The following is a 72,089-nucleotide window of genomic DNA, read 5'->3' as shown; positions in this document are numbered from 1 at the left end:
CATCAGAGACCCGATCAAAGCAGAATTCGGCTTTGACCGGGACTCCAACCAGCCGGCCGACATGGCGGCTGTTTGCTCGGGTCTCCCGGTGGGAAGGCGGCGGGAGGGTGTCCCTCCTGCTCGCTGGGATTACAGCTGAGTGGCTCCTGAGCTGAATCGGCTGTTATCACCTGAAAGCCAACCTCCGGCTCCAAAAAATGGTACTAGGATGATGCCTCTAGCTGCAGTCATCACCCCGGTACAACACTTCCCTGAGCCGACGTAGGGCTACGTCCAATCGCGGGAAGTGGGTAAATAATAAAAAATTAAATTGTAAAACTTAAAAAAAATAAAATGGTAAAAAAAAATAATAATAATATAACAAAAATAAAAAACGAATTACACCAGTGAAGGAACTACCTGGGTCACACTTGTGACTAGATCCTGGCGTTCCATCACTGTGGGGAGACCTTAAGACTGCAGGAAGGGGGCCTGCTGTGGGACAATAATAAAGGGTCCCACAATGGGAGTAAAAGGCCCCGGGATCAGTGGGAAAGGCACCAGTGGGGGGCCCTTTATGGTCTCTTGCATTAGGGCCCTGAAGGTTCTAGTTATGCCTCTGACTTATAATATTATATAATACAGTGCCCCAGGTTCAAGAACTCTATGCAGGATTGCTATAGTTATAGAAGCAGTTGCCTGCAGTTTAATATGTTCCAATAAGTGTGTGTAGATTACAGGGAGTATCCCAAGCACTTTACAGAAGAGTTGTAATAAATCTTCATCAAAAAGTTTTTTGCATTGCTTGGATAAGAAGACGCTTCACCTCTTGGTTCCTCAGACTGTAGATGAGAGGATTCAACATTGGGGACACTGCTGTATAGAAGACAGTGGCCACCTTGCCTAGTATGTCAAGGCCCCCCGAATGAGGACGAAGATATACAAAGAAAATAGCTATAACGAAGATTGAGACACAAATAATATGCGAGGAACATGTACTGAAGGCCTTCTGCCTGCTCTTAGCAGAAGTCATCCTAAAAATTGAACGAAATATTAAAGCGTACGAGAGGAAGATTGTTGTCAAGATATAAATTCCGCAAGCTGCTACAAGAGCTCCAGTTACTATATGACAATGGAGAGTATCAGAACAGGACAAGCTGATCAGCGGTGAGATGTCACAGAAATAATGTTCAATAAGGTTCGATCCACAGAATGGAAGACTGAACACACAAGCTGTCTGCACAACTGACTGCAAAAAACTAACGGAGGAGGAATAAAGAACCAAACCAAAACATTTCTTCTTGGTTATTATCAAGTTGTAGTGGAGAGGTTGGCAGATAGCCACATAGCGGTCATAGGACATGGAGGAGAGAAGAATAACTTCCATGCTCCCTAATGCACAATAGAAGTAATATTGGGCAGCACAACCAAGAAACGAAATGGACTTTTTAAGAGAAAGGAATTGAAACAACATACTTGGAGTGATAACCGAAGAGTAAAAGATATCCACCAAAGAGAGACTACATAGAAAGTAATACATTGGAGTGTGAAGGCTGGGGGAGACAAAGACAATAGATATCACCCCCAAGTTTCCTACTAGGGTCACAATATAAACTAAAAACATGAACATGAAGAGGAATGGGACAAGTCCTTTATCATCAATTAGTCCAGAAAACTCAAACATGGTCACTTGTGTCTCATTTTTTATATCCATTACCGTTTGTTTTTAATGATGAAATTAAACGTCCCATGGATTATAATATCAAATGGATTCCAATAAACAGAGACATAAAAAAAAATCACTATGTGAATTAAAATTTACAGTAAGCACAATGGGAAGTAGGTCTCCTATATTGGTGGTCAGTGGGAAGAATGTCCTTTACACTTGTGGTCAGTGAGAAGAATGATACCTACATAGGTGGGTATTGAGAAGAAAGCCCCTGACTAGTGGGATGAATGCTTCTTATATTTGTGATCAGTGGGTAGAATGTCCCTTACATTGGTGGTCAGTGGGAAGAATGCTACCTACATAGGTGGGTATTGAGAAGAAAGCCCCTGACTAGTGGGATGAATGCTTCTTATATTTGTGATCAGTGGGTAGAATGTCCCTTACATTGGTGGTCAGTGGGAAGAATGATACTTACTTTAGTGGTCAGTGATAAGAATGCTCCCTACATAGGTGGGTATTGAGAAGAAAGCCCCTGACACTGGTGCCTAGTGCAATGAATGCTTCTTATATTGGTGATCAGTGGGTAGAATGTCCCTTACATTGGTGGTCATGGGAAATAATGTATTTTACATTAGTGGTAATTGGGAAGAATACTTCTTACATTGGTGGCCAGTGGGAAGAATTTTCCTTACATTAGTGGTCATTGGGAACAATGTCCCTTACATTGGTGGTCGTGGGAAGAATTTCCCTGTAATTTGTAGTCAGTGGGAAGAATTCTTCCTACATTGGTGGTTTGTGGGAAGAACAACTCTTACATTTGTGGACAATGTGTATAATTCTTATTACATTGTTGGTCATTGGGAAGAATGCTCCTTTCATTGGTGGTCATTGTGTTGCATGCTCCTTAGACTTCTGGACTTTGTCGGGAATTTCCCTCCGACATAGATAATTGTGGCCAGCTGGTAGCATAGCAGAAATTTGGTATTGCTCAAGGAACTCATACCAACCTCTGTAGAAACCCTAGGGTTGAATAAAGCCCTGGTTGAGAAAGACCACTCTAGAAATAGCTTTCATATCTCAGGTCATTCTTACTAAATATATTGTGCCATATTTGTAGCTATGAAACAAAACAAAAAAAGAAAAGAATATGGTGTAATTAGCTATTTTGATGCCCCTCTGCTCTGCATGACTATTAGAATTAGCCCCCATTCACACTAGGGCGACTCACGAGGCGACTTGTGTCGCCCCAGGTCGCCCCAGGTCGCTTGACATGACCAAACCAATGTAAATGAATCAGTGCCGTCTTAATTGCCGCTATTAAGGTCGCTCCGACTTCAGAAAAGGGTCCTGTACTACTTTCAGGCGACCAGTGATCCGACCTGTCCCATATACTTCAATGGGAGTCGCCTCCTTATCTTAATTGAAGCGACCTGTAATCCGACTTGTCATCCGACTTTGCTAAAAAATGGTAGTGAACAAGAAAAGAGCATAATTTTCTTGCAGGCATTAGCGGTCATTTTTTTAGGCAGGCATGTCATTTTTTGGATTTCGTTTCTGGGGGGTCTAAAAAGTGTCCCTGTCAAGTTTCAGCTCTGTAGCATGTCCAGAACCCCTAAAAAAAATCATTTTTCTTTTAATTTTTTGTAGTGTTTTACCAGCTGTCTTTTATTCTTGCAGGCATTTAGCGGGCATTTTTTTAGGCAGGCATGTCATTTTTTTGTATTTAGTGTCTGGGGGGTCTAAAAAGTGTACCTGTCAATTTTCAGCTCTGTAGCATGTCCAGAACCCCTAAAAAACAGCATTTTTACTATATTTTCAGGGATACGGCTTCTCTGCGGCTGGCTTTTTTTCTTGCAGGCATTTAGCGGGCATTTTTTTAGGCAGGCATGTCATTTTTTGGATTTCGTTTCTGGGGGGTCTAAAAAGTGTCCCTGTCAAGTTTCAGCTCTGTAGCATGTCCAGAACCCCTAAAAAAAAATCATTTTTCTTTTAATTTTTTGTAGTGTCTTTACCAGCTGTCTTTTATTCTTGCTTAATTGAACCAGATTAAGTTGAAAGCTGTTTGGCTACCATGTACAGCTACACCAGATTCTTAGTGCACCAGTTTTAGTAAATCCACCCCATAGTCCTCATTTTTTGTCTGTTACCATTTCCTCACCTCTCCACAATTCAGAGCTGTCTGATGTTAGAGATCTATTCCTGGGAATCTGGAGCATTTTTATAATGTATGGTTTTGACTTGGGAGCAATTCTCATCTATCCCACAGCAAATCATTAATTATTTTCACAGATAAACAGAGCAGTTGGTAATCAGTCTCTGGTGGACTTATTTAATGTGACAGTAAGGAATTCATAAATAAAATTTTAGTTTATGATTCATGTGTTAACCCGATGAGCAGTGTGAGAAGTTATGGTTCAACATACATATACACACACATATATATATATATTTTTTTTTTTTTTTTTTTGAGTTTACAAAATCGTATTACCCAACATTACTGCTGACTTTTACTTTTTTTTTCCAAAAACGTTTACATTTTTTTTTGTTTACAGGGTGAAGAACCTTCTTAATGATTCCAGAGCTGCAATATTGCTTCTTTTTTATATCTATCCAGAGTTCGGTGTTTGTAAACCCACAATATAAGAGATTACAGTCTACAATTGTTGAAGTTTTTTTAACCTCTTTTTATTACCAGTAAAAAAAAAAAATTGTAAATCCTGCCAGTTCCAACTACTTCTTTGTTGAGAATGCCAATGCTGTGCCTCGGCAGCGCCTTCCTCCAGCATTGTTGGTACTGCATCTCCAAGAACTTTACAGACTCTTACCCTTACAAGAGGCAGTCAATAGTAAATAATTGAACTCTGGGCACCCCGACTGGGTATCTCCGCCAAGAAGCTGCTTCCTAAGCTCTGGAACACAAGATCCGTGAATCTGGCTACAGCTACCCCAAGAACTTGACAGTACAAGTTTTGGAGTCAACCAGAAAATAAACTGTTTATTGAAACACAGGCACAAAGAGATATACACTGTGGGACAATCCCCCCTCCCCCTTAGCAGCCAATCCACATACACATATATATCCCATAATAGGTTGATCTTAAGGCAGACAGAAACAATAGAACAATGGAATACAGGTACTTAACAATAACAAACCCCCACCCCACCTCACTATCTAGCAAGGGTCTATGAGACACTCCTGCAGTATTCTAGCAAACTGTCAGTCAAACCGTTACTCTTCATATATTTCCTGAGTGACATTGTCCAGAAATATTATTGTCCCAAGTGAAAGAGCCCCTCACTCTTTCAACACAAACCATACATATAGAACCCAGGATAACTGGGGTAACAGGAAAGGCTGAGTCCAGTGTAGTTGTACAGCCAGTCTGACTAGTGCAGACCCAACTGGGGTTCTTGGTCACCCTGTGCCCCTAATAGACACAGGGTGACTTACACATAAGAGGGGCTGGGAAGATGGACAAGGAGTCTCCCAACCTCCCTAAAGCAATCTAGGTTCCACAAGCCCCCCAACTAAAGTGACTCACGTCACAATTGACAACTGTCATCTAGTCTCACAACAGTCGTGCTTCACCCCTCGCCTTCAGTCCTCCCCATCCCTCGGTACTATGTGAAAAAGGGGACAAATTGAAGTCACATGACATTTAATAAACCATCTAAAAGTGGGATTGTTGGTCATTTTCCTGCTGAAATGTATTTAAATTACATTAAGTAGAGTGGAGGGGAGTTTGTTTTGGGTGGTAAAAAATGGGAGCATCTAGATTTACAGCCACTTTAAAGGGAACTCCAGTTTTGAAAAGGGCAACAAATAGCTAAGTTTGATTTTTATGATCAGATGTTGTGTAGGCACTGAGATACAGTATTAGAAACTTCATGGAATTTTTTTGTGTGTGCTAGACTATATAGCCAAAATCTTGAAACCTGACCATCACACCTATATAAGTTGTAGCAACATCTCATTTTTTAATAATGGCCAACGGCCATTAATAAGAGTTTACCCCCCCCATCCATAACCATAACAGTCTCCACTCTTGTGGTAAGGCTTTCCACAAGATTTTGAATTGTGTCTGTGGGAGTTTGCGTCCATTTAGTCAACAAAACTTTATAAAATCAGATAATGATGTTGAATGGGAAGACCTGGCTCACTATCTGGGTTTCAATTTAATCCAAATGTGTTCAGTAGGGATGAGATCAGAACTCATCAGGACTCAAACTTAGCTCCACTTATCTTCAAAGGTTTTCCACAAGATTTTGTATTGTATCTGTGGGAGTTTTTGTCCATTCAGCCCAAAAAAAAAAAGTTTGTGAAGTCATGTCGGTTGAGAAGACCTGGCTCACAATCAATGCTCCAATTCACCCCAAAGTTGTTCAGCAGGGTTGAAGTCAGGGCTTTGTGTTCCTCCACACCAAGCTGGTCGAACCATGTCATTTATGGAGCTGGCTTTGAATACAGAGGAACAATCATGATGGAACAGAAATGGGCTTTTATGAAACTGGTATCACATGATTGTAAGTGCACATTTGTCTAATATATCTTTGTATGCTGTAGAATGAGCTTCTTCAAACATTTTGGAGCATTTTTATGCATGATAATACACTCCTTTTTTAGGTGTTCTTGGGCTTTTGTTTTTAGTTTTAGCCAATGGAAAGCTAGTTACTAGGAGATGCAAATATAGGAATAAAACCAGCGCAATAACCCCTTTAAAATTGGTGAACCATAAACCAGATAATAAATATCAATCTTCACAAAAGTGCTAGATGTGCATAAATATATAAATATATAAATATAAAACACAAGAGGTAAGTAGTCTCACGGACTTGACTAAAAGGATAAAAAGGTAAGTGACTAGAAGGTAGTGACCGGCTCAAAACCACGCAGGTATTAACAATTCAGAGCCAGATTAGAATGTATAACTGCACTGGGCAAAAGGTAATTAAAACGAATGAAAAAAAACTTTAATAAAAACGAGGCAAAAATAAAATATAAAACGGCCATTAAATTTGTATTGTCTATAAATAGCGACACCTAGTGTTTAAAAACCAAAATGTTTAAAAACCAAAGTGCCTATTAATATTGGTGGAAAAATCCTATAGCAATACTAATAAAAATGTTTTTTCCTTTTCCTTTCTTTACATTAATTGCTTCAGTTGGAGCCTTTGATCAGTTCTCTATCCATAGAACTTGTGTAATTGCTCTTTTCTGCACATTCCTTCAACATTTTTGAATTATTGAGATTCTTCTCAGCACGGGTCACGCACTTTAAATGTTTACCCAGCTATCTCTGATCACTTTATAGATCACTTGAACACTTTATTACGTTTCTTCCATACTGCACTTTTGCACATGTCACTTTACTTTCAATATTTGAAGAATTTTATTTATTGATTATCTAGTCACTTACCTTTTATTATTATTATTATTATACAGGATTTATATAGCGCCAACAGTTTGCGCAGCGCTTTACAACTTTTTATCCTTTTAGTCAAGTCCGTGAGACTACTTACCTCTTGTGTTTTATATTTATATATTTATATATTTATGCACATCTAGCACTTTTGTGAAGATTGATATTTATTATCTGGTTTATGGTTCACCAATTTTAAAGGGGTTATTGTGCTGGTTTTATTCCTATATTTGCATTGTATCCTATGTGGTGACACTACAGAATTGGCTGCGGACCTCTGGTGCTCCATTCATATATCTTCATCTCCTCTCATTTTTTTCCGTTCCCTTTTTCTCTTTTGGTAGCGCATAGGTTTATATTTTTATAGTTACTAGGAGAAGGAGAGGCAAGAAATAGCATGAAAAACACATGGTATGTAAAAAAAATCAGGCGCTTCCTATAGGGACCAAAACTGTGTGACTCAGCCACAAAGAGGACTCCCTTTTTCGAGGTTCAAGTGCCAAACTTCTACCGGACACAAAGCTGGGAACAAGCTTCATAGGATACCATGAGAATCTTCATAATAATTGTTAAAGCATGTCTAGAAAAGTGATTTGGATCAATCAGGTGCGAACCAGGACTAACAGTATCTTTCTCTGGATGCACCTAAATGCCCTCATTTGGAGGGGAAACCACGTACTTTTGGTTTATTTTAGGGCTGAAGTGTAGGGTGAAGCTTTGCCATATAGGGGACTATTTACTAAAAGCGGAAACTCTGGTGCAAATCTGCATAGAAACCAATCAGCTTCCAGGTTTTATTGGCAAAGCTTAATTGAACAGACTAACGTTAGAAGCAGATTGGCTACCAAGCACAGCTCCACCAGATTCTGAGTGCATCAGTTTAAGTAAATCTCCCCTATAGTGTACAGCGATGGAAATCTCTTATATTGTTAAGAAACACCCAATCTTTGGGAAAAAGACACTTTGAGCAGAATAGCTTTCATCCTTTTATTTACTGATTTTGAAATAAAGAAAGTAAGAAAAGTGCAAACTTTCATTTTTTGAGGCAGTACAAAGCTATCCAAGTACAAACATTTGATGAAAACATGTAAAACTAGAATTGCTGCTTATAGTGAGCTATTAAGGATTAGGATTTTATTTCCATGAAAGCTAAACAATCAAAATAAAAAGTAACCTTCCCAAAAATAATTTCTGGTCCTTATACTCTGTAAGTTCCAACCTTATAAATTTCAGAGCCAAGCTGATACATTTAAAGGTAATGCATACATTTATTTTTTTTTTTGTATTTATTGTGTTTAGGACTGGATTTTTTCATTTTATTCAAATAAAGAAATAAAATAAAGGACTGACAGATTTCTAAAGGTTTTAGTTAGGTGTTAAGCTGGCCAATTGGTCATACACCCGTATATTTATTTTGTTCAGCTTGCGGGCTGAATGAAAGAAATCTAACAGATAGATGGCTATTGCATTCTGACAACCGACAAAATAACAAAACACCACCTGCAAAAAAATAAATAAAAAAATATCTATATGTGTATATATATATATATATATATATATATATATATATATATATTTACAAAAGTACATTTTAAAATAAAAGTGACCAAAACATGCTTTTATTTTAATTTAGGAGAAAAGGAGCAAAAAGGGAATTTGTTTTTTTTCTTCTTCATTTTTCTGTTTTTGATTTTCTTATTAATTCTTTTTCTGTTTTTGATTTTCTTTATAAATTTCAGAGCCAAGCTGATACATTTAAAGGTAATGCATACATTTTTAGCAATTTTTTTTTATATTTATTGTGTTTAGGACTTGAATTGAATTTTTCCTATATTTTAATCAAATAAAAAACATTATCTATTTTATAATAAAATAAAGGACTGACAGATTTCGAAAGGTTTTTTTTAGGTGTTAAGCTGGCCATACACCCGTATATCTCTATATATATAACAAAAGTACATTTTAATATAAAAGTGACCAAACACATGCTTTTATTTTAATATAGGAGGAAAGGAGCAAAAGGAGAATTCGTTTTTTTCTTCTTCCTTTTTCTGTTTTTGATTTTCTTTATAAATTTCAGAGCCAAGCTGATACATTTAAAGGTAATGCATATATTTTTAACCTTTTTTTTTATTTATTGTTTTTAGGACTTGAATTGAATTGTTCCTATATTTTAATCAAATAAAAAAAAAAAAAATATCTATTTTATAATAAAATAAAGGACTGACAGATTTCGAAAGGGTTTTTTTAGGTGTTAAGCTGGCCAAACACCCGTATATCTCTTTTGTTCAGCTTGTGGGCTGAATGAAAGAAATCTAACAGATAGATGGAGGAATCTCCTGCTGTGGCTATTGCATTCTGACAACCGGCGAAATAACAAAACACCATCTGAAAAAAAAAAAAAAAAAAAAAATATCTATATATATATATATATATATATTACAAGAGTACATTTTAATATAAAAGTGACCAAACACATGCTTTTATTTTAATATAGCAGGAAAGGAGCAAAAGGAGAATTTGTTTTTTTCTTCTTCCTTTTTCTGTTTTTGATTTTCTTTATAAATTTCAGAGCCAATCTGATACATTTAAAGGTAATGCATACATTTTTAGCAATTTTTTTCATATTTATTGTGTTTAGGACTTGAATTGAATTTTTCCTATATTTTAATCAAATAAAAAAAAATATCTATTTTATAATAAAATAAATGACTGACAGATTTCAAAAGTTTTTTTTAGGTGTTAAGCTGGCCATACACCCGTATATCTCTTTTGTTCAGCTTGTGGGCTGAATGAAAGAAATCTAACAGATAGATGGAGGAATCTCCTGCTGTGGCTATTGCATTCTGACAACCGGCGAAATAACAAAACACCATCTGAAAAAAAAAAAAAAAAAAAAAAATATATATATATATATATATATATATATATATATATATATATATTACAAAAGTACATTTTAATATAAAAGTGACTAAACACATGCTTTTATTTTAATATAGGAGGAAAGGAGCAAAAGGAGAATTTGCTTTTTTTCTTCTTCCTTTTTCTGTTTTTGATTTTCTTTATAAATTTCTGAGCCAAGCTGATACATTTAAAGTTAATTCATACATTTTTAACCTTTTTTTTTTTAATTATTGTGTTTAGGACTTGAATTGAATTTTTCCTACATTTTAATCAAATAAAAAAAAATATATATATATATTTTATAATAAAATAAAGGACTGACAGATTTCTAAAGGTTTTTTAGGTGTTAAGCTGGCCATATACCCATAGATTTCTTTTGTTTAGCTTGCTGGCTGAATAAAATAAATCTGACAGATAGATGGAGGAATCTCCAGCTGTGGCTATTGCATTCTGACAACCGACAAAATAACAAAACACCACCTGCAAAAAAAAATTATATATATATATATATATATATATATATATATATATATATATATATATTTCCAATAAAAGTGACCAAAAACACGCTTTTATTTAAATATAGGAGAAAAGGAGCAAAAAGAGAATATATTTTTTCTTCTTCCTTTTTCTGTTTTTGTTTTTCTTTTAGAATCTTTTTCTGTTTTTGATTTTCTTTATATAATAGAATTTTTTTTTTTCTGATTTGGATTTTCTTAAATGATCGAAAATGGGGTCTTAATAGTAAACACTATGTCATTGTATAATGGCTGAAGTGTGTGTTATACAGTTGTTGAAGGATAAGACTGTATGTTGTCATTATATTTTTTTTTTTTGGTGGTTGTATCTTACCCATAAAAATATTAGCAAGTGTATAATCACAAAACAAAAAAAAAATATTAGCAAGTGTCAATATTATTGTCACAGTACCACATTTTTCAATAACTTTTTGTTTATGCAAAAACAAAAAAAAAAGGAAAAAGAGAATTACACGACCCAACCCCTTGTCAGACAGCGCAGTCTGCAGATATGATTGTCATCGAATTTCCCCTTAAGAATATTCAGCAGAATTTCTAACTGTAAGGACTACTAACAAACAACAGATTCTTTGACTGTTGAGCCGGCACACTCCCAAGACTTACAATAGAGGTTGGGTTGAACCAGGACATTGCCTTTAATATCATAGTAAAGAGAGTTCCAGTTAATGTGATTTCCTTTGATATGCCCAGACATAACTCCTTTTATTTCATCTGGTGTCAAAGTATAATCCCACATATGGACATCACTTATTTCACCAACAAATGACTGACCAATATTAAAACCTCCCCCAAAATTGTCTTGGTCCTGTCCCAAAACTATACTTGCTTCGTCACCAATAGTCGACCCTTTCTTTACAACATTTCTTGGGTAGAGCTTCCCATTGACCCAAAGTTGCATCACCCCAGTGCTGGAGTCCCAAGCTGCACAGGTGTGCTTCCAGGCCAGTGTCTCTGGGTCTATCCTGAATGTTCTCTCCTCCTGGAGTGCATACATAATGACATTTGGTGATTTAGTTAAAATTAGGAAGGCATTGTCAACCCCGGATGCTGCCATAGAAAAGAGACAGTATTCTCGGGTAAGCTCTGTATAAGATCGAAGACAGATGGTGACGTTTTGTAATGACTTTTTTATCTCAGGTCTTAGTGTCACATGTGCTGAAGCACTTGGTGCTGGGAAGAGGAACACTTTTTCACTCATATCTAGGAAAAAAAAAAACAAAAAACAATAAAGCATAAGGTAAGCAATAATACAAAAAAAAGATATCATTCAGTAAATTGGATTTGCCTACGTTGTGCGATTGCGGAAAGCCTACCTTTAGCTTTGAGCGGATTATCACTGCAAGGGGCTAATTAACTCTGCACCATTACTTAGCATATGGGGAAGCTTTGGACTGCTTTCCATTCAAGTTGGTCAGTGCATTTAAATCAAGGCGTTTATTGAACTGTCAAGGCAGACCATAATTAGTGTACTATCGGGAGCTTGAACCTTATTTTTGTGTTTCAGCAACAGCTGAGTATCTCCATAGGACATAACTCCCCTGCCATTTTTTCCACAATCTTGGATAGTGATGGACGAACATCGGCCGTGGTGGTTCATGAATGTTAGCCACAAACTTTCTTAAATGTCCGCGAACCGCAAGTTCGCGGCAGGCCCCATTGACTTTAATGGGAGGCGAACTTTAAAAACCTTTAGGTCATATTTGCAGACACAAAAGATTTACTAGATGTGCACAAATAGTTCCAGCACATGGGCAATGTCATAACAGAAGTATTGCAATTGAAAGAGTTGCCCTATAATTTTTTTTTTTTTTTTTAACAGCAAAAAAATGTTGTTTTTTTTCCCTAAATCAGGCAGAACTGACAGTAGCCGGTAAATACATGTCAAATACATATAGGGTCCATTCACACATCTGTAAATCGGGTCCGCATCCATTCCACAATTTGGCGGAACATTTACAGACCCATTGATTTTCAATTCCAGTCTGAAAAATTAGGCATTCACAGGATAAAGAAGTAAGTGTCGGCCATAAAAGGCCCCAAAAATTTGCCCACATGCGTTTACCTGACAGCTAAGAACGCTGTATTCTGTGGCTGAAGGTACATTAGGCATTCACAGGATAAATAAGTATCGGCCATGAAAGGCCCCAAAAATTAGCCCACATGGGTTTACCTGACATCTAAGAACGTTGTATTCTGTGGCTGAAGGTACATTAGGCATTCACAGGATACAGAAGTAAGTATCGGCCACAAAAGGCCCCAAAAAATTAGCTCAAATGGGTTTACCTGGCAGCTAAGAACGTTGTATTCTGTGGCTGAAGGTACATTAGGCATTCACAGGATAAAAAAGTAAGTGTCGGCCAGTATAGGCCCAAAAAATTAGCCCACATGGGTTTACCTTATACCTAAGAACATTGTATCTTGTGGCTGAAGGTACATTAGGCATTCACAGGATAAAGAAGTAAGTGTTGGCCATAAAAGGCCCCAAAAATTAGCCCACATGGGTTTACCTGACAGCTAAGAACGTTGTATTCTGTGGCTGAAGGTACATTAGGCATTCACAGGATACAGAAGTAAGTGTCGGCCAGTATAGGCCCCAAAAATTAGCACACATGTGTTTACCTGACAGCTAAGAATGTTGTATTCTGTGGCTGGAGATACATTAGGCATTCACAGGATACAGAAGTAAGTGTCGGCTATAAAAGGCCCCAAAAATTAGGCATTCAATGGACAAGAAATGTCTTTTCTGCCGCTGTATTTACCGAAGACAAGGACCATGAATTGTTGTGGGTGGATGGCGGTCTGGCGGATATTTGTGGCCTGTCATGAGGAATTTAAATGAAACATGGTCTACTGGTCACATGTGTTGAATTCCTCAGAGATCCATGCCTCATTAATTTTTATAAATGTGAGGTAGTCTACACTGTCATGAGCTAGGCCAGTGCGCTTATCGGTCACGATCCCCCCTGCTGCGCTGAATGTCCTTTTGGACAGGACACTGGACGGGGGGCAAGCCAACAGTTCCATTACAAATTGTGCAAGCTCTGGCCAGAGGTCAAGCATATCCACCCAGTAGTCCAGGGGTTCATCACTCCTCAGAGCGTCCACATCGGCCATTAACCCGATGTATTCGGAAATCTGTCGGTCTAGGCATTCTCTGATCCTGGATCTGGAGTACAACTGTCGATGGGTCGGCTGAAAGAAGGATCTCATATCTGAAGTGAACAAGACATCTTCAAACCGCCCTCTTCTTGCAGGCGCTGTTGGATTGCTACCCACAACTGTCCTCTGTCAGCGCACGCAAAAGCAGAATGCAGCATTTCTCGCGGCAAGGCCTGGAAGTGCTGCATTTTGACCGCCCTCTGTGATGGTGGTAACATTTCCGCCATTTTTTGTTTGTACCGGGGGTCTAAGTACGTTGCCACCCAGTACTGGTCCTTGCCCTTTATGCTTTTTATACAGGGGTCCCCCTTAAAACACTGGAGCATGAAGGCCCCCATTCGCACTAAACTGAAAACGGTATAGTGGCCTTGCTCCAGCTCATCATCCAGGATAATGTCGTCCTCGTTCTCCTCCCCCCATCTACGGACAACACCAGGGATCCCAGACAGGTTTAAAGAATGCTCTTCTTGCTCCTCCTCATCCGTCCCGGCACCATCCTCCTCGGACTCCTCTTCAGACTCCTGTTGTTGACTTGCCTCAGATGGAATAGCACCCCCTGGGAATTCATCCAATATTGCGGCTTCCTCATCTTCCTGCTCCTGCTACTCGACGGCTTGATCAATGACACAACGTCATTGCACGCTCCAGAAAGAAGGCATAAGGTACAATGTCACTGATGGTGCCCTGGCCGTGACTGACCAGTTTGGTGACCTCATCAAATAGCCGCAAAAGTCTGCATGCGTCACGCATGAGCAGCCACTGGCGAGGTGAAAAAAACCCAAGCTCCCCAGAACCTGTCCTGCCGCAGAGTTCGTACAGGTAGTCATTAACCGCACGTTTCTGCGGGAGCAGCCTATCAAGCATATGTAACATTGAGTTCCATCGCATCGGGCAGTTACAAATAAGACGCCTGATGGGCATGTTGTGTTGCCGCTGAATGTCAGCAAGGCGAGCCATGGCTGTGTAAGATCTTCTGAAATGGCCCGAGATTTTCCTGGCCTGCCGCAAGACCTCCTGGACCCCAGGGTATTTGGCAATGAATCACTGCACTACCAAGTTCAGGACGTGTGCCAGTTCATGGCACGTGTGTTATTTTTCCCTGTTTCAGCGTGCTCAGCAGATTGGCACCATTGTCACACACTACTTTCCCAACTGTCAAATTGTACAGTGTCAGCCACTGATGTGCCTGTGAACGCAAAGCTGAAAGGAATGCAGGACCAGTGTGGCTCTTGGCTTCCAGGCACAATAGACGCAGCACAGCATGGCAACGTCTCACCTGGCATGTGGAATAGGTTCTGGGGATCTTGGGTGGCGCAGTGGAAGAGACGGTAGCAGCGGAAAAGGAGGAGTCAGCCAAGGAGGAGAGGGAGGATTGAGTAGGAGGAGGAGAAGAAAAGACAGGCCTGCATGCAATCCGTGGCGGTAAAACCAAATCTACACGGGTGCCATGGTTTACATGCTTGACGGCCGTCAGAAGTTTCACCCAGTGGGCTGTCAAAGTGAAATAAATTTCCTGCCCGTGTTTGCTAGAACATGTGTCTGTGGTCAGATGCATCTTGGCACCGACACTGTGTGCCAGAGATACATTTACTTGCCGCTGAACATGGCCATACAGCTCTGGAATGCCCTTCTGCAAGAAATGTTTCCTGCCTGGGACCTTCCATTGTGGTGTTCCAATGGCCACAAATTTCCGAAAGGCCTCCGAGTCCACCAGTTGATATGGCAGTAGTTGGCGGGGTATCAGTTCCGACAAGCCAGCAGTCAAACATTGGGCAAGAGGGTTATCCGGGGTCATCATTTTTTTACGCTCCAACATTTGGGCCACAAAAGCCTGCCTTTTTCCAGAACAACATGAGGACAGCATGATGGAAGGTGGAGTGGAGGACAATTGTGAGGAGAGAGGAGAAGGAGTAGAGGCAGGACGGTGAGAGCCTGGAGTGTGGCTTTGTGGGTTCTGACAGCATTGCTCCCACTGGGCTCAGTGATGGGAGTTCAGGTGTCTTCTTAAGGCAGTCATCCCTAGGTGAGTATTGGGCTTACCACAACTTATGCGTTGACTCCAAAGGCTGCAAATGGCAACACTGTTGTCAGTAGCGGACACAGTAAAAAAAGGCAACACTGCGGAACCATGTGCCTGAGTCCTGGGAGCGCCAGATGTGACTGTACATGGTTGATGTTTCGCTCCTGATACATTTGCAGTCTGCTTTGTCCCTCCTGTACAATGCAAGTTCCGCCTGCTTCTCCTCCCTATCTGCTGGTCCGTCTCTCCCTCTGAACTCCCCTCCTCTTCCTCTCTTGTGGCCACCCATGTGACGTCCATAGATACGTCATCATCCACATCCCCTTCCCCACCACTAACATTTGAGATCTCGGAGTAGGCAGCAACAGCAGGGACCAACCTCCTTGGGCTGATCTGGGTACTCTCGTCAGACTACTGAGTGGCGGCTGTTGCTACCTCCTCTTCCTGGTCCGATGCCAACAATGGCTGCGCATCGCAAATGTCTTGTGATGAATCGGAAAATAATTCCAGTGACTCAAGCGGAGGGTATATGGTGGTGGTGCTGGTGGTGTTGTCTTTGGGGGTGCACACAGCAGAGAGTGAAGAGGGTGCACATAGAGAGAATGAGGAGGGTGCAGAAGAGGAAGGCTGAGTGAGCCACTCAACCAAGTCTGGTGCGTACTTTGACGTAATCGAACGCACCTTCTGTAACTTCACACTTTGGCTCCGGCCTACTGCTCCTGCCCTACCCCTACCACCCCTGCGTAAGGGCCTACCTCTTCCTCTGCCTGTCATTTTTTACATTACCCTGTGACAAAAGTCTCTAGAGAAGCGCAGTATATGTGGAAGAAGGTATATAACACCCCGCTTCAATCTGTGGTATTGGGGGGCCACAGGTTTATCACACCAGTTCTACAAATAATTGGCCAGTAACTGTTGTCACTGTGTGTAGCACAATTAACGCAGCAAAAGAGGCCAAATTTTTGCAGGACTAAAATACACTCTTATAAAAGTATACTGTTAAATAACAAACCACTTCAATATGTGGTATTGGGGGGCCACTGGTCTATCACACCAGTTGTACAAAAAATTGGCCAGTACGTTTGGCACTGTGTGTAGCAGAGTTAATGCAGCAAAAGAGGCAATATTGTTGCAGGACACAAATACACTTATAAAAGTATACTCAGATAACACCCCACTTCAATATGTGGTATTGGGGGGCCACTGGTTTATTACACCAGTTGTACAAAAAATTGGCCAGTATGTTTGGCACTGTGTGTAGCAGAGTTAACGCAGCAAAAGATGCAATATTGTTGCAGGACACAAATACACTTATAAAAGTATACTCTGATAACACCCCACTTCAATATGTGGTATTAGGGGGGGGGGGAGGCACTGGTCTATCACACCAGTTCTACAAAAAATTGGCCGGTGAATTTGGCACTGTGTGTAGCAGAGTTAATGCAGCAAAAGAGGCAATATTGTTGCAGGACACAAATACACTTAGACAAGTATACTCAGATAAAACCCCACTTCAATATGTGGTATTGGGGGGCCACTGGTTTATCACACCAGTTCTACAAATAATTGGCCAGTAACTGTTGTCACTGTGTGTAGCACATTTACCGCAGCAAAAGAGGCCAAATTTTTGCAGGACTAAAATACACTCTTATAAAAGTATACTGTTAAATAACACCCCACTTCAATATGTGGTATTGGGTGGCCACTGGTTTATCACACCAGTTGTAAAAAAAATTGGCCAGTGAGTTTGGCACTGTGTGTATCAGAGTTAACGCAGCAAAAGAGGCAATATTGTTGCAGGACACAAATACACTTAGACAAGTATACTCAGATAACACTCCACTTCAATATGTGGGATTAGGGGGCCACTGGTCTATCACACCAATTTTACAAAAAATTGGCCAGTACGTTTGGCACTGTGTGTAGCAGAGTTAACGCAGAAAAAGAGGCAATATTGTTGCAGGACACAAATACACTTATAAACGTATAATTAGATAACACCCCACTTCAATATGTGGTATTGGGGGGCCACTGGTCTATCACACCAGTTCTACAAAAAAATGGCCAGAAAGTTTGGCACTGTGTGTAGCACAGTTAACGCAGCAAAAGAGGGAATATTTTTGCAGGACTAAAATACACTGTTATAAAAGTATACTATTAAATAACACCCCACTTTAATATGTGGTATTGGGGGGCCACTGGTCTATCACACCAGTTGTACAAAAAATTGGCCAGTAAGTTTGGCACTGTGTGTAGCAGAGTTAACGCAGCAAAAAGGCAATATTTTTGCAGGACACAAATACACCTATAAAAGTATACTCAGATAACACCCCACTTCAATATGTGGTATTGGGGGGCCACTGGTCTATCACACCAGTTATAATACTTTAAAAGTGCTTTTTTCACTGTTTGTAGTATTGCTGCAGAAATGGTCAACACACCAGTCACAATGCTGCACAGTGCACAATGCAAATCCACTATAATATGCTTTCTATATTAGAAAGTATATTATAAGTGTATTACACCCCTATATAGTGCACTGCACACCTATAAAAAATACCAGCCCTTAAAATGACTTTTGTGGACCTTAACAGAGCGATTTGTGCCACTGACGATCTGTCCCTGGTGCACACAGCAAACCTCTCCCTACACTGACAGAAAAGACAGTACACCTTTACCAAACACCAGCCCTTAAAAGGACTTTTGTGGACCTTAACAGAGCGATTTGTGTCACTGACAGTCTGTCCCTGCGGCACACAGCCAACCTCTCCCTACATTGACAAAAAGCAGAATGTGAAATGGCCGCCAGCTCAGGTCTATTTATAAGGTAGGGGGTATGTCCATGTGCTGAAATGTTTCAATTGGCTGTCCCGTTCCACCTGATAGCTGTGTCATGGGTCAAAGTTCTCCCCAATGTAAACTAATATGGCCACCGCGAACAACGCCATATGTTCTCAAAATCGGTGGGCTGCGAACATGCAAAGTTTGCCGCAAACCGACCTCCGGGTGAACCGCAAGGCCATCTCTAATCTGGGACTGGCTATAAGCGTTATTCCATCTTTGATTCCATCATGATCAATATCTTTTAGCTTTCTTTTGCTTGTCCATGGATTGATGTATTTGGGGACCAGTGTCACGTACCTGAAAGGATACTGAATTGACGAGGTCGGCCTCTCTTATATCTGCCGCCCAGGCCCCACTGAGGATGAGACAGAGGGTGCCAAGGGGCAGGAGGGACATGAGTGCCTGTCGGTGTTGATTGCAGAGCCTGCACAAGGGAATGCGACTCTGAGGAGGCTGTGGAACCAGAGAAGCAGGAAGAGCAGTTATGTTCAGAGGACTGGTCCAGACTAATGCTTATGCTGATGGTTCAGGATAGGCTGCTTGTCAGGATTCCGGAAGCTAGAACATACAGCAATGTATGGGGCTGGTGCAGCAGACAGCCAGGCAAGCACTCGAGCAGCTCCGAGAGCCAGGATCAGAGGCAGGAACACAGTCTCAGGAATAGCTGGGGTCATCAACAGGCGGGCAGCAAGGTACCAAGCAATATGCAGAGCCAAAGTCAGGAACGGAGCCAGGTCAAGGTTAACAGAAAGGCAGAAGCGGAATCCAAGGTCAAGTCAAGAACGCGTCAGGTCAGCAACGGGGGGGGGGGAAGCATACAGGAACACTCAGGACACAGGGTACAGCTGAAGATCAGTCAGCAAAGGAAATGGGAATGAGCTCCCTTTAAATAGCTCGTCTGGCGCCAAGAGCAATCGTGCGCGCGCGCATTCGTATGCGCATTCGCTAATTCTCGTGCGCATGCGTATGCCTGTTAGCCATTCTTCTGGAAATACCCTGCGCATGCGCATATTTATGCGCCAGACATCTCACCAGGTTCAATAAGTATTAGGGGTTGTCCCTTGATATGGAATAATTGATGCAAATACCATTTATCCATTTACAACTAAAGGGTTTGATGCTGTTCACCGGCGGTATGTGAGAGGAGTATGAAAGGGGCCCATTTGAATGCACTCACTTAGACGATATTGTCTATGTGGTTTTACATGAGGTGTTTGGGAGCATATTTTTACCATATTTTTTCAATAAAGAAACTTTTTTTCACTTTGCACCGTTGTTAGTTCTCCTTAACAACGACTTTTCCAGCGGGGGGGGGGGGGGGGGCCTTAGGGGCCTCCCTGTTTTTTCTTTCCTTATGGATTCAATTTAGTTGTGGAGGTACCCAGTCCTAAATAGGATGTAGCGATGATGCCATTCAACCTTTCCCATTCTTTCCAATTTGAATGGGTTTAGGCCACTGTTTTTTTTATTTTTTTTTATTTTCATGACCCCCTCGGTTACTGTAAGTGGCTACTATATTTGAATAAATTGCCTTATATAGTGCACCATGAAGATCTCTTTCTTTTATTACATCTGTGAGGCAAATACTACCCATACATTTTAAGAGATCTTGTGATCTATTGAAGCGCATTATCTTCTCCTTCAAGTCCATTGCACACAGTGGTGGATTGTTCAGATTGAGCACCTGACGGCACTTTTGTTTGGAATATCAATGGATCACAGTACTTCATCTTTGAACTTTTTATCTTATGGTGACTCACCATTTTTACACCGGACTTTCATAGCACTATTTAGTGTGGATATGTTTGAAGTGGCTCTCACTGTTTCTATTTATTTTTAAGTGTTGGACTCTATGTTTACCGTATTTATATATGGGATTTACAATTACTGACATGTTGACATTTTTGGGAAGAGGCACCATTTTTTTTATTGTATTTTTTATGTGATGAGTTACCCATTTCTATTCTTTTATCACGTAGAGATTTAGCGCCGCTCCATTTACTGAATTACCGTATATACTGACGGTGTATGTGGTGACACTACAAGGATTGGCAGCTTTATCCACTATTCATTTATTATATAATGTTTTTCTCACTTTTATCAGTTTTTCTTTATTATCATACACACCTGGTAACGCATTTGTTTTTTTTTTTTTTAGATTATTCCAACCTACTGTATATGACTAAACGTGGAACTACTCTAAATCGTGGAGCTCAGGTGTTGCAAGTGGTCTTCAAACTGTGGCCTTGAGGCCGGATGCGGCCCTTTGCTTGCTTTTACCTGGCCCTTGGGGCATTATTCCCCCCACTGTCAGCAATCAACGATGGGACACTATTCCTCCCACTGACATCAAGGGTGGGGCACTATTACTACCACTGACACCAATAATGGGGCACTATTCCTCCCAATGATACCAATAATGGTGCACTATACCTCCCATTGATACCAATGATGGGGTACTATTAATCCCATTGATACCAATGATGGGGCACTATTACTAGCACTGACATCAATGATGGGGCACTTTTACTAGCACTGACATCAATGATGGGGCACTATTACTAGCACTGACATCAATGATGGGGCGCTATTCCTTCCATTGATAACACCGATGGGGCTTTATTAATCCCATTAATACCGATAATGGGGCACTATTACTAGCACTGACATCAATGATGGGGCACTATTCCTCCCATTGATACCACCGATGGGGCTCTATTAATCCCATTAATACCAATGATGGGGCACTATTACTAGCACTGACATCAATGATGGGGCACTATTCCTCCCATTGATAACACCGATGGGGCTCTATTAATCCCATTAATACCAATAATGGGGTACTATTACTAGCACTGACCTCAATGATGGGGCACTATTCCTCCCATTGATACCACCGATGGGGCTCTATTAATCCCATTAATACCAATGACAGGGCACTATTACTAGAGCTGACACCGATTATGGGATACTATTCCTCCCATTGATACCAACGATGGGGCTCTATTAATCCCATTAATACCAATGATGGGGCACTATTACTACCTCTGATCCCAACGATGGTGCACTATTCCTCACATTGATACAAATGATGGCACATTATTCCTCCCATTGATACCAACAAGGGGGCACTATTATTAAGACTGATACCAATGATGGCGCACTATTCCTCCCATTGATACCAATGATGGCGCACTATTCCTCCCATTGATATCAACAATGGATCACTATTACTACCACTGATACTAATGATGGGGTACAATTCTTCTCATTGATACCAATGATGGGGCACTATGCCTCCCACCGATACCAGTAACGGGGCACTATTACTCCCCCTAATACCAATCATGGGGAATTTTTTACTCCCACTGAAACCAGGACATTTCCTTCTCCCACTTCTCCCCTTTTCTGTTCCAGCATGACTGTGCCCAAAGCCAGATCCATAAAGACATAGGTTAACCAATTTGGTGTGAGAGAATTTCAACAAGCCCTGACCTCAACTCAACTGAAAACCCTTGATGTTGTTTAGCTACCAGATTGATATCTTCTCCAAAAAAGGCACTACGATTATGTGTTGGTTTGTGTCTGCTTGCATTGTTTTTGCCTATTTTAGAATCAAGTGACCTATGATCACTGTTCCTGCTATAGGGATTTTTTTTTTTTAAAGTTTTGCTTTGTGTGGTTAATATCCTTATCTTCATCCAGTCTTCCAATAGGTCACATTGTGCCATTGTGGCTACATACTTAGTACAAAACTTACACCTTTGATATTGATATTTTTTATTATATGTGTCTTTTTTAAATTTCTGCTACTTTGTGTTTCTCATGGCGATTACCACCTGACTTTCGGCCATTAACCAGCCATTTTTGACTGTAATAGGCGATTGTATACATTTTTGGTTTCTTTATCCTGTTTGTATGATTTGAACAGTGATAAAACCTCTTCAAAAAATATTGGGAAAAAAAAAAAACCTTTGAAATGAATTAGAACTCTAATGGCAAACCAGGTCGTCTCAAAAAATGCATATAGTAAACTAGCTGTAAAGAGGGCAATCTAATGTAAATTGGGCTACTATTAAATATAACTCAGAAGCTAAAAGACCCATGCGTTTGTAAAAACCACAAGAGTCGATTCAGCTAGTGATGTTGGACACGATTTTAGGTTCCCCTATCTTCCATCTTATGACACATAATAATAGGCTGTAGAACCTACCTTCACAGGAAAGTGTCCCCACAATGGATGCTAACAGCAGGATAGATAACTTCATCCTCCTGAAATGAATACACAAGGATTTAAAATAAATCACTCAAACCACAGCCAGCATGTAAAATGTTACAGCTTATCTGTGTTCCCCTGTACAGGGCAAAGTAGTATGTGTGCATTGCTATCTTCTTCATAGGAGCACATAATGATTATTGATGAGCTGAACTGCCCTGGGTTCAGTTTGAGCAGGGATCAGTGAATTTCAAAGAAGTTCAGATCCTGAACTTGAACCCCATTGAAATCAAAGGGAGCCAAATCTTTTAAATGAAAAAATGCTCATTTTCTGGGCAAACAGACCCAAAGGTCCTCTTAAATACATAGAAGACCCTTTTTTTTTTCTTTGTAAATATCAATTTTGTTGTAGTGCAATTTACAGTAAAACACAATTGTGTAGAGACCACCCTAAAATGCATACCAGATCCTGCAAATCTGGCATAGATTTTAAGGGGGTACCTCTCACAAAAAAAAAAGAAAACAAACAAAAACAATGCACAAGGACCCCAGGAGATCAGACACCAGACGTGAAGGGAAAGACATTGATTTCCTTGGGGACCTCAGGCATTTCTTTTTTCCTTATTCTGTCCACTGTCTCTGGTACTCCTCTCCCACAAAAACTGCCCACTGTCATCCCTTCACACTCCTCTCCTGCACATATTACCCACTGTCATCCCCTCCGCACTCCTCTCCTGTACATACTGCTCACTGTCATCCCTCCACACTCCTCTCCTGTACATACTGCCCACTGTCATACGCTCCACACTCCTCTCCTGTACATACTGCCCACTGTCATCCCTTCACACTCCTCTCCTGCACATATTACCCACTGTCATCCCCTCCACACTCCTCTCCTGTACATACCGCCCAATGTCATCTCCTCCACACTCCTCTCCTGTACATACTGCTCACTGTCATCCCTCCACACTCCTCTCCTGTACATACTGCCCACTGTCATCCCCTCCACACTCCTCTCCTGTACATACGACCCACTGTCATCCCTCCACACTCCTCTCCTATACATAATGCCCACTGTCATCCCCTTAACACTCTTCTACCATACATATTGCCCACTGTCATTACCTCCACACTCCTTTCCTGTACATATGGCTCACTGTCATCCCTCCACGCTCCTCTCCTGTACATACCGCCCACTGTCATCCCCTCCACACTGTCATCCCTCCACACACCTCTCCTGTACATACTGCCCACTGTCATCCCTCCACACTCCTCTCCTGTACATACTGCTCACTGTCATCTCCTCCACACTCCTCTCCTGTACATACTGCCCATTGTCATCCCCTCAACATTCCACTCCTGTACATATTGCCCACTGTCATCCCCTCCACACTCCTCTCCTGTACATACTGTCCACTGTCATCCCTCCACACTCCTCTCCTGTACATAATGCCCACTGTCATCCCCTTAACACTCTTCTACCATACATATTGCCCACTGTCATTACCTCCACACTCCTTTCCTGTACATATGGCTCACTGTCATCCCTCCACGCTCCTCTCCTGTACATACCGCCCACTGTCATCCCCTCCACACTGTCATCCCTCCACACACCTCTCCTGTACATACTGCCCACTGTCATCCCTCCACACTCCTCTCCTGTACATACTGCTCACTGTCATCTCCTCCACACTCCTCTCCTGTACATACTGCCCATTGTCATCCCCTCAACATTCCACTCCTGTACATATTGCCCACTGTCATCCCCTCCACACTCCTCTCCTGTACATACTGTCCACTGTCATCCCTCCACACTCCTCTCCTGTACATAATGCCCACTGTCATCCCCTTAACACTCTTCTACCATACATATTGCCCACTGTCATTACCTCCACACTCCTTTCCTGTACATATGGCTCACTGTCATCACTCAACACTCCTCTCCTGTACATACTGCCCACTGTCATCCCATCCACACTTCTCTCCTGTACATACTTCCCACTATCATCCCCTCCACACTCCTCTCCTGTACATACTGCCCACTATCATCCCCTCCACACTCCTCTCCTGTATATACTGCTCACTGTCATCCCTCCACATTCCTCTCCTGTACATACTGCCCACTGTCATCACTCAACACTCCTCTCCTGTACATACTGCCCACTATCATCCCCTCCACACTCCTCTCCTGTACACACTTCCCACTATCATCCCCTCCACACTCCTCTCCTGTACATACTGCTCACTGTCATCCCTCCACACTCCTCTCCTGTACATACTGCTCACTGTCATCCCCTCCACACTCCTCTCCTGTACATACTGCCCACTGTCATACCCTCCACACTCCTCTCCTGTACATACTGCTCACTGTCATCCCTTTCACACTCCTCTCCTGTACATACTGCTCACTGTCATCCCCTCCACACTCCTCTCCTGTACATACTGCCCACTGTCATACCCTCCACACTCCTCTCCTGTACATACTGTCATCACTGTCATCCCCTCCACACTCCTCTCCTGTACATACTGCCTACTGTCATCCCTCCACACTCCTCTCCTGTACATACTGCCCACTGTCATCCCCTCCACACTCCTCTCCTATACATACTGCCCACTATCATCCCCTCCACACTCCTCTCCTGTACATACTGCCCACTGTCATCCCCTCCACACTCCTCTCCTGTACATACTGCCCACTATCATCCCCTCCACACTCCTCTCCTGTACATACTGCCCACTGTCATCCCCTCCACACTCCTCTCCTGTACATACGGCCCAATGTCATCCCTCCACACTCCTCTCCTGTACATACTGCTCACTGTCATCCCCTCCACACTCCTCTCCTGTACATACTGCCCACTGTCATCCCCTCCACACTCCTCTCCTGTACATACTGCCCACTGTCATCCCTACACACTCCTCTCCTGTACATACTGCCCACTGTCATCCCTCCACACTCCTCTCCTGTACATACTGCCCACTGTCATCCCCTCCACACTCCTCTCCTGTACATACTGCCCACTGTCATCCCCTCCACACTCCTCTCCTGTACATACTGCCCACTGTCATCCTCTCCACACTCCTCTCCTGTACATACTGCCCACTGTCATCCCTCCACACTCCTCTCCTGTACATACTGCCACTGTCATCCCTCCACACTCCTCTCCTGTACATACTGCCCACTGTCATCCCTCCACACTCCTCTCCTGTACATACTGCCCACTGTCATCCCTCCACACTCCTCTCCTGTGCATGCTGTCTAGCCTTAGTGAATATACATCAAATCTTTTTTATATACCTTCTCTTCTTTATGTGTGATTCCTCCAATCTGTTCTTTCTCTCTCTCGTCCTTTTCAGAACTCTGCATGTCCTCAGGACATGTTATCTGTTTTTATATGGTAGGTTTCATAGAAACATTGCTCAGAAACAGTAGATGTTGGAGAAGCTATCGCCCGGCCATCAGTTAATCAAATACAATAAACTTTTACTGTGCCATTTATTCCTACTTTATGATCCTAATATTTATCACATATATATATATATATATATATATATATATATATATATAATCACAGTTTTCAATCACAGTTCTTAATATTTATATGTAAGCAGAATGTTGAAGCTTAAAGTAAATGTTTGCAATTTCCTTTAGCAACGTTTGGTTACCTTGTTGGTTCAATGTGACGCGCATGCAGAAAAAAAATGTATACTTATCAGAGATAAAAGGCAAATTCGCTTATACAGTAAAACCTTGGATTGCGAGCATAATTTTTCCAGGAAACATGCTTGTAATCCAAAGCACTCGTATATCAAATTGAATTTCCCCATAAGAATTAATATAAACTCAGATGATTCGTTCCACAACCATTTATTCATAAATCCTTCAGTTTATAGTCCATATAAAAGATTATAGCAATGTGATAAGTTGTGTAACCATAAAATGTCCATCCACAAATGGAGCCTCCACAAGGGGATTAGAAGCAAAATCCAGCAGGAGTATAAAAGAGAAGAGAGTCGCCTCTAAGTGTAGCAATATGGTTACATTTAATGAAGGTTCAACATTTAGCAACTCACATGGTTGATGATTAAAAGGCACATCTAAATATGCAGGCATCCGGGGTAAACCTGTCCACATAGAACATCCTCCTCACCAACGGCTCTCACCGCTGTCAGTCTGCAATCATGACTAGGGATGATCGAACTTTTCAAAAGTTCGGTTCGGCCAGAACATCCGAACTTCCCGAAAGTTTGGCCCGGATTTCAGAACCCCATTGAAATCAATGGGACCCGAACTTCGGTAATCAAAAAACACCATTTTGAAGCCCTAAAACCCAACAAATGCCCCTAAAAAGTACCTAGGGTTCTGGGTCATACCCCAGGGACTATTAATCACACAAAAAAAAAAGGTTCTTAAAAATTGTCATTTTTGATAGAGAGCCAATTATTGGAAAAAAAAAAAATTCTTTGGATTTAGTATCTGGGGTGTCTAAAAAGTGTACCTGTGAAGTTTCAGCTCTGTAGCATGTCCAGAACCAGAAAAAAAAAGATTGTTTGTATTTTTTCACTTATAGAACAGGTTAGTGGCTTCTCGCTTTTCACATCTTGCCGGTTTAATAGCAGGCGTTTTTTTGGGCATTTTTTGGGTTCTTTGGAGGCAGGAAAAACATCTGAACTTGTGTATACGGGTATATATACCACTATACAGAAGTTCAGATGTTTTGCCTGCCTCTAAAGAACCCAAAAAAATGCCCAAAAAAACGCTTGCTACTAAACCGGCAAGATGTGAAAAGCGAGAAGCCTCTAACCTGTTCTATAATTGCACTAATACAAATTATCTTTTTTTTATGGTTCTGGACATGCTACAGAGCTGAAACTTCACAGGTACACCTTTTAGACCCCCCAGACACAAAATCACACAAAAAAAGTTCTTAAAAATTGTCATTTTTGATAGAGAGCCAATTATTGAAAAAAAAAAAAAATTATTTGGATTTAGTATCTGGGGGGTCTAAAAAGTGTACCTGTGAAGCTTCAGCTCTGTAGCATGCCCAGAACCATAAAACAAGATAATTTTTCAGTAGAACAGGGATGGTGATACCCTCCTTTTACACCTATATGATCTTTGTTCTCTGGTTCTGGACATGCTACAGAGCTGAAACTTCACAGGTACACCTTTTAGACCCCCCAGACACAAAATCACACAAAAAAAGTTCTTAAAAATTGTCATTTTTGATAGAGAGCCAATTATTGAAAAAATTAAAAAAAAAAATTTAAAAAAATTTCTTTCGATTTAGTATCTGGGGGGGTCTAAAAAGTGTACCTGTGAAGTTTCAGCTCTGTAGCATGTCCAGAACCATAAAAAAAGATTGTTTGTATTAGAACACTTATAGAACAGGTTAGTGGTAGTGATGTCGCAAACATAAACTTTAATATTCGCGAACGGCGAACGCGAACTTTCGCAAATGTTCGCGAACCGGCGAACCGCCATAGACTTCAATAGGCAGGCGAATTTTAAAACCCACAGGGACTCTTTCTGGCCACAATAGTGATGGAAAAGTTGTTTCAAGGGGACTAACACCTGGACTGTGGCATGCCGGAGGGGGATCCATGGCAAAACTCCCATGGAAAATTACGTAGTTGACGCAGAGTCGGGTTTTATTCCATAAAGGGCATAAATCACCTAACATTCCTAAATTGTTTGGAATAACGTGCTTTAAAACATCCAGTGTGCTTATACGATCAGGTATGATGTTGTATCGATCAGGTAGTGTAAGGGTTATGCCCGCTTCACAGTGACAGACCAAACTCCCCGTTTACCGCACCGCAAACAACCGCAAACAGACCAGAACCGATCCAAAATGGGACAGGAACTGAGCTTTAAGGGTTAGGGTTAGGGTTAGAGGGTTAGGGTTAGGTTTAGTGTTAGGGGATAGGGTTAGGGTTATGGTGAGATACTTAGGGTTAGAGTTAGTAACCCTACCCCTACGCCTCTAACCCTACCCGTCTAACCCTAAGCACTAAAAATAACCCTAACCCTAGCCCTAACCCTAATTCTATTTTTTTTCTGGTTCTGGTTCTGGACATGCTACAGAGCTGAAACTTCACAGGTACACTTTTTAGACCCCCAGACAATAAATCCAAAGAAATTTTTTTTTTAATTTTTCCAATAATTGGCTATCAAAAATGACAATTTTAAAAAACTTTTTTGTGCCAGAAAAAAAGATCATTTTTCAGTAGAGCAGGGATGGTGGGAACCCCTTTTACACCTATATGATCTTTTTTTTTCTGGTTCTGGACATGCTACAGAGCTGAAACTTCACAGGTACACTTTTTAGACCCCCAGACACAAAATCCAAAGACATTTTTTTTTTAAGTTTTTTTTTTTTTTTAATTTTTTCAACAATTGGCTCTCTATCAAAATGACAATTTTTAAGAACTTTTTTTGTGTGATTTAGTGTCTGGGGGGTCTAAAAAGTGTACCTGTGAAGTTTCAGCTCTGTAGCATGTCCAGAACCAGAAAAGAAGATAATTTTTCAGTAGAGCAGGGATGGTGGGAACCCTCCTTTTACACCTACCATATTTGCCGGCGTATAAGACGACCCCCAACTTTTCAAGTTAAAATATTGCTTTTGGGATATACTCGCCATATAAGACTACCCCCCTTCCGAAGCAAGGCAACACCATTGAAAAACATTTTCTCAGATCTCTTGTATGTCTCCAAGGTACTGTAAGAAAGTGAGATAACCATTCAAACAGCACACTAGGTGCTGCATGGCTCTGTCACAGTGTGCCACATAGCTTTTGGGTACCGATTTTGTTATTGCTAAACTGTGTTATAGTCTATCATTCAGTACAGCTATAAATTAACAAAGTTAGCACCCAAAAGCCATGTAGCACACTGTGACAGAGTAATGCAACAGCTAGTGCTCTGTGTCCTAATGCTAATCATCGTAAGGCACTTTGCGGTACTTAAGACATTAGACATTACAATATCCATTTAGTCCCTACTCACTGTGAGCTGCCAGTGCCATGCTACCCGCCGCCATCGGGATTAGTTTTAAATCTCCCGCTCCCTGCGAGTCACCTCACATACCGTAGTCCGAGTATACCGAGTGCATGACTGTCAGATCACTCCGCCGCCAGACAGAACTTCCTGAACATGCGACGCGGCGCCGATAATGTACATGCGCCCGAAATAGAAGAAAAAGTCCCTGCATTGCTCCAATCTCCTCTCTTGAAGGTACCTTGAAAATGATATACTTGGCGTATAAGACGACCCCCGACTTTTGAGAAGATTTTCCTGGGGTAAAAAGTCGTCTTATACGCCGGCAAATACGGTATATGATCTTTCTTTCCTGGTTCTGGACATGCTACAGAGCTGAAACTTCACAGGTACACTTTTTAGACCCCCCCCCGACACTTATCCAAAAAAAGTAATGCCTGCCTCCAAAAATGCCTGATAAATATATAGAAAAAAATAAATAAAAGCAGACTGATATACCAGCCCTAAAAAGGGCTTTTTGGGGTGCTGTCAGGATGCTGTCCTTACAGCAGGAGTGGACACAGAACACTGGCCTAGCTAATGATTTCCCTATTAATTCAGCAGCAGCAGCACTTTCCCTGCTCTCACTAACTCTGCAGCTTCAGAATGAATCTAAGATGGATGCTGCCCTTGCTTTTTTATAGGAGGTGGGAGGGTCTGGGAGGGAGGTATGCTGATTGGCTGGAATGTGTCTGCTGACTGTGAGGTACAGGGTCAAAGTTTTCTCAATGATGATGTATAGGAGGTGGACCGAACATCACATATGTTCACCCGCCGAGGTGAATGAGAACATGCGAAGTTCGCCGGCGAACAGTTCGGGACATCTCTAGTTAGTGGCTTCTCGCTTTTCACACCTTGCCGGTTTAGTAGCAAGCTTTTTTTTTTGGGCATTTTTGGGGTCTTTTCAGGCAGGCAAAACATCTGAACTTGTGTATACGGGTATATATACCACGATACACAAGTTCAGATGTTTTGCCTGCCTCCAAAGAACCCAAAAAATGCCCAAAAAAACGCTTGCTACTAAACCGGCAAGGTGTGAAAAGCGAGAAGCCACTAACCTGTTCTATAAGTGTTCTAATACAAATGATCTTTTTTTTTATGGTTCTGGACATGCTACATAGCTGAAACTTCACAGGTACACTTTTAGACCCCCCAGATACTAAATCCAAAGAAATGTTTTTTTTTTTTTCTAATTTTTTTAATAATTGGCTCTCTATCAAAAATGACAATTTTTAAGAACTTTTTTGTGTGATTTTGTGTCTGGGGGGTCTAAAAGGTGTACCTGTGAAGTTTCAGCTCTGTAGCATGTCCAGAACCATAAAAAAAAGATAATTTGTATTAGTGCAATTATAGAACAGGTTAGTGGCTTCTCGCTTTTCACACCTTGCCGGTTTAGTAGCAGGCGTTTTTTTGGGCATTTTTTTGGGTTCTTTAGAGGCAGGCAAAACATCTGAACTTGTGTATAGTGGTATATATACACGTATACACAAGTTCAGATGTTTTTCCTGCCTCCAAAAACCCAAAAAAAATGCCTGCAACAACACACCTGGGCGTTTTTTTTTTTGACGCTAGCGTTTTTTTGGGCATTTTTTTGGGTTCTTTGGAGGCAGGCAAAACATCTGAACTTGTGTATACTGGTGTATATACACACATACTTATATGTATATACACACCTAGACATATATAGGTGTGATAGGAGCGTAACTATATTGGTGTTAATTATTTCATTAGCTCAAGTAATTTTTTCTGCTCCTTTCACACCTATATATGTCTAGGTGCATATATACATACATGGGTGTGTATATATACCCCTATAGACATGTTCAGATGTCATGTCTGACTCCAAACATGTCCTCAAAAAAGCACTAGCAACGCCTGCAGCATAAAGAATGCTGACGGGAGCGAAGCCATATATTGCTGCAGCGAAAGTGACTTGAGAGGAACAATCTTTTCTCTATAGCGGTCACCCTGACATGGAAGGGTTTGGTCACCCTGCCATAGCAGTCACTGTCAGTTCACCCTACACTACATTACGGTCACCCTGACACTTCACACTTTCCCTACAGAAACTAAATTTTTGAAGCTAACTAAAGTGTAAAGGAGCACTCTAACTACACTAGATATCCCTTTCCTCACACTAAAAATAGCTAAATGACACTTTTAAAGTAAAATTAACAGAACTGCTTCCACTCTCTTCCATGTCCTGTATAACAATGCTAGGAATTTGGCGGGGGCTATCTTATATACTGGGGGGCGTATTCACTAATGATTGGCCTAGGGACCCCCTAGTCACTCCAATCAAATTCCTAGCATTCCCCTGCCCCCTCAATTGGCTTTTGCTAATGGTTCTGGTCCAATCACGGGCTTTTAAAGCCCATTTCCTGAACCATTGCATTTTGGTCGGTTCTGGTTGCCGAATTCCAAACTCTTTGGGCAAAAAGTTCTAAATTCGGCCGAACCTCGAACACCCAATGTTTGGGCCGAACCGATGGTCAACCCAAACCGTTCGTTCATCCCTAATCATGACCAGGAAGATTATCCTGCAGTAGAGTGATCTGAAAGTGAGGCTTGAATCACTCGTGGAGCGCAGTGTTGAAGGGATGACATCAATGGCGGTGTGGAGGATGGTCTACGTGGACAGCTTTACCCCGGATGCCCGCATACTTAGATGTGCCTGTTTTAATCATCAACCATGTGAGTTGGTAAATGTTGTACCTTTATTAAATTTAACCATATTGCTACACTTAGAGGCGCCTCTTTTCTTTTTTATGCTCAGTTGTGACATGACGCTACTTCTATATCAAGACATCGCTTGTCTTGCAAAACGCTCTCAGACCAAGTTGCTCTCAATCCAAGAATTTACAGTACTACAAATTCACATTAGCTTCAAACTAGCAAATCCCCCCCCCCCCCCACTCATAATGCTCGGCATATCTTTATATCCCAGCCCTGTTCTATAAAAAAAGGGGGGCTGGGGACAACCATAGCTTCAATGTATTGGAAGCTGCATAGGGAGTGTCACAAACATGGGACCCACCATCAGGCTAAGATGTGTTGTGTGGCTAATGCGCATGCTCATTGGTGTAGGTGTGCAAAGTTTTTGAGTATAGAGCATGAACTGCACATTCATTATTGCCACTGCTGGCAAATGGCCTATTTAAACTGAAAGCTGCACTAGTTCTTTTCTGTATGGTCTTGAGCCTTGTTCCTCTGGATCCAGTCTTGATGTGCATCTTTGATTCTGTTGCTGACCTGGCTTCCTCTCTGACCTTGCACCAGGACCAGATCTAGCCTGGCGGATGTGGGGGTGCAGTAAAAAATGTCAGGGGGGCAGAGGATGGGAGGTCAGTAGAGAAGTGTACAGGGCATCAGCGGGGCAGAAGATAGGATCATCAGTTTGTAGGGAAGTGTACAGAGGCTATTGGTTTTTATGGCTGTGTACAGGCGTCAGCACGGAAGAGGACAGGAGATAGTAGGGCAGTATACAGGGAGTCAGCAGGGCAAAAGATGGAAGATAAAACAAAAGGAGAAGTGCCTCTAAGTGCAGTAGGACTGGTAGATTTATTATACCCCAATTAAGGGCTACATACATCGATACATAAAAAAACATGCTCATAATGAATGGTGGTCCGGGAAGCCAACAGAGACTGCGCGACATCTTGCCTCAGGGATGAGAAGGAAGCCAGCCTGTGTTCCTATCAATCTGCTGGATAGCAGCTTGAAGCGCAGTGCTGGGAGCGGTGTGCTGCGGGGTGAAGTCAGCAGGACCAAAATGCAATGCGGTGCGTTTTGGAGCATGTGCCGTACTGTATTGGAGTATGCCTGACTCGTTTCTCAAGAATCAGTTATCCTACTGCATGCCGCTCCCAGCCCTGTGCTCCACACTGCAGACGTCATCCTGCTGTAGGCCACTCCTGCTGCACGCCACTCCTGCTGCACGCCACAGACATCATCTTGCCACACGCTGCTCCCAGCACTGCACTCCACATTGCCAACATCAGCAAACCCTGAACATGTATTTCTAAAGCTGGAGCAGCTATGAACCAAGCGAAATGCATATTAAAAAAGAATAGCGCACAAGGAGTCCCTTGTAGTGCAGTAGCACATCTCTCCCAGCAAGGAGTGTTGTCTCCAAGGGTTAGAGAGGCTGGATTCATCCCTTTTTTATGGATAGTGTAGGACCCACTGATAATGGGGTACTTTGACGCAGTGGTGGGCTTGAGCACGATATGGCCATATGGTGGGACCAAATCCCCATTTTTATTTATGGATTGTCTTCATATTTGATAGACATTTCTTTTGCACGTGTGCGCTATTCTTTTTTAATATGCATGTCGCTTGGTTCATAGCTGCACCGGCTTTAGATATACATGTTCAGGGTTTGCTCCCCCAATTTTTTGCTTGTTTATTAAACATTCCCATAGACACACTCCTAAACCTTGTGGACAGCCTTCCCAGAAGAGTTGAAGCTGTTATAGCTGCAAAGGGTGGGCCAACTCAATATTGTACCCTACAGACTAAGACTGGGATGCCATTAAAGTTCATGTGCGTGTAAAAGCAGGTGTCCCAATATTTTTGGTAATATAGTGTGTGTGTGTATATATACATATAGATAGATAGATAGATAGATAGATAGATAGATAGATAGATAGATAGATAGATAGATAGATAGATAGATAGATAGATAGATAGATAGATAGATAGATAGATAGATAGATAGATAGATAGATAGATAGATGCACACACACACATACGCACACTATCTTTAATGTGTGACTACAACACATATCCCCAGTATCTATCTATCTATGGTATATTAAAGAGAATGATGTCATATAAAAATATTAAATCTTTATTGTTCACAGAATAAAAGTATTAGAACAACATTTACAAAAAAAATAGATTCCACTGCCAGCACAGACCCTAATATTCTATTAAAAGGTATCATCCTGAAATAAGGAAACATAAAGTATCAGTGTCAATCCATTTCTTGGCAGTCACTATCACTCTGTAAATAGTTATCAGTAGAAAATCCTTGTGAACACATTAATCATCCAAAGTATAGCCACAATGTTTGTCCAAGAAGTTACTTTAATATCCGAAGGACATTAAATCCCATATGGCATGTACTCCCGATCAAAAGTGGCAAGAAAATAGTGCGCTTCAACAAATAGTGACAAAATAAGCTTTGAATCAATATAATAAATGCAATTAAAAAACAACAAACATAAAAGTCTCTCAAAGGATATATGTCTGTTTCAACTTCAAAATCAGTATAATAAGTGAGTCCGTGCCAAGGTGACGTGCCAGTAAATGCAGACAAAAGGTGCTTCACAAAATCAAATGTTCTCTGTGCCAGGGTGGCCTCTTACCACAAAAAACTCCAATAGTGACATTCAAGATTTGAAGTGACAGTATTGTGAGACAGTGACACCCGGTGGTAAAGTTGGATTCTTACCAGAAATAAGGGAGATAAGAGCTTTGGACTGCTGAAAATAGAAGATCCAGTGTATGGATGGCAAAGAGTGATGTGCTCTCACTGGGATATCCTGGATCTGGTCCATAAGAAAAAAAGGGAGCTGACAAATTTGTTATTGAGGGTAATACACTATCAGTAATAAATAAAACCCTCAGTAAATAAAAAAAAACATCAATAAATAAATAATACCCCGCTGTCGAAGTCTATGACGCAACGCGTACGGGGGAGGAGCCTGCAAGTCATCACGTTGATTCCCAGAGGCTACAGGCAATCTCTTTATACCCAGAAAGTCCGCACTGCTTTAAGTGCATGAAACTGTAAGTGCAATTCCATCTTTTTATGCAATAAAATAGCCTTACAAAGCAGAGAGCACTAGATTTCTCCTTTATTTTATCTTTACACCGGATGCCTTACATATCTGGAGAGGTTATCAGAAAGCGGTGATAGGAAGGCGTACCAGGCGATTGTGATTATCCCAGAGTGTATTTGACTCTCAGGAGTCTGCTTCTAAGGTGAGCTGCCAATCTTACACTAACCACCGGGAGCACTTGGAGTGAAGCATGCAGCACCATTAAAACACGTTCACAGGTGAAGATTGTTTTAGTTATTGCGATATCACTGTTTTCACTGTGTTGTGGGACTATTATTATTAATACTATTAATATCATCACAGTTCACAATTTGTTTTATCACCTGGTATCACAGTCTATGGATTGATTTTAATTGATTGATTGATTTAGCACAGTCACAATTTTATGTATGTTATCATTTGTGGATTTATATACGGATTGATTTATATACGGATTGATTGATTTATTCACTTGGCGCAGCAATATTTTTACTCAAATAATACACTATCAGCTCCCTTTTTTTCTTATGGGCAATATCTCTTTGGCAATTGTGCCTTGAGTTACCGGATCCTTACAGTTGTGAAGTGGACCAGATCCAGGATATCCCAGCGAGAGCACATCACTCTTTGCCATCCATACACTGGATCTTCTATTTTCAGCAGTCCAAAGCTCTTATCTCCCTTATTTCTGGTAAGAATCCAACTTTACCACCGGGTGTCACTGTCTCACAATACTGTCACTTCAAATCTTGAATGTCACTATTGGAGTGTTTTGTGGTAAGAGGCCACCCTGGCACAGAGAACATTTGATTTTGTGAAGCATCTTTTGTCTGCATTTACTGGCACATCACCTTGGCACGGACTCACTTATTATTTTGATTTTGAAGTTGACAATTGAGAACTGTCCGTGATACTTTTCTTATTTGCACTAACATACAATTTTTCAGGACAAGCTTTTGGGGTATGTCCCCTTCATCAAGATCCAAGCAGTACTGATTCACAAAATGTTAGCAGAATCATGAATCAGAAAAATGTTCTGCTAACATTTTGTGAATCAGCACTGCTTGGATCTTGATGAAGGGGACATACCCCTGAAAGCTTGTCCTGAAAAATTGTATGTTAGTGCAAATAAAAAAAGTATCACGGACAGTACTCAATTGTCTCTGTCGCAAGTGCACTAATACGGCTACAATGACCTCAAGCATGATTTTGAAGTTGAAACAGGCATATATCATTTGAGAGACTTTTATGTTTGTTGTTTTTTAATTGCATTTATTATATTGATTCAAAACTTATTTTGTCACTATTTGTTGAAGCGCACTATTTTCTTGCCACTTTCATTTGTTACCACTTTTTCAGTGCTGCTTCCATCTTTTCACATTGATTTGCGCACCTTCATTTTCACATTTAATGAACTCCCGATTCCCCTAGAAGGTAGTTGGCCAAAAGTATGGTGTGGAACAAGATCTCCAAATAATTGATCAAATCTCTTATATATAAACTATTTTTAAATTATAGGCGCCCATAAAAAAGATTTACTGTCCAACCAGAGAATGGATTTCCTGTACAATTGTTTTGTAACTATCCTTTCATCAGTGTGGTCGATTGACAGATCCCAAAAACTACCTTCTTGGCATCCTCTGACAATGTATTTATTTTTTTTGTCATTCGCTTTTAAAACCTGAATAAACTCCTTCAGCTCTCTTACAGTCCCTGCTGTAAGAAGAGTGTATACTTGTTATACCTGTGCCAGGTTAAGACCTGAGACGTGCTCATACAAAATTATTTGTTAAACAAAAAATAGGATAGAAGAAAGTGGGGCTTTACGGGCTGGTGGGAGGAGAAGGATCATGACAAAACCAACATAATCAAAAAATACATTTTATTGATTCAAAGTTAAGAACATGAGCTAAACATGCACATGTGGATACAATATATATCAACAATTAAAATCAATTCATGACAGAGTCATTTTAAATAGAAATACAACCCATAAAGGAAAAAACCAAAACCGATATGGGAAAGATGGTGGGTCTCAGGTGGAAGGTGGTCAATGTAGGTCCCCATCAAGCCGACGCGTTTCGCTCATGGCTTCCTCAGGGCCAGAGAGACCATGACAGACCGGTATTTCTATAAATATTGTGAAGTATAATAAAATAACAATTAATGATTTGGTAACAATATTATTTGTTGTTTCTAGTCCTCAGATGCAGGTTTACATATGCTAAAGCCATAGCAGAACCCTGTTTCTGGAATAAATGATAAAATAATGAACCCGTTAACAGTGAGGATAAAAAAAAAAAAGGTAACAGCCATGGTATTATATAAAGAAAATTATAAAAATCACTGTGGATTGTAAAACCACTGCTCTGAAGAAGCTTGTGTTTACGAGCGAAACATGTTAGCACGGCGTCATTACCTTTGTGACGTCCATTCCTAGACCAGACCCTGCAGACTCCCACACTCACGTCATCCACCTGTGGACCGACACTGCATACACGAAGTGGTGCGAATGAAGAGTGCTCTGGTGGATTATCTCTATGTAGATTCTATCCATGAGGCATAAGGATCTTTCAGCACAGCTGGGAAGTGGTAAGATCGCACTGAATTACTTTGTATATACTGTGTCCCCAGGATGGCTCCCTTTTTGTGGTGAACCTCATGAACAGCCTTCCCTCCCCTCCTCTCTAATTGGTGCACCTTTGGGACCATACTTTGTATCTATATCCTGTGCAATCCACTACACAAAAAGTTTGGGAACCTCCTGCCCCCTCTAAATAGAGGTACATTTAGGAATTAAAAAAAGGCTATCATGTACACATTTGAGCCATCGGTACAGTGTGAGTATGGCAGACTGACTCTATGCTTCTTGGATGCTCTATATCTATGCAGGGCCGGCGCTAGACTATTCTGTGCCCTAGGCAAAACCAGCTACTTGCGCCCCCCAAAAAATAAAAAAAAACATCAAAATGTCCATATTTTGCTATACTCGCAGCAAACTTCATGCACTCCCCATACTCCCCCCTATACTTGCATCACTCGCAGTGTGTCAGAGGGGGGGGGGAGCAGTGTGTCAGTGGGGGGAGAGCAGTGTGTCAGAGGGGGGAGAGCAGTGTGTCAAGGTAAGGGAGCAGTGTGTCCGAAGGTGGGAGCAATGTGTCAGGGGGGCAGTGTGCCAGAGAGGGGGAGCAGTGTGTGAGAGTGGGGGAACAGTGTGTCAAAAGGTGGTAGCAATGTGTCAGAGGGGGGAAGCAATGTCAGAGAGGGGGAGCAATGTGTCAGAGAGGGGGGTGACCAGTGCTCCATTAATGCAGAGTGACCAGTGCCCCCATCCAATGCAGAGGGACAATTGCCCCCATTAATGAAGAGTAACCAGTGCTCCAATAATGCAGAGTGACAAGTGCCTCCATCCAATGCAGAGTGATCAGTGCCCCCATTAATGCAGAGTGACCAGTGCCCCCATCCAATGCAGAGTGACCAGTGCCCTCATTAATGCAGAGTGATCAGTGCCCCCATCCAATGCAGAGTGATCAGTGCCCCCATTAATGCAGAGTGACCAGTGCCCCCATCCAATGCAGAGTGACCATTGCCCTCATTAATGCAGAGTGATCAGTGCCCCCATCCAATGCAGAGTGATCAGTGCCCCCATTAATGCAGAGTGACCAGTGCCCCCATCCAATGCAGAGTGACCAGTGCCCCCATTAATGCAGAGTGACCAGTGCCCCCATTAGTGCAGAGTAACCAGTGCCCCCATCCAATGCAGAGTGACCAGTGCCCCCATTAATGCAGAGTGACCAATGCTCCCATTAATGCAGAGTGACCAGTGCCCCCATCCAATGCAGAGTGACCAGTGCCCCCCTTAATGCAAAGTGACCAGTGCCCCCATTAAAGCAGAGTGACCAGTGCCCCCATCCAATGCAGAGTGACCAGTGTCCCATTAATGCAGAGTGACCAGTGCCCCCATCCAATGCAGAGTGACCAGTGACTAGTGCCCCCATTAATGCAGAGTGACCAGTGACTAGTTCCCCCATCCAATGCAGAGTGACCAGTGACTAGTGCCCCCATTAATGCAGAGTGACCAGTGACTAGTGCCCCCATCCAATGCAGAGTGACCAGTGACTAGTGCCCCCATTAATGCAGAGTGACCAGTGCATGGGGATTAGAGCGCCGCATGATTCCAAAAAGCCAAGTTCTTCTGCTTACCCGGCGGGAAGGCTGTCATACAAAGTCCTGCCTCCTGGACTGGCTCCTATGATAGACGTCACCAGTGTTCTGTCTATCATAGGTAGGAGCCGGACCAGGAGGCGGGACTTCGTATGACAGCCTCCCCGCCGGGTAAGCAGAAGAACTTGGCTTTTTGGAATCATGCGGCGCTCTAATCCCCATCTCCACCCCTTCCCCTCCGGAGGCAGCCCAAGCGGGAACTATGGCACCCCCCTGCTCCAGTTCACGGTGCACCCGCCAGCATCGGCCCTGCAAAACTGGGGACGTCTGGTCACCCTAGTGTAGGGTGGCAGCCAGGCTAGTAAGGAAACCAGTGGCCGTGGCAGCGCCCCTAAGTAGCAGTGCGCCCTAGGTGACTGCCTAGTTCGCCTAGTGGGAGCACCGGCCCTGGCTATGAGGCTACAGTTTTTTGGGAAGCATAGCATTGCTGAACAGCTAAATGAAGGCTACAGGATTGGCATTAGAAGGCACAATGAAGAGGCCACAAAAAATCGACACATCCTGTCAAGAATAATAGACTGTGTGAAATTTTGTGGTGCATTTGAACTTGCTTTGCGTGGCCATGACGAGAGTGAGAGATCAGATAATCCCGGGATATTCCGTGGCTTGGTCGATTTTGTCTCTTCTCTTGATGGAGTTTTGAAAGAGCACCTCGAGAATGCCACTGTGTTTAAGGGAACTTCAAAAACCGTGCAGAACGAGCTATTGGACTGTATGTTGTCTGTTGTGAAAGAACACATCATCCAAGAAGCACGAAAGAGTGATTTTCTGTCCATCCAGGCCGACGAGACCACTGATATTGCCACACAGTGTCAACTTGTGCTTGTGCTGCGCTACATTGATGGCAAAAGCAACATACAAGAGATGTTTTTTGAGTTTATTCCTCTGCATGCAACTACAGCTGATTCCATTGCTACAGCACTACAAGAGCGTCTTGCTGTCATCCTAAGAACTAAGGTTCTCTAACAAACCTCTGAGGGCTTCACAGAACAGCTGTATTTATACTGAGACTAAATTACACACAGGTGGACTCTATTTACTAATTAGGAGACTTCTGAAGGCATTTGGTTTCACTAGATTTTAGTTAGGGGTATCGGAGTAAAGGGGGCTGAATACAAATGCACGCCACACTTTTCAAATATTTATTTGTAAAAAAATTTGAAAACCATTTATCATTTTCCTTCCACTTTACAAGAAGGAAACAATCAATCTCTGTAAAAAAGGAACTTTGAGCACAATAACTTTCATGCATTTATTTATTGGATTTGAAAGAAAGTAAGAAAAGGGCAGACTTTCATTTTCCAAGGGAGTACAAACATATCTATTTACAACCATTTAATGAATACATGTAAAGATGAAATTGCTACTTATAGTGAGCCTTTGAGGATTAGGATTTTATTCCCATAATAGCTGAACAATCAAAATAAAAAGTAACATTTCCCAAAAATGATTTTTGGTCCCTATACTCCGTTTCCAACTTTTTACATTTCAGAGCCAAGCTGATACATTTGAAGGGAATGCATACTTTGAAAAAAAAATAACAAATTCTATTTTTTGTGTTTAGGACTAAAATTAGATTTTTTACTTGCATTTGAATCAGATAAATATAAAATATGAATATTTTATATTAAAATAAAGGACCAACAGATTTCTGAAGGTTTTTTTTTTAGACATTAAGCTGGCTATACACCCGTAGATGTTACCAGAACAGTGCCTGCATCTGATTGGATGCAAACACCAATTGTCTGACAATTTTCTGCCTGGACCCTTCAATTTTTTTAGTCGAAGAATGTTGGGTGGAGTGGTGGTGCTGACAGGGCCACCCACTGATTGAATTTTGGCTGGTGTAAACTAGTGATCGACCAATTGTCGGCAAAGCCGATATATCGAGGGCCGATATGCACTTTGCCCTATATATCGGAATCAGCCTTTTGATTACCGATATTGCTGATATTTCGGGAAAGTGCATGTAATATATATATATATATATTATATTTTTTATTTTTATATATATATATATATATATATATATATATATATATATATATATAAAAATATATAAATATACATACATACACAATGTATATATATATATTTAGTAAAAGTAAAAATAAACATGTTTCTATCTTAACCACTTCTGGACCGGAAAATTTTCCCCCTTAATGACCAGGCCCTATTTTGTGATTCGGCACTGCGTTACTTTAACGGTCGCGCGACACAGTACCCAAACTAAATGTACGTCCTTTTTTTGCCCACAAAAAAAAAAGAAAGAGCTTTCTTTTGGTGGTATTTGATCACCTTTATTAATTATTTTTTGCACTCTAAACAAAAAAATGCGACAATTTTGAAAAAAAAAAAAAAAATTAAAACAATATTTTTCACATTCTGCTATAGGACATTCTCAAAAAAAAAAAAAAAGATGTAAGAATCAAAAGACTTCCGGTTAACATTTTAGGCCAATTTGTTTTCTGCTACATATTTTTGGTAAAAAAAAAAATCGCAATAAGCGTATTTTGATTGGTTTGCGCAAAAGTTATTGTGTCTATTAAAGCGGAGTTCCACCCAAAAGTGGAACTTCCGCTTTAGGGAGTCCTGACCCCCCGACATGCCACATTTGGCATGTCATTTTTTGGGGGGGGGGGGGGGGAGCGGGTACCTAGTTTTGACAGGTACCCGCTCCCACTTCCGCTCGGAGTGCCGCAGCGCCCTGAGCGGAAGTTCTCCTCTCCCCCTCCCTCCCTGCAATCTTCTGGGACATGTCAGAGGTCCCAGAAGATTGCCGGCCAATCACGGCGCGCAGCGCGACTCGCGCATGCGCAGTGGGTACCCGGCTGTGAAGCCGCAAACTGTAACAGCCGGGTGCCCACAGCAGTGATGCCGGCGCCGAGGGAGAGGATCGAGGCTTCCGGCGGCCGCATCGCTGGACCGTTGGACAGGTGAGTAAATGGCTGGAACTCCGCTTTAACTACGGGAAAGATTTCTGTACTTTTTTATTTATTTATTTATTTTTTACTAGTAATGGCGGCGATCTGCGATTTTTTGCGTGACAGCGACATTAAGGCAGACAGATTGGACCCCTAACTGACATTTTTGACACTTTTGGGGGTACCAGTGACATTTCTACAGTAATCAGTGATAAAAAAATGCACTATTACTGTAATAATGACACTGGCAGGGAAGGAGTTAACAGTATAGGTGATCAAGGGGTTAAATGTGACCCTAGGGGAGTGATTCTAACTGTGGGGGGCGTGGCTTCTGAGATGACCACAGAGACATGTGATCCTATAAAGCAGGATCACATGAGCTCTGCGATCATCCCAGGGAGAAGGACGGTCGGCTGTGTTTACAACAGCCGACCGTCCTTCTCTCTCAGCAGGGAATGATCGCAGGTGTCAGGTGGCAACCAGAGCCACCTGACACACATGCCGGCTGCCCCGCTGACAATCCGGGGCGGGAGCACCCGGATGGCGCGCGCTCGCCCCCCAGCTCCTTTTAGGCGAGCAACGAAGGTCTATGTCATTTTGCCTGCACAAGCCACCCTGCTGCAGTAAATAGTCGGTGCGTGGTCGGGAAGTGGTTAATATAAGAGAAAAGAAGCAAAATAAGAATTACACAGCCCACCCCCTTGTCAGACAGCTCAGCCCACAGATATGAATGTCATCAAATTCCCCCTTAAGAATAATTAACAATTTTTAGCAGAATTTCTACCTGAAAGATCTACTAACCTACAACAGATTCTTCGTGCTTTGAGCTGGCACACTCCCAAGACTTACTATAGAGGTTGGGTTGAACCAGGACATTGCCTTTAATTTCATAGTTAAGAGAGTTCCAGTTAATGTGATTTCCTTTGACATGCCCAGAAATAACCCCCTTCATTTCATCTGGTGTCAAAACATAATCCCACATATGGACATCACTTATTTCACCAAAAAATGACTGATTAATATCAAAATTCCCCCCAAATGTGTCTTGGTCTTGCCCCAAAACTATGCTTGTTTCGGCACCAATAGTCGACCCTTTCTTTACAACCTTTCTTGGGTAGAGCTTCCCATTGATCCAAAGTTGGATTACCCCAGTACTGGAGTCCCAAGTTGCACAGGTGTGCTTCCAGGCCAGTGTCTCTGGGTCTATCCTGAATGTTCTCTCCTCCTGGAGTGTAGACATAATGACATTTGGTGGTCGGGGGAAAATTAAGAAGGCATTGTCAGCACCAGGCACTGCCAGAGAAAAGAGACTGTATTCCCGGGTAAGCTCTGTATAGGATCGAAGACAGATGGTGAGCTTTTGTAATGACTTTTTTATCTCAGGTTTTAGTATCACATGTGCCGTAGCAGTTGGCGCTGGGAAGAGGAACACTTTATCACTCATATCTAGAAATAGACAATAAAGCATATGATTAGCAATAATAAAAATATAACATTTCATAATATCCTGATTATCACATTTACCTACTGTAGACGTAGAGTTTGGGTGTTGCCAGTGAAGGGCACGGTTAATATGGTTAACACTTTGGGGAAGACCCTTTTCTCTTCCAGCATGACTGTGCCCCTGTGCACAAAGCCATCTCCATAATGACATAGGTTGCCCAATTTTGTGTGAAGGAATTGAAAGAATGTTCAGAAAGCCCTGACCTCAATCCTACTGAACACCTTTGAGATGAATTTGAATGCTGATTGTAGCTGGCCAGTTAGAACCTGTCCTAGGTTGCTAATATGACCTACATGCATATACAGCTAGACCTGTTAATAACCTCAATACAGTGCATATGTTTATATGTGAGAGACAAAAGCAGAATTATTTAATGTGATTTCATGTGTGGATGTCACATAACAATTGTATATTGTGTTCACAGAAGCAAAGGAAAAATTTGCCTGTAAGATTCATTTGTATGCATGTAAGGTAAGCTCAGACAAAGCAGAGTTGAAACCAGAAAGCACAGAGTTAAACTTTATTACCCATAAGGAGTTTGTGGCCAATCACAGCCAATCTCACACTCAGCAACAGTCTTGGCCAATCACAGCCAGCCTTACACCCATTTTTTTTCTCTGAAGCCTCATGCTTTCAGCCAGCCTTCTCATTCCACTACAGAGGAGAGGACTGAATAGACACACAGATCCACAGAGCAGTTTTATGGAAGCAAGTGGCCAAAAATAGGTAATTAACAGTTATACATGTTCCTATTGTTAGTAATGTGATTAGAGCTGTATACTGAACTAGTTATGTGTTCACTTGTAGTTCCACCAAACTATCAAACTCTAACAACTCAAAACCAAACCCAAGCAAACAAACTCAAACAGCAAACAGCAATAGAGAGAGAAATATATCCACCATTTGTTATACTGTATTCAGCACATGTTGTACATGGACTGTCAGCTGCAAAAGTGTCACTGTTATCTATGAAGAAAAGTTGAAGTTAATAAAGAAGATATCTTAAGCGTTTGGTGTGCTCTTTAAACCTACTGCTTTCCATAGAACGGTATTGGAGGAATTTATAGAGTAACAGACAGTCTGGTTAGACTGAAGTCAGAGAGATCCAATTCTTCTAATGCCACAGCGCATAAGGCACTTTGTAGTGCTGCGCCTACCACACTGATGGCAAAGCATGTGTTCCCAAAAAATGAATTTGATGAACTAAGTGTAAAGAGGGCAATCTCAATTCTACTGTAGTGCCTGCTCACACCAGAGACTCCCGTCTCTAGAAGCTGATCACTTGAAGCTTGAAAAAAAGCACACAAGCTTCTTTGTGGCAGTTGAACATTTTTGACCCCATAGACTTCTATGGGAGAGCCTAGAAAGTGCAAAAAAATTTGCATAACATATTACTTTTTTCATGTAATTTGTTGTATCTACTTCACCTAGTAACCAGCTTTCCAATGGGTAAAACAAAATTACGCCAAATTGAAAATGCCTGAAAAATGAGTGTGATGTACAAATTGCTTCAAAAATGCTTGAAGAAGCTCAAATCTTAACATAGCATTAAGTCAACAGCATACAAAGATATATTAAATAATTGCGGTCTTCCAACCTTGTGGTAACAAAATGGGGAAAGCCCATTTATGTTCCATCATGACTGTGCCCTTGTGTAGAAAGCCAGAAGAAGACATGGGTTGACCAGGTTGGTGTGAAGGAATTTGAAGACGCTTCGAAGATCCCTAAGACTTTGGAATGAATTGGAACGCTGATGGCAAACCAGGTCTTTTTTTTTTTTTTTAACCACTTAAGCCCTGGAGGATTTGACTGCTCAAAGACCAGGGCCTATTTTGTGATTTGGCACTGCGTGAATTTAACGGACAATTGCGCGGTCGTGCGACACTGTACCCAAATGAAATTGACGTCCTTTTTTTTCCCACAAACAGAGCTTTCTTTTGGTGGTGTTTGATCACCTGTGCGATTTTTATTTTTTGCGCTATAAACAAAAAAAACGTCAATTTTGAAAAAATAACAATATTTTTAAAACATTTTTATATGAAATTCCCCCCCCAAAATTTAAAAATTAAAATTATTTAACATTTTAGGCCAATTTGTTTTCTGCTACATATTTTTGGCAAAAAAATCACAATAAGCGTATTTTGATTGGTTTGCGCAAAAGTTATTGCGTTTACTAACTAAGGGAAAGATTTTTGTCATTTTTATTGTTATTTCTTTTTAACTAGTAATGGTGGCGATCTGCGATTTTTTTTGCAGGACTGTGACATTGCAGCGGACAGATTGGACCCCTGACTAACATTTTTGACACTTTTGGGGGTACCAGTGACATTACTACAGTAATCAGTGCTATACATATGCACTGTTACTGTAAAAATGACCCTGGCAGGGAAGGGGTTAACTCTATTAGTGATCAAGGGGTTAGGTGTGTCCCTAGGTGCGTGTTTCTAACTGTCAAGGGGCGTGGCTTGTGATGTAACCACAGAGACATACGATCATACATAGCAGGATCGTACAGTCTCTGCAGTTACACCAGGGAGAATGACAAGCGGCCTTGTTTACATTAGCCTAATGAAGGAGCACGGATGCTCCGAAAGCTAGCAACGCCCATCTTTCCCTCCGCCTCACAGGAAGTGATGTCAGGCTGACAGGAAGTAGGAAGTGGAGCCCCACTGAGAGTCCTTCACCACCACAGCACCACCAGACAGGCTGCCAGACAACAGCCTCCACGCACCACCAACACCCTGCACCCCTCCTTTCTGCAACGGTATCCAGGACAAGAAGATGGATGATCCCATTTACCTACCGTACCGGCCTTTACTTACCTAAGAGTAAGTCACTATGTGTTTTTCATATTAATAAACCTTATGCTTCACTAAGCTGGTGCTGCTTTCTTTTTGTTTATTCTCCTCAGAGCCTCTCCTTGCTCCAGCTGGCAGCCGTTTTTCGTGGGCCTCCTTCCCCCTTCCATCTCATCCTTTTTTATATTTTTCTACCCATTTTTTACTTTCTATATTTTTACCTCTTTACCTCATGGTATGCCACCCACCATCAGAGAGTGTCATGTAATCATTGACTTTACATTAGCTGCCTGCATTTCTCCCTCTCCAGCGGGAGATCGCGAGTGGCCAGCGGACATCGGAGCCACCTATCAATCGCGCGGGGATAGCCGTGAATAAGCGGGGACGGGAGCGTCCCTCCGGCGGCGCGCACTCACCCCCTACAGGCTCCTGGGCAAGTGAAGTAGTGCTATGTCGCTTTCCCCAGGAGGGGCTGACTGCCGCAGTAAATGTACTTGCGGCGCTCGGCAAGTGGTTAAATGCACTGCACCTGAGAAGTGGATTATGGGGCGCTGGTGATGTCAGAGCACTATAAAAGAGCTGTCAAACTCAGATAGAAGTTAGTTAGAAAGAGAGAGATTCTTAGGTTAATCAGCTGGCTCGGTGGCGTAGCTGGTAGAATAACGGGATAGCAAGTTAGAGGCTATGGATTTGAGTCTCCCCTGGCCAGCCGGTGATTAATAGTCACATTTAAGCCTTTAAAATGAGGACTTGTGATTGTTCGTATGTTGGCTACAACATTTCCCCTGTCTGAGATGTTCTGGTGCGAACCGAACAGAGGAGTGTTCGGCTCATCACTACTTCTGACAAATAATATTAGGCTGTAGAACCTACTTGTACTCTATTTCCATCTTATGACTCATATTAATACACTGTAGAACCTACCTTCACTCTATTTTTCAATTTATGACACATAATACCACACTGTAGAACCTACCTTCATAGGCAAGTGTTCCCATGATAAATGGAAGCAGCAGGATATATAACTTCATCTTGCTGAAAGAAAATACACAAGGTTTTAAAATAAATCACTAAAACCCAGCCAGTGCATTATTAGGAGATTACAAACAGCTCCCCTGTGCAGGGCAAAGTAATATGTGTGCATTCGTATGTATGGGTTGGTACCTCACGCCAAGTTAGGTGGGACTTTTTAGGCAGGTAAATTATATACAAAGATATAAAATATAGTAGTGTTTAATAAAAAACGTGTTGCATTTGAACATATCAATTTTTGTTCACAATCATTGGTGGTGGGTTATAGACCCAGGTGAATGAGTGTTAGAAGGTAAGACATTTTGTGACATGTGTTTATAGGGTGACTTTCATAGGAGGATAAGTCTCTGTCCCTCCATGCTGTATAGCTTGGGAGTATTGATCAGAGAATATTCCTGCGTTTTCCTACGCGTTTCGGCTAAAGGTAAGCCTTTTTCAAGGAATGTTGTCACCATTTCTGTAACATTAGTATACAAAAAAGGTATTAATAATCAATGAATATATACCACTGGTTTATTTATGTGGTATTTAGTAATATGTACACGTCCAAAATGTCTTCACCCTTGAACCACTTAATAAGCTGTTGTATCTTTAACCAGTACTCCCGTATTTTGGGGCAGTCCCACCAAATATGAAACATTGAGTCCTCCACCTTGCAGCCCCTCCAACACGTATTTTGCTTCTCTGGTTGATATTGATGTACTATAACTGGTAAAATATACCATCATGATAAACACTTATAGTTCATCTCAATGGTGTTTATATCTTTAGTGGTGCAGTAGGCGGCTAACCCACTCTTCTTTGCAGAATTGTTTTAATTTAGCCACATTGGATGCACACCTTACAAAAAGTTCAATTTTTTTTTCTCATCAGCCCACAGAATAATTGCCCCAAAGTCTTGGGGATAATCAAGATGTTTTTAATAAATGAAATAATTTAAAAACTGCATATTGTATTTATTCAAGTTATCGTTGTGTAATATTCAAATTTGTTTAAAGCGGAGTTCCACCCTCAAAATTAAATTTTCCCCATCCGCTTGCTCTAAATTACCTGAAAAACAATTGGATAACTAAACATTTTTTTTGATTCACTTACCTTGTTTTTAAAGAAAATATACTTACCTTCCTTCCTCTTCCTCCCTCTGCGGACACGGCCGCCGACGTCACTTCTTCCTTGCATTGACTCCTGGGAGATGAGCGTCATCAATCCCAGGAATCAATGCGCCTGCACCGGCCCTGCTCGTCACTTCGGGTGCAGGCGCATCATTCCCTGCTGAACAGCTTCTGGGCATGCCCAGAAGCTGTGCAGGGATGACGCGCCTGCACCGGAAGTGATGAGCAGAGTCAATGCAGGGCATTCTGGGACTATGACGTCACCGAAGAGGACGCTCCGGCTTCAGCTGCCCACACCTGAGATGGCAGCGCTGGACAAGACCTTTTCAAGGTAAGTATTTCTTCTAAAAGGTAAGTGAAACAGGGGACAGTTCAGAGGCTATCATTGCTTAAATGCACTAGCCCTGACTGTCCCGGGGGTATTTTTATCTAAAAAAAAAAAATTTCAGGGTGGAACTCCGCTTTAATGATCTGAACCATTTAGGTGTGACAAATATGCAATAAAATTTCAAAATCAGGTAGGAGCAAATACTTTTTCACAGCACTGTATTTACTAGTGATGAACAGAATTACCCTGGGTTTGGGTCAAGCAGGGATCAGTGAACGTCTTTTACAACAAGAGTTTTACAATTACTGCAAATTACATTTTTGTAACAACAAATGTGATTTACAAAGAAAAAAAAAAATTTTTAAATTTCGACTAAAAATTCATTATTGCCAGTTTCTTAAAAATGTCACGCAAACCCCAAAGATCCCTCAAAATGTATAGCAAACCTCTAAGAGTTTTTATGCTTTTTTGTTATTTTTTAGGTTGCTGGCAATAACGTTTTATTAGTTGAATACCTAAACTGTATTATTTGTTTTCCTTGTAAATGTCACTTTTGCTGTAAGGTAACCTATAGCAAGAATGAAAAGAGAAAGGTCCCCAAAAAATGCATACCAGACCCTTAAGATCTGGTTTGGAAATTAACGGGGTAATTCACACGAAAGAAAAAATAACAACAAAAAAAATGCATAAGGTCCACAGGATCTTCATACTAGATCTGAAAGATCTGGCATAGGTTTTGCTGGGGGACCTCAGGCATTTCTCTTTTGCTCATTCTGCCCACTCTCAAATTCTCTGGTAATTCTCTCCTGCAAAAACTGACCAGTGTTACACTCTGCACACTCTTCTTCTGCAAAAACTGATCACTGTCTTACCTTCCACATTCCTCTCCTGGACATGCTGCCCACTGTCATACCCTCCACACTCCTCTCCTGTACATACTGCTCACTGTCATCCCTCCCCACTCCTCTCCTGTACATACTGCCCACTGTCATCCCCTCCACACTCCTCTCCTGTACATACTGCCCACTATCATCCCTCCACACTCCTCTCCTGTACATACTGCCCACTGTCATCCCCTCCACACTCCTTTCCTGTACATACTGCCCACTGTCATCCCTCCACACTTCTCTCCTGTACATACTGCCCACTGTCATCCCCTCCACACTCCTCTCCTGTACATACTGCCCACTGTCATCCCCTCCACACTCCTCTCCTGTACATACCGCCCACTGTCATCCCCTCCACACTCCTCTCCTATACATACTGCCCACTGTCATCCCCTCCACATTCCCCTCCTGTACATACTGCCCACTGTTATACCCTCCACACTCCTCTCCTGTACATACTGTCCACTGTCATACCCTCCACACTCCTCTCCTGTACATACTGCCCACTGTCATCCCTCCATACTCCTCTCCTATACATACTGCCCACTGTCATCCCCTCCACACTCCTCTCCTGTACATACTGCTCACTGTCATCCCCTCCACACTCCTCTCCTGTACATACTGCTCACTGTCATCCCTCCATACTCCTCTCTTATACATACTGCCCACCGTCATCCCCTCCACACTCCTCTCCTGTACATACTGCTCACTGTCATGCCCCCACGCTCCTCTCCTGTACATACTGCTCACTGTTATCCCTCCACACTCCTCTCCTGTACATACTGCTCACTGTCATCCCTCCATACTCCTCTCTTATACATACTGCCCACCGTCATCCCCTCCACACTCCTCTCCTGTACATACTGCTCACTGTCATGCCCCCACGCTCCTCTCCTGTACATACTGCTCACTGTTATCCCTCCACACTCCTCTCCTTTACATACTGCTCACTGTCATGCCCCCACGCTCCTCTCCTGTACATACTGCCCACTGTCATCCCTCCATACTCCTCTCTTATACATACTGCCCACTGTCATCCCCTCCACACTCCTCTCCTCTACATACTGCTCACTGTCATCCCCTCCACACTCCTCTCCTGTACATACTGCCCACTGTCATCCCTCCACACTCCTCTCCTGTACATACTGCCCACTGTCATCCCCTCCACACTCCTCTCCTGTACATACTGCTCACTGTCATCCCCTCCACACTCCTCTCCTTTACATACTGCTCACTGTCATGCCCCCACGCTCCTCTCCTGTACATACTGCCCACTTTTATCCCCTCCACACTCCTCTCCTGTACACACTGCCCACTGTCATCCCTCCAAACTCCTCTCCTGTACATACTGCCCACTCTCATCCCCTTCACACTCCTCTCCTGTACATACTGCCCACTGTAATCTCCTCCACACTCCTCTCCTGTACATACTGCTCACTGTCATCCCCTCCACACTCCTCTCCTGTACATACTGCCCACTGTCATTCCTACACACTCCTGTCCTGTACATACTGCCCACTGTCATCCCTCCACACTCCTCTTCTGTACATACTGCCCACTGTCATCCCCTCCACACTCCTCTCCTCTACATACCGCCCACTGTCATCCCTCCACACTCCTCTCCTGTACAAACTTCCCACTGTCATACCCTCCACACTCCTCTCCTGTACATACTGCCCACTGTTATACCCTCCACACTCCTCCTCTCCTATACATACTGCCCACTGTCATCTTCCACACTCCTCTCCTGTACATACTGCCCACTGTCATATCCTCCACACTCCTCTCCTGTACATACTGCCCACTGTTTTACGATCCACACTCCTCTCCTGTACATACTGTCCACTGCCATCTACTCCACACTCCTCTCCTGTACATACTGCCCACTGTCATCCCTCCACACTCCTCTTCTGTACATACTGCCCACTGTTATCCCCTCCACACTCCTCTCCTGTACATACCGCCCACTGTCATCGCTCCACACTCCTCTCCTGTACATACTGCTCACTGTCATCCCCTCCACACTCCTCTCCTGTACATACTGCCCACTGTCATTCCTTCACACTCCTCTCCTGTACATATTGTCTACTGTCATCCCTCCACACTCCTCTTCTGTACATACTGCCCACTGTCATACCCTCCACACTCCTCTCCTGTACATACCGCCCACTGTCATCCCTCCACACTCCTCTCCTGTACATACTTCCCACTGTAATACCCTCCACACTCCTCTCCTGTACATACTGCCCACTGTCATCCCTCCACACTCCTCTCCTGTACATACTGCTCACTGTCATATCCTCCACACTCCTCTCCTGTACATACTGCCCACTGTTATACCCTCCACACTCCTCCTCTCCTGTACATACTGCCCACTGTCATATCCTCCACACTCCTCTCCTGTACATACTGCCCACTGTTATACCCTCCACACTCCTCTCCTGTACATACTGTCCACTGCCATCTACTCCACACTCCTCTCCTGTACATACTGCCCACTGTCATCCCTCCACACTCCTCTCCTATACTTACTGCCCACTGTCATCCCCTCCACATTCCCCTCCTGTACATACTGCCCACTGTTATACCCTCCACACTCCTCTCCTGTACATACTGTCCACTGTCATACCCTCCACACTCCTCTCCTGTACATACTGCCCACTGTCATCCCTCCATACTCCTCTCCTATACATACTGCCCACTGTCATCCCCTCCACACTCCTCTCCTGTACATACTGCCCACTGTCATCCCCTCCACACTCCTCTCCTGTACATACTGCTCACTGTCATCCCCTCCACACTCCTCTCCTGTACATACTGCCCACTGTCATCCCTCCACACTCCTCTCCTATACATACTGCCCACTGTCATCCCCTCCACACTCCTCTCCTGTACATACTGCTCACTGTCATTCCTCCACACTCCTCTCCTTTACATACTGCCCACTGTCATCCCCTCCACACTCCTCTCCTGTACATACTGCTCACTGTCATCCCATCCACACTCCTCTCCTGTACATACTGCTCAATGTCATCCCTCCACACTCCTCTCCTGCACATACTGCTCACTGTCATCCCCTCCACACTCCTCTCCTGTACATACTGCTCACTCTCATCCCCTCCACACTCCTCTCCTGTACATACTGCCCACTGTCATCCCTCCATACTCCTCTCCTATACATACTGCCCACTGTCATCCCCTCCACACTCCTCTCCTGTACATACTGCCCACTGTCATCCCTCCACACTCCTCTCCTGTACATACTGCCCACTGTCATCCCTCCACACTCCTCTCCTATACATACTGCTCACTGTCATCCCCTCCACACTCCTCTCCTGTACATACTGCTCACTCTCATCCCCTCCACACTCCTCTCCTGTACATACTGCCCACTGTCATCCCTCCACACTCCTCTCCTGTACATACTGCTCACTGTCATCCCCTCCACACTCCTCTCCTGTACATACTGCCCACTGTCATCCCTCCACACTCCTCTCCTATACATACTGCCCACTGTCATCCCCTCCACACTCCTCTCCTGTACATATTGCTCATTGTCATTCCTCCACACTCCTCTCCTTTACATACTGCCCATTGTCATCCCCTCCACACTCCTCTCCTGTACATACTGCTCACTGTCATCCCATCCACACTCCTCTCCTGTACATACTACTCAATGTCATCCCTCCACACTCCTCTCCTGCACATACTGCTCACTGTCATCCCCTCCACACTCCTCTCCTGTACATACTGCCCACTGTCATCCCCTCCACACTCCTCTCCTGTACATACTGCCCACTGTCATCCCCTCCACACTCCTCTCCTGTACATACTGCTCACTGTCATCCCCTCCACACTCCTCTCCTGCACATAGTATTCCTTAATTTCGTTACTATATCTAACTTTGTACACTTTATTTCTTGTTGACATCTCTATATATAAAACTATTCCTTAGGCTTGTAATATGCCCAACCTAGCCCTTCCTGGATTGTGCACACTTTTGCTGGATTACATAAAAAGATTTTTTTAAATCTAGCCTTGGTAAAAAACATAAAATCTTGGTTATATACCTCTTTTTTTTATGCTTCAGTCCTCCAATCTATTCTTTCTGTCCCAGCCTTTCCTGAATTCTGCATGTCCTATCAGGACAGGTAACATGCTTTTATTTTGTAGGATTGATGGAAGAATTCCTCGGAAGCAGTTTCCAAACACCAGTAGTCAAATACAATAAAGTTTTATGGTAGCATTTACTCAATTTACCTATTTTATGATCCTCATATTTTATATCGCAGTTCTTCCTAATATTTTTATATAATGTAGCAGAATCATGAGACTCAAAGTAATGTGTAGGGGAGTCCATAGCCCAGCCTTTTACTTTTAACCACTTGCCGACCGCCGCACGACTATCTACGTGGGCGGTCAGCCCCTCACAGGCAAAGTGACGTAGGTCTACGTCGCTCGCCTGTGAGGGTTTAGGGAGCGAGCGCGCGCCGCCGGAGGCGCGCTCCCGCGTGGTCACGGACCCCCCCGCGCGTGTGACCGGCGGACCCGATCGCTGCCGGCCACTCTGCGATCGGCGGGGGAGAGGGAGAAAGTCAGGCAGCTTGTGTAAACAAGCTGCCTGTCATTCTCCTCTCTGTATGAGAGATGATCACATGGATCTACTATGTAGATCCATTGATCACTCTGCATACAGTTGAAGCCCCAGCCAATCACAGTTAGAATCACGCCCCTAGGGACACACACAGCCCCTCCCTCTCAAATAAAGTTAACCCCTTCACTACCAGTGTATTTTTACAGTAACAGTGCATATATATAGCACTGATTACTGTAGAAATGTCACTGGTAACCCCAAAAGTGTCAAAAATGTCAGTCAAGGGTCCGATCTGTCCGCCGCATTGTCGCAGTACCGCGAAAAAAATCGCAGATCGCCGCCATTACGCGTTAAAAAAAAAAACAACAAAAATGACAAAAATCTTTCCCTTTGTTAGTAAACACAATAACTTTTGCGCAAACCAATCAAAATACGCTTTTTGCGATTTTTTTTACCAAACATAGGTAGCATAAAACAAATTGGCCGAAAATATTAAAAAATTTTGATTTTTACATTTATTTTTGGGGGAATTTCATATAAAAAAAAGGGAAAAATATTGCTATTTTTGCAAAATTTACGCTCTTTTTTTGTTTATAGCGCGTGATCAAAAAATCGCACAGGTGATCAAATACCGCCAAAAGAAAGCTCTGTTTGTGGGAAAAAAAGGACGCCAAATTCGTTTAGGTACAGCGTTGCACGACCGCGCAATTGTCCGTTAAAGTCACGCAGTGCCGAATCGCAAAATACCCCCTGGTCAGGAAGGGGGTAAAATCTTCTGGGGCTTAAGTGGTTAAAAAGAGGGGGGTCTGAGAACAGCCATAGCGGTAGATATACTAAAACTAGTGCACACAGAATCTGGTGCAGCTGTGCATAGTAACCAATCAGCTTATTGGTTTTAGGCTCGGTTTGCACCGCGACTTGGGATCCAACTTGTGAGGCCCCAAGTCACGTGACATGGCAAATCCCATTTTAGTCAATGAGAGCTGTCTTAGGCCCCTTTCACACATGTACAACCTTAAAAGTCATGCGAGTTTGCCTCAATTTTGCCACGATTTTGACTGGACTTGAAGCAATGCCTGTGTCATCCTGGGGTCTATGGACCTTTAAAATGCATCAAAGTCAGACCAAAGTAGTGCAGGGACTACTCTAAAGTCATTGCGACTTGAAGTCCCACAGATATGTACGGTACTCATTGGAAATCTTCCAGTCCCAAGTCGCAGGACAGGTCGCAAAAGTGTGAAAGTGGCCTTAATTAGCACTACTGAAGTTGCTCTGAATTTAGAAAAGGTTATTGTACTACTTCAAGGCGACTTCTATCCGACTTTTGCTCATAGACGTTAATGGAAGTCCAATTTGGATCCTCATCTTAACAGATAATGACAAATATATATTATGAAGGTGACACAAAAAAAAAAATATATTGATAAAAAAATTGCAAGATTTCACTTTCATAATATATATTTGTCTTGCACCTATCTACACACATTCATTTGCATTTCAGCTTTATTATATTTGTTCTGGTGACTTTATACCAGAATATACACATACACGGTTTATTGCATGAAGCACTTCACCTGCCTATCTCTTGTTGTATAATTCAGTGCTCTCACCTATAGCGCCAGTATGATTTAGTTTGGGAGGATTACTGCACATGTACTTTTATCAATATTTATTGTCGTTTATCCATGGTTATTTTGTGCACTGGTATTAATTGATTTAGGTTTATTTCATCACACCTTGATTTTTTCACTGATACACGTCAAATATGGTGATATTTACAGCATTTCTACGTCTAAGGCTCCATGTACACGGGACGCTGGAAATGGCCGTTTAGGAGCAGTTGGGCGTTTTTTTCAGAAGCCCCTGAACCCATCTACATTTTATCTTATCTGTCCATGTACACCAGGTCGTTTACAGTCATTTGCAGGCAGTTGCGTTCAGGGACTGTTTTTAGAACGCAATTATTTGCGTTCGACGTGTGTTTCCCGGCGTTTCAAATGCACAAACGCGTCTGAACGCATCTGAACGCGTCCGAACGCATCTGAACGCGTCCAAAAGCGTCCAAACGCGATGACCCGCGTTTAGCGTTCGTGTTTTTCCATTTTAAAGGGGAATAATTTTTTGACCTCTAGGAACGCTTCTAAACGCAAACGCCCGCAAACGCCGCTAAACGCCCGCTAAACGCGGGTACAAACGCGACCGAACGGACGTTTCAAACGTCCTAAAAATTCCAGCATTCAAAGGGACTTTTAACAACGTCCCGTGTACATGGAGCCTAATACTGAGTTTGCTATATATTTTTGATTATATTTGCGATTGGTTGTATTTATATATATGGCATAGTGCTAGCGCCTCACCCCACCTTTCATTCAATTTTATTACACATAACTTCATTTCTGAACGTATTTGTTTTGGTTTCTTTGTCTGTATAGATTGAATGGGTTGTTACTGACAGGAGACTCAGAGATGCCGACAGAATCTGTCACGAGGAGCTGAATGTGGCCTGGCCCTACTCCTCCAGAAGCTTTTCCCTATCTCTAAGTAATGTCCCTTACAGATGGGGAACCTGTCCCTACGCTAGCCACTCGAACAAAGAGCACCAAGTCCTGGAGCCAGAGTCTTAAATAGAGTCTGCCTGACCAAAGATTGATAAAGGAAAAGGAATCGGCAGCACTCCAGGTTGAGTCAAAATCCAGATTTATTGACTGGACATCCAAAATCGTGACAAGGTAGACGCGTTTCACACACTGACTGTGTGCTTAACCAAAGATTGCCACCAAAATCCCATGGGGTGCCAGCACCCTATCAGATCGCTGTTCCCCTGTGACCAAAGAGGACACAAATACCTCTCAACTTCCTCTCCAATTTGCATTGCCACTATGGTCGAGCGCCACCTACAGTGGAGAATACGGATTGCACCTGCCTACACGTAGGTCAAACCATGCATTTTTGATGCCTCCCAACCGCACACACACCACCATTATTCCAAATCCAAATCCAGTATGTATCCTATGTACAGTATATTAAAGAAGGAAAGCTGTAATTATATAAAAAATTCTCTATATTTTAGAAAATATTATATAAAAATATGGGATTGGTATTGTTCAGAGTAAAAGTATTCAAACACATTTACGAACAAAATAGATCCATCTGCCAGCACAGACCCTAATATTCCATTACCAGCTATCATCCTGGAATAAGGAAACATATAAACTATCAGTATCACTCCATTTCTTGGCTGTCGGTACCACTCTGTAAATAGTCATCAATAATAAATTCTAGTGAACACATTAATCATACAAAGTATAGCCACAATGTTTGTCTAAGAAGTGACTCTACTATCCCAAGGAAATGAAATACCATATGGCATGCACTACGCATTTCTACAGAAGGGAGTCAGCCAAAAGTATGGTGTGGAACGTGATCTCCAAATACCAGATCAAATCTCTTAGATATGCTTTTAAAAAAACGAGCATCCATGAATTGTTTCAATATCCAACCCCACAGTGGGTTTCCTGTACAATTATTTTGTAATTGTCCTTTCATCAGTGAGCTAGTTACATAATTATATAGTAAGTCAGGTTGAAAAAAGACATAAGTCCATCTAGTCCATAAAAGGGGGAAAAAAATAAAACAAATACAATTATACAATCCTATGTACATAACCCTATATTCACAGCTGATCCAGAAGAAGGCCCAGACTGGGCAAGTCCCCAGCAAAGCATGATCCAATTTGCTCCAGCAGGGGAAAAAAAAATTCTTTCCGGATCCCCCTAGAGGCAATCGGATATTCCCTGGATCAACTTAACCTATAAATGTTAGTACCCAGCTATATTATCAGTATCTAGGAAATAATCCAGGCCTTTTTAAAGCAATCTACTGAGCTGGCCAGAACCAGCTCTTGAGGGAGTCTATTCCATATTTTCACAGCTCTTACCTTGAAGAAATCTTTCTGTATTTGGAGATAAAAATCTATTTTCCTCTAAAGAGTACCCCCTTGTCTTCTGTGATGACCTTATCCACTTGCCGACCGCTCTCTGGAGCTCTACTGCGGCAAAGTGGCTCGTTCCCGTCCATCGACGTAGACCTATGTCGCTGGACTCTTCCCCTTGTGGGTGGCGCACGCGCGCCGCCGGAGGCTCGCTCCTGCTGTATTCAGTCACAGCAGGAGTCGGGCCAAGGGAGGAGCGGCGGTGATCACCGCCGCTCTTCCCCGATTGTCGGGGAATCGAGTCTGGAGATCCGCCCGCTTGTGTAAACAAAGCGGGCGGATCTCCTAAGTGACAGACAGTGGCAGATTGCAGGGTTCAGCATAGCTGAACCTGCGATCTGTCCCTGTGTCACTCAGTCACCTCCCCCCACACACGTTAGTAAGCACCAGGCATACATTAACCCCTCCCTCTCCAATAAAATTAACCCCTTCCCTGCCAGTGTCATTTTTAAAGTAACAGTGCATATTTATAGCACTGATTACTGTAGTAATGTCACTGGTACCCCCAAAAGTGTCAAAAATGTCAGTCAGGGGTCTGATCTGTCCGCCGCAATGTCACAGTCCCGCAAAAAAAAAAAAAAAAAAAAAAAAAAAAAAAAAAAAAAAAAAAAAAAAAAAAAATCGCAGATCGCCGCAATTACTCTTAAAAAAAAAAAACAACAAAAATGACAGAAAACTTTCCCTTAGTTAGTAAACGCAATAACTTTTGCGCAAACCAATCAAAATACACCTATTGTGATTTTTTTACCAAACATAGGTAGCAGAAAACAAATTGGCAAAAAATGTTAAAAAATTTTGAGTTTTACATTTTTTTGGGGGGAATTTCATATAAAAAAATGTGAAAAATATTGTTATTTTTGCAAAATTGACGCTCTTTTTTTGTTTATAGCGCAAAAAGTAAAAATCGCACAGGTGATCAAATACCACCAAAAGAAAGCTCTGTTTGTGGGAAAAAAAGGATGTAAATTTTGTTTGGGTACAGCGTCGCACGACCGCGCAATTGTCAGTTAAATTTGCACAGTGCCGAATCGCATAAAGTGGCCTGGACGCAAGACAGCAAAATCCTCCGGTGGTAAAGTGGTTAAAGTGAATAACTCAACCAAGTTCGCTATATGGACCCCTTATGTATTTATACATTAAAAAATAGGAACAAGGAGGGGCAGGGGGACTTTTAAAGGGGATACCGTCATTAGACCAATAATCAAAGTACATATGGGGTAAAAAACAATCTTTATTGGAAGAAACCATCATCATATATAGAAGAGATAGCTGCATTAAAAAACATAGATACTGTATTGCAAATATTGTAGGTAGCATGCACAGAAACCCAAGGGGTAACATAGGTTTGATGTAGTGATGAACGTTGATGCCCATACACTGGCCCAACATGTTTCGCGGGTGACCGCTTCTTCAGGGGCATATACACAGATAAGGGACATCACAGATGCTACCAGAACAAGAATGAAAAAGAACATGATGAGTGGAACAAAATATCACACAAAACATAATACATGCAGTACACGAGTATTCATTTGAGATGTAGGGGTCAAAAGGAGAGGCTCACATGAGGCCATAACACCCACTTGCAACCAGGCCGATCCTAAAACCTAGAGGACAGACCAGGGATCGCAATTAGGGTAGATGTCCCCCCAGGCGGACATGGGAGCGGTCCAAACCTAAACGAGGCTAGGTAGTAAGAGTCACGATGGTGGCGTGATTGTTCACTATAAATTAAGGTAGGATAAGGAAGAAATTGAATATGTAGAATATCCTCAAAGTATATGGAAGATTATAAGTATGGGTAAAGAAAAAGGAGGTATATATGGGAAACAATCTTACCGAAAGGTATGTATGTATACATCCCATAATCCATCCAGATGAGAGGGCTACAGGGTGGCTAATGGAAGAGCCTATGCTGGTAAGTAGGAGGGGGGGGATCAAAAATATATAATCCAATATCCCTAATCGGGTGTAAGAAAAACAAAGGTTACCATATAAGGTGGATGTTAATTAAAAATGAACAAGGAGTGACACCCAAAGTGTGAGGGAAGAACCTAAATAATGTGGAAGATAATATGGGGAACCATAGTGAACACCATATGTGTATAATAAATACACCTGTACATACACGTGTATATACCATAAGTGTGATGAGATATGTTGAGTGATTTAGAAGTGAGAAAGGTGAAAAAATGGTGGTTGTAGGGAATCTACAACTTGAAGAAAAAGTGAGGTAAAACTAATAGTGGAGATGAAAACAATGCAAGTGACAACCAACACCGCCATAGATTTATGGCATAATGTGCTGGCAGGAATAGATACCAAAGTGAGAATATGAACCAAACCGAACCAGTGAAAAATCAAAAAAAGAAAAAAAAAAAAAATAATTATAAAAATAAATAAAATAAACTAAATAACAGTGTGCAGACAAGGGGAGTGAGAAGGGTGAGAAACACCAGTGCGATAAATAATTAGTGATAATCATAATAGCATAGGGAGAATGCTAGATAGTTATGGTAGAATGAATAATAACAGCCAATGTAGGTGATTACCTGGCAATCCAAGCAGCAAGGTATCCTGTAGCCGTATGGACTGGAATGGAAAGAAATGGTGCCTATAAGGAGAACAGCTCCACCCCAAACACAGCTGACACGGCTTCTGTTGAGAGCCGTGTAATTAGTGACATAATGTGCTAACATGAATAGATACCAAGGTGGGAATATAAACCAAACCAAACCAGTGAAAGAACAAAAAATAATAAATAACAGTGTGCAGACAGAGGGAGTGAGAAAGGTATAAAATATCAGTGCGATAAATATTAGGGATAATCATAATAGCATAGGGAAAATGCTAGATGGTTGTGGTAGAATAAATATTGATGACCAATGTAGGTGAATACCTGGCAATCCAAGCAGCAAGGTATCCCATGGCCATATGGACTGGAATGAGAGAAATAGTGCCTATCAGGAGAACAGCTCCACCCCAAACACAGCTGACACGGCTTCTGTTGAGAGCCGTGTAACTATGCTGTGTCCGGGGCCGACGCACCAAATGCGCATGCGTGGTACCCAACGCATGTCTCATGCGCTGGGAAAGGAGCGCAGGCGCATAGTTGGTAGCAACACATCGTCAGCCAATGGGCGGGCAAAGGGCCGATTGCGGCCATATGTGTCCACGAACAGAAGGAGATGAGTTGGTATCCAACTCAGGGACGCACAACCCTTGTGGGGAAGCAGTCCCAGAGGGGCGTCGCATGCCCGCCATGGGGAGCACCCAATACGATCCTGCCACCTCCAATCAATTGGAGGTTCATGATGGAAAAGGTCATGTCCTATAAGGGTTGGGATGGACATGGTGGGGAATGGGTTTGCCAAGGGGCTCCCCCTTGTGACCACAAACATTTACAAAATAACAAATATACATATGACATTGCACTAGAATATAAAATAAACAATAAATATATAATAAATAGAAAATATGTATATTAAGTGGTTATATAAATAAAGGACATCCAATAAATCATAATGACTATATAGATGTATATTTGGGACATTAAGTCCCAAATTCTATAGCTAGATAGACTAACCTGGTAAGGGTCTTGATCTAGCCGATTGAAGTGAATAGTGGATCAAAGGGGAAAGGGGGAAGGGGATGGGGGCGTGGGAGAATGGACAAGGGAGGGAGGGAGGAATAGAATATGGGCCATGGAGTCTACCAGACTCAACCCAGCAGATCCATAATTGCACAAAAAAATAGAGTAATCAAACATAAATAGATATATATATATAAATGATTATTATTATGCAGGTTTGGTAGAGCTGTCAAAAATGGAAAGGGCCCCGGGTGTGTTATCCACCCAAACATATGATAAAAGAAAGACAAGCTCCAAAACAGAAATATATATCTTAGATGGATATTGAAGTAAAGGTATCCACGTCCCAAAATTCATTAAAAAATAGGAACAAGGAGGGGCAGGGGGACTTTTAATGGGGATACCGTCATTAGACCAATAATCAAAGTACATATGGGGTAAAAAACAATCTTTATTGGAAGAAACCATCATCATATATAGAAGAGATAGCTGTATTAAAAAACATAGATACTGTATTGCAAATATTGTAGGTAGCATGCACAGAAACCCAAGGGGTAACATAGGTTTGATGTAGTGATGAACGTTGATGCCCATACACTGGCCCAACATGTTTCGCGGGTGACCGCTTCTTCAGGGGCATATACACAGATAAGGGACATCACAGATGCTACCAGAACAAGAATGAAAAAGAACATGATGAGTGGAACAAAATATCACACAAAACATAATACATGCAGTACACGAGTATTCATTTGAGATGTAGGGGTCAAAAGGAGAGGCTCACATGAGGCCATAACACCCACCTGCAACCAGACCGATCCTAAAACCTAGAGGACAGACCAGGGATCGCAATTAGGGTAGATGTCCCCCCAGGCGGACATGGGAGCAGTCCAAACCTAAACGAGGCTAGGTAGTAAGGGTCACAATGGTGGCGTGATTGTTCACTATAAAACAAGGTAGGATAAGGAAGAAATTGAATATGTAGAATATCCATATTGATCCTCAAAGTATATGGAAGATTATAAGTATGGGTAAAGAAAAAGGAGGTATATATGGGAAACAATCTTACCGAAAGGTATGTATGTATACATCCCATAATCCATCCAGATGAGAGGGCTACAGGGTGGCTAATGGAAGAGCCTATGCTGGTAAGTAGGAGGGGGGGGATCAAAAATATATATATATATATTTATTCTACCACAACCATCTAGCATTTTCCCTATGCTATTATGATTATCCCTAATATTTATCGCACTGATATTTTATACCTTTCTCACTCCCTCTGTCTGCACACTGTTATTTATTATTTTTTGTTCTTTCACTGGTTTGGTTTGGTTTATATTCCCACCTTGGTATCTATTCATGTTAGCACATTATGTCACTAATTACACGGCTCTCAACAGAAGCCGTGTCAGCTGTGTTTGGGGTGGAGCTGTTCTCCTTATAGGCACCATTTCTTTCCATTCCAGTCCATACGGCTACAGGATACCTTGCTGCTTGGATTGCCAGGTAATCACCTACATTGGCTGTTATTATTCATTCTACCATAACTATCTAGCATTTTCCCTATGCTATTATGATTATCACTAATTATTTATCGCACTGGTGTTTCTCACCCTTCTCACTCCCCTTGTCTGCACACTGTTATTTAGTTTATTTTATTTTATTTTTTTTATAATTATTATTATTTTTTTTCTTTTTTTGATTTTTCACTGGTTCGGTTTGGTTCATATTCTCACTTTGGTATCTATTCATGCCAGCACATTATGCCATAAATCTATGGCGGTGTTGGTTGTCACTTGCATTGTTTTCATCTCCACTATTAGTTTTCCCTCAATTTTTCTTCAAGTTGTAGATTCCCTACAACCACCATTTTTTCACCTTTCTCACTTCTAAATCACTCAACATATCTCATCACACTTATGGTATATACACGTGTATGTACAAGTGTATTTATTATACACATATGGTGTTCACTATGGTTCCCCATATTATCTTCCACATTATTTAGGTTCTTCCCTCACACTTTGGGTGTCACTCCTTGTTCATTTTTAATTAACATCCACCTTATATGGTAACCTTTTGTTTTTCTTACACCCGATTAGGGATATTGGATTATATATTTTTGATCCCCCCCCCTCCTACTTACCAGCATAGGCTCTTCCATTAGCCACCCTGTAGCCCTCTCATCTGGATGGATTATGGGATGTATACATACCTTTCGGTAAGATTGTTTCCCATATATACCTCCTTTTTCTTTACCCATACTTATAATCTTCCATATACTTTGAGGAACAATATGGATATTCTACATATTCAATTTCTTCCTTATCCTACCTTGTTTTATAGTGAACAATCACGCTACCATCGTGACCCTTACTACCTAGCCTCGTTTAGGTTTGGACCGCTCCCATGTCCGCCTGGGGGGACATCTACCCTAATTGCGATCCCTGGTCTGTCCTCTAGGTTTTAGGATCGGTCTGGTTGCAGGTGGGTGTTATGGCCTCATGTGAGCCTCTCCTTTTGACCCCTACATCTCAAATGAATACTCGTGTACTGCATGTATTATGTTTTGTGTGATATTTTGTTCCACTCATCATGTTCTTTTTCATTCTTGTTCTGGTAGCATCTGTGATGTCCCTTATCTGTGTATATGCCCCTGAAGAAGCGGTCACCCGCGAAACATGTTGGGCCAGTGTATGGGCATCAACGTTCATCACTACATCAAACCTATGTTACCCCTTGGGTTTCTGTGCATGCTACCTACAATATTTGCAATACAGTATCTATGTTTTTTAATACAGCTATCTCTTCTATATATGATGATGGTTTCTTCCAATAAAGATTGTTTTTTACCCCATATGTACTTTGATTATTGGTCTAATGACGGTATCCCCTTTAAAAGTCCCCCTGCCCCTCCTTGTTCCTATTTTTTAATGAATTTTGGGACGTGGATACCTTTACTTCAATATCCATCTAAGATATATATTTCTGTTTTGGAGCTTGTCTTTCTTTTATCATGTATTTATACATGTTTATCATATCCCCCCTTAATCTCCTCTGCTCAAGAGAGAATAAATTCAGTTCCTCTAATCTTTCCTCATAGCTGAGCTCCTCCATGCCTCTTATCGGTTTGGTTGCCCTTTTCAGCACTTTCTCCAGTTCCCCGATATGCTTTTTGTGAATTGGTGTCCAAAACTGAACTGCATATTCCAGATGAGGTCTTACTGATTTCAGTACAGGGACAAAATTATATCTCTCTCTCTCTGGAGTCCATGCTTCTGTTAATACAAGAAAGGATTTTGCTTGCTTTGGAAACCGCAGCTTGGCATTGCATGCTATTATTAAGTTTATGATCTACCAGAACACCCAGATCCTTCTCCAATATGGATTCCCCCAGATCCTTCTCCAATATGGATTCCCCCAGTACATTTAGTACCTATAGCAGAACCCTGTATCTGGAGGAAATGGGAACATGCAAACATGAACTTATTATTAACAATAAGAAATTCTAGCAAACTAAGAGTGGTTGTAAACCCCCACAAATACCCAGTGACTGGTGACTGGCCTCAGGTGATACACAGAGTTGAAATATATCCTCCTACATAAGTTGTACTTGTTTATCTGAAGCCAACTCTCCTATCCAGCCATTTAAAGTCCAGAGTTTATACAGCTTGTCTGCACTTTCAGAAAGCAGGGGGTGGAGACTTGTAATTACCTGTAGATCTCAGTGAGAAGAACTCTGAGAGCTGATTGGAGGGAAGGGACACTACTCAACCCCCCCCCCCCCCCAATTTCACAAAGCACACAAGAACAGAACTGTGCCTGTCAATCACAGACTGTGTGCTGGAGCTCCCTCCCCATCACCATTTTTCTCTTGATGTCAGGAAAACTTGTCAGAAGTGACTTATGCTGATTGCAGAGGAATGAAGCAGTAGAGATAAATAACTGGGCAAGGTGGATGTTTCTCAGAGTCCACTGCAGAGGACAAGCTGCTCCTTAGCCTGATATGTCTATACCAGACTGAAAGCCGCCTTCCAAGTGGAATCATAACCAGAGTGGAACGCACTGGAGGCCGGAAATGACATCAATGGGAGACTGCAGACAAGTCAGGTGACGTGTTTCCAAGCATCCACTTCAGGCTTAGGAGCGGCCTGCCCTCTATGATTGGCTCCATTACACTTCCGGGTGGCCCAGACACCACTAATCATTACATGCCTAACTGTATTTCATCTATTTGAGTAACCGTTTGGCTTTTAAATAAAAAACTCATAGTGATGTGCCGAACACCCCCCTGCTGTTTGGTTCGCAGCAGAACTCCCGAACAGGGGAAATGTTCTAACCCAAACGGCGAACCCTATTGAAGTCTATGGGAGCCGAATAGGTAAAGGCTTTCTGAAGGCTTATATGCAAGGTATTGGCCATAAAAGGGGTATGGGAGTCTGGGTACTGCCCTGGGGGACATGAAATAATAAAAAAAAAAGTTTTTTTTCAGGAGCAGTGATTTTAATTAATTAATTAATTTTTGACAAATCCTTTATTAAAAAAATAGTGTCCCTCGAAGTATATCCATCGTCAATCATGACTTTCCGGACCTGAAAAATTAAAAACGCTCTCGCGTCCCGGGAGGCCTCCTGACATCTGCCCGCTATGCGCTTTGACATTTCTTATATAGGCAAGGGGCGGGACCATCTGGCTACTTCACCCGGTGGCACCGCCCCCCTCTGACATCATCCCATCCCCAAAAGCACCCACACCCACATGTTGAGGGCATGTGACCTGGTATGGTTCAGGAGGGGGCGTTCGCCCTGCCCCCCTTTCCTGATCTGCCAGGCTGCATGCCCAAGTAAGGGTCTGGATTTTGGGGGGGACTCCACATTTTTAAAATTCTGGTGTGGGGTCCATACCAGACTCAAAGGGTTTTTTTTTTCTTAATTTTTTTACAGGCCATTTTTCTTTTATTGTTCAGCTGTCAGCGGGGAAACCCATTGACAGCTGATGACTCATCGGTTGTTAAGGATGCCGCGGCCGGCCTCCCAGCCCTGTTACTTAACAACCAGCTTACACTGCATCCTGATTGGGCAAAGCTTTGCCCAATCAGGGTGCAGAATGCACTGTTCAGGGCTCAGTGCATTGCAGGGAGAACTTAGGGGTGAACACCCGGCATTCACCCTGCAAATTCGGGTGTTCGGCGAATGGCCAAACAGGCAAATGTTTGGCCTGAACTCATGCTCAGGCCGAACTGTTCGCCGATCCCTACTTCTGACCCAACTATATCATTTACAATCCAAAGTGTCCATGGGGTCCCTCGGTGTATGGAAGCAGCCCACATAACACCCAGATGTACCATTAGGATAAAATCATTATAGATGTGATTAATCAGTGGCAGGTACCAAGTAATACCGAGCTTAGGGTCCAGTACCATCCAATGCATCGCCCAAAGCTATCTGAACTATGGCCTTTTAGCTACAGCCAGTTGCAGGCATAAGCATGAGTTTTCTTGTGTCCCTGAGGCTGGGCATACACAAATGTATATAAGGATCTTTAAACCCCTTCCCTTATGGTGGTCGGTGCTGTGACTTCTTGTCAATGAGATTAACGTTTAGAAACAAAAGAGATGTCTGGACGGCTGCACTCCAATGCAATCCCGTTTATTGAGAGAGGTAAAATTCATACAGCATACAGCGGTGCAGGAACAAAACAGCTGACGCGTTTCACATTTGTATCAGTGCTTAATTATAGCTACAATAAGCATGACCAAACTCCAGATATATATAATACTCACACTCTTGTATTTTGTTTTTAAAACATCCACTTGTCTGTGCACCAACTATTCATTTTAATTCATAACATAATCGATATAGGTTGTGCTTATTTGAGGGATATTTAAAATCCTACCATACACAGTTGTTCTACCTATTGATTTGAATAATGGGACCCTCCATTATCATGTATATAAAGCAATAACCTTCCCCCACACACACACTCCAATTTCTGTTATAAATACCACCAAAAGAAAGCTCTATTTGTGTAAAAAAAATAAAATAAAAATGTAATTTGGGTGCAGTGTTGCATGACTGCACAATTGTTATTCAAAGTATGACAGCGATGAAAGCCTCAAATTTGCCTGGCCAGGTAGGGGGTGAAAGTGCCCAGTAGGCGAATGGTTAAGTGTCCTATCCACTAAGGATGAGATTGAAATTCATGGCAATGTACTATAGAGTTTGACCTGAACGTTACATGTTTGCAGTTTCCCATATGGGCCAGTTTTCCCGACTCATCTAAACCCTCTGGCTGCTGCAGCCAGAGCTCATTCCTTTAGTTGGGGTATCAGTACCACCACTATTGCTGTCCTTGTTTTCTACGACGCTGGAGGCCACCTGCATCCTAGTAACCATGGACTCAAAAAAAGTGTTTCCCCCAAGATAAATACTAGGCAGTTTTTCAAATAAGGATCTGGTATAGATTCTAGGGGAGGACCCAAAGCAAAAACAAACAAAAAAATAGGCACAGTTCCCCTCCCCCCAAAAAAAACCCATATGGGACCTTCAAGGGGGCGGAGGATGCTGGTTGACATCATTATCCAAATATAGTCCTAATGTCATCTGGAATCCCTTGCCCTTTTATTTACATTCTGCTTCCAACTGAGGAAATGCCAGTTGTGGTTCGGAGCAGGTTGTCTTGTGACGCAGATCTACAGAGTTTTTCAACCAGCGTGCCCAGGCACCCTGGGGTGCCATCAGGTTTCTTCAGGGGTGCCTTGGCAAAATTCCTAAAAATTGCCCAAAATTTGTATATAAGCCTGCTAATAGATCAAGCCTGCCTTTTAGTTACACAAAGCCACAGGTTTTCATTTTGCACCATTACAACCTTCTAGCCGCCGACCCGCTAACAACCAATGATGTCATCGGTTGATAAGGCGGATGTCCGTCGCTTGCATAGCATCCTTTTTTGAACCTTCCCTGTCCCTCTCCATCAGCAATGAGGTCACATTAGCTGAGTGAAAGAGAGAAAAATTGCAATACTACTCAGTATCAGTGTGCGAAGGTGTATTTTGAAGAATAAATGACCTCTAACGTTGGGTGTCGTACCTGGATATTACTTCGTAATGTAAAGATTTGCTTTTTACATTTTAGAATTGGGTGTCTCGAGATTGTGAATCATTTCAAAGGGTGTCTTGACTGAAAAAAAAGTTGAGAAAAACTGATCTACTGTATATCACAGGAAGATGTGATTCGGTGATGGATTTACATCACTTTATTAGGTAGACCTGTTCAATTGCTTGGTAACACAAATTGCTAATCAGCCAATCACATGTCACATTATACAAAATTGGACAATAGAAGATTGGAAAAACGTTGCCGGATCTGATGAGTCTCGATGAGCACTGATGAGGTGGCACTTATGGGCACTGATGAGGTGGCACTAATGAGGAGGTACTAATATACCGCACTGATGGGCACTGATAGGTGGCACTGATAGACGGCACTGATGAGCAATGATAGGCGGCACTGATGGTCACTGAAAGGTGGCACTGCTGAGCACTGAGAGGTGGCACTGATAGGCGGCACTGATGAGCACTGACGGGCGGCACAGATGGACACTGATGGACAGCACAGATGAGCAGGCACTGACTGGCAACACTATGGGCACTGATTGTGGGCACTTATGGTGGGCACTGATGGTGGGCACTGCGGGCACTGCTTTTAAGCTTTTTTGTAATCAGGGCACTGATGATCCGTGCCCTGATTACCTTTTCTAGGTTCCCCTTTGAGGAGGAGCCACTGATCGGCTCTCCTTGCCACACATTCTGACAGTGTGAGGCGAGAAGAGCCGATAAATGGCACTTCTTCATTTACATGTGACCAGCTGTGATTGGACACAGCGGATCACATGGGTAAAGAGCCAGGTCATTGGCTCTTTACCATGATCGGGGTCGCGCCGTGTCCTAGCAACACGGCGCGGCCATGATCACCGCTCTGTGTGCCCCTGCACCATCATATGACAGTGTCCCAGAACAATAGCCGCACCGCTCCGCCTTCATTTGATGGTGGGCGGGCGGGAAGTGGTTAAACACTGTTATTATCATGTTGCAAAGCTTTTTTTACTGTGATTGCCTGTTTTCTTTATTCAATCCAGTGTGTCAGAGGGGTTGAGTTTTTGAGAAGGCTGAGGCCAAAAACAGAGGACCCATCTTAACCTGCAGCTCCTTCAGGGGTAGCGCTACAGACATTTAGGTGATTTATTATGTTCTATTAAGTATTAATAAGTAATTTACTAGGTGTGTCTCAGTCACTTTACAGAAATGGTATGCTATATCTATATCAATTGTATAAGCAGAAAATCAGCGCTCAACTCTAAATGAGGTGAACCACTCTATCCGCATCCACAAATAAATCACCAATCGATCTTCTCTCAAAAACTATAGACTGCATAAAGTTCAGGTAATTCCCAATAAATAAATATATAAATGTAATTCGTGAACATCTACAAATAGCCAGCCAAAGTGATAGAATATCCAAAGAAGTAAAAAGCACAGGTGATATCAAAGCGATGAAAAGAACAAAATCAAGCAATAATCCCAAAACGGATAATCTAATCAATCCAAACCTCTGTGATTCGTAAAGGATAGGATGATGAGCAGTGAAGGGCAAATTAATTGCAAAAAATGTGCGGATTATATCTTAATAAATATATAATGATAAAAATAAATAGTGATGAGCTAAATAGCAGCAAGAAACAATATATATAAATAAAATGAATAGCAGCAATCAATATTGGTGTCAATTCCGACATACATTAGTGCCAAACAAACGAAATGGATGTCAAAGTGCAGAGGTGCTAAGCTAAACTTAAAGCGGAGTTCCGGGCAGAGAAACGTTTTTTTTTTTAACATACCCCCGGGACAGTCAGGGCTAGCACATTCCACAATGGCTAGCCTCTGATCTGTCCCGGTTCGCACTTACCTTTTAGAAGAAATACTTACTTAGAAGTTTTCTTCCACAGCGTTTCCATCTCGGTTGTGGGCAGCTGAAGCCGGCGCGGTCCTCTTCTCTGTCTTCTTCCGCGTCTTCGTGTCCCAGAATGCGCTGCACCGGCCCCTCTCGTCACTTCCGGTGCGGCGCCGCATTCCTAAACAGCTTCTGGGCATGCCCAGAAGCTGTTTAGCAGGGGAATGCGGCGTCGCCCGGAAATGACGAGCGGGGCCGGTGCGGCGCATTGATTCCTGGGAGCTATGACGTTTAGCTCCCAGGAATCATTGCGAGGCAGGAAGTGACGGGGAGAGCCTCGGCGCTGGAGGAGGAAGCTGTCATAGGTGAGTATTTACGATCGTCAATTACAAGGTGAGTTTTAAAAAAAAAAAAATCTAACTATCCAATTCCTTTTCAGGTGCGGCATACCTAGCGGATGGGCACAAAAAAAAAATATCGTTTTTGTGCCCGGAACTCCGCTTTAAGGTGCATAAATGTCCATAAAGTCCTT

At 42.3% G+C, this 72,089-nt stretch overlaps 3 protein-coding genes across 3 annotated transcripts; all 3 read right to left on the bottom strand.

Moving 5' to 3' along the window:
• Positions 1–763: 763 nt before the first annotated feature.
• LOC309552390 (olfactory receptor 5G9-like) lies at positions 764–1,693 on the bottom strand (the record flags this gene model as incomplete). The annotated part of the gene is made up of 1 exon (XM_082253333.1): positions 764–1,693. One exon carries the CDS (start codon positions 1,691–1,693, stop codon positions 764–766), a length of 930 nt encoding a protein of 309 aa, XP_082109459.1.
• Positions 1,694–11,064: 9,371 nt separating this feature from the next.
• Positions 11,065–22,805, bottom strand: LOC309553018 (C-reactive protein-like; the record flags this gene model as incomplete). The annotated part of the gene is made up of 2 exons (XM_082253920.1): positions 11,065–11,714; positions 22,751–22,805. The coding sequence occupies 2 exons, from the start codon at positions 22,803–22,805 to the stop codon at positions 11,065–11,067; spliced, it is 705 nt and encodes a 234-aa protein (XP_082110046.1).
• Positions 22,806–43,564: 20,759 nt separating this feature from the next.
• On the bottom strand, positions 43,565–48,101 carry LOC309552392 (C-reactive protein-like; the record flags this gene model as incomplete). Its single annotated transcript, XM_082253335.1, has 2 exons — positions 43,565–44,214; positions 48,047–48,101. The coding sequence occupies 2 exons, from the start codon at positions 48,099–48,101 to the stop codon at positions 43,565–43,567; spliced, it is 705 nt and encodes a 234-aa protein (XP_082109461.1).
• Positions 48,102–72,089: the final 23,988 nt, after the last annotated feature.

Source organism: Pelophylax lessonae (genome assembly GCF_965119305.1).
Source record: "Pelophylax lessonae genome assembly, chromosome: 4".
Lineage (NCBI taxonomy): Eukaryota > Metazoa > Chordata > Amphibia > Anura > Ranidae > Pelophylax > Pelophylax lessonae.
Note: the sequence above shows the minus strand (reverse complement) of the source record. Positions and strands in the feature narration are given on the sequence as shown.